The sequence below is a fragment of the Sturnus vulgaris genome, chromosome 22 (genome assembly GCF_052056855.1).
Source record: "Sturnus vulgaris isolate bStuVul1 chromosome 22, bStuVul1.hap1, whole genome shotgun sequence".
Lineage (NCBI taxonomy): Eukaryota > Metazoa > Chordata > Aves > Passeriformes > Sturnidae > Sturnus > Sturnus vulgaris.
Genome location: NC_142264.1, coordinates 2,700,766 through 2,761,713, shown reverse-complemented (window position 1 = coordinate 2,761,713; position 60,948 = coordinate 2,700,766). Strand labels below are relative to the sequence as shown.

At 54.4% G+C, this 60,948-nt stretch overlaps 2 protein-coding genes and 1 long non-coding RNA gene across 4 annotated transcripts; 1 reads left to right on the top strand and 2 right to left on the bottom strand.

Annotated features, from left to right (window-relative positions):
* The first annotated feature begins 8,401 nt into the window (after positions 1-8,401).
* Positions 8,402-16,757, top strand: AGPAT2 (1-acylglycerol-3-phosphate O-acyltransferase 2). The gene is made up of 6 exons (XM_014880075.2): positions 8,402-8,718; positions 12,169-12,302; positions 12,727-12,902; positions 13,045-13,140; positions 14,614-14,686; positions 15,134-16,757. The coding sequence occupies exons 1-6, from the start codon at positions 8,531-8,533 to the stop codon at positions 15,283-15,285; spliced, it is 819 nt and encodes a 272-aa protein (XP_014735561.1). The 5' UTR covers positions 8,402-8,530; the 3' UTR covers positions 15,286-16,757.
* A 438-nt stretch (positions 16,758-17,195) lies between these two features.
* EGFL7 (EGF like domain multiple 7) lies at positions 17,196-28,255 on the bottom strand. Of its 2 annotated transcripts, XR_015808028.1 has the most exons (9): positions 27,776-28,255; positions 24,492-24,651; positions 22,668-22,790; positions 22,401-22,513; positions 21,704-21,799; positions 20,341-20,505; positions 19,500-19,564; positions 19,077-19,233; positions 17,196-17,468 (listed from the first exon to the last, which is right to left on the bottom strand). XR_015808028.1 is itself a non-coding variant. In XM_014880073.2 (8 exons), exons 1-8 carry the CDS (start codon positions 24,569-24,571, stop codon positions 17,446-17,448), a joined length of 822 nt encoding a protein of 273 aa, XP_014735559.2. In that variant the 5' UTR covers positions 24,572-24,612; the 3' UTR covers positions 17,196-17,445. The 2 variants fall into 2 exon arrangements, 1 of the variants encoding a protein (XP_014735559.2); XM_014880073.2 differs by lacking the exon at positions 27,776-28,255 and having other exon boundaries at positions 24,492-24,612.
* An 825-nt stretch (positions 28,256-29,080) lies between these two features.
* LOC148221411 (uncharacterized) lies at positions 29,081-34,063 on the bottom strand. The gene is made up of 4 exons (XR_015808029.1): positions 33,893-34,063; positions 32,635-32,933; positions 29,613-29,681; positions 29,081-29,219 (listed from the first exon to the last, which is right to left on the bottom strand). It is a non-coding gene; the product is annotated as an uncharacterized LOC148221411 (long non-coding RNA).
* Between the last annotated feature and the right edge of the window lie 26,885 nt (positions 34,064-60,948).

The following is a 60,948-nucleotide window of genomic DNA, read 5'->3' as shown; positions in this document are numbered from 1 at the left end:
GGGCTCCAGCATCAGGCAGGCACCCAGAGCTGTGTAGCTCGAAGGTGAGGAAAATGCTCCCACAGGGGCTGTCAGCATCCAGAAGATGCCGGGATCAGTCAATGCTCATCTCCTCCCTGGGAATTCTTTTACTCGCTGCCTTGATTAAGTCGCTTCAGTTTCTCCTGGTCAAAGCCCTGTTAATCCCAGCTAAGCCCGCAGTGTGCCGCACGCTGGCCTCTTGATCACTTCCCTGCCAGGCGGTGGCTCTGCGGGCACGTCCCCAAGAGCACCGTGCCCTCGGGACATGGGAGATCGCAGGGCAGCCACAGCCCTGGAGCGGTCATTTGCTGGCCCGTAATATTTACCTGACTAAATAATAATGAGTAAATGATCTGCAGCCAGAGCTAGCAGCAGTGATTCGTGAGCAGAGACCTCCAGCCACCCATCCCCTCGTTCCATCCAGAGCACCCAGTGCTGCCCATCTTCATCTGGGTGGGATGTCAGAGTTGGGTGACGGATGGGGACAGCACAATGCCATCACCCGCAGTGCCCAGAGTGCTGCTCGGCAGCGGAGTGCAGGACCCCCAACCAAAATAGGGGCACATCTCACCCCCCTTTCCTCTGCCATCAGGATCAGCCTCATGGCCACAAATTCGAGGAATTTCTGCCCCGGGTGGGCTGCGATGGCACCCGGCATTCCCAGGCAGCGCCGCAGCTCCGGAGATGATGGATCCAGGCTTTAATGCTCTTTTCTGTGCATCTTTGAAGGATTTGAGGCTGATCGCCCGCGCTTCCTGCGTGGCATCCACAGCTGGCTCCGCACAGCCCGTCAGCTGCCTCTGCTGCCTGCCGGGCCCTGCCGGGCTGAGCGCATCGGTTATAATTAGAAATGCTAATCAGCTCTTGTGTTTCTGGCTTGACAGCCCTGCCACCCCCAGCACAATCTTCCCTCCAATCTGTCCTGTGCTCGCCCCCTCTGCTTCCTCTCCGAATCCCTGCTACTTGTAATTAAGCACTACGAAGTTCCGAGGGGGTTGAATGGGGGTGCTGGGGCTCGTTGGATGCTTTGGGTCAGGACTGCAGCTCCCACAGAGCTCCTGGCTTGCTGGGAACTGTTTGGGGGTCTCATTCACCACCAGTCCCCTGGGCTGGGACCCCCCAGGGATGTCTCTGAACTATGAGGTGGAAGAGAGGGAAGCTCAAAGGCTCTGCAGGCAGTGCTGGGGTTAAAGGCAAAGGGTGGTGGCTGTGGCTGGAAGCCCTGCGGTGCTGGCTCTGGAAGGGGAGCTTCTCTCATTGGGATTTCCATCATGTGCCAACCGTGGGCACTTCCCAGCCAAGGAGGAAAGGGAGTTTGCAAAGGAGATTGGAGAAGGGGGCTGAGCAAGCAGATGCCTGCACTGGCTTAGATTATGGAGTTATTCATCACCAGGGCTTGCTCTGGGAGATACAGCCCAGGGGATTCCTCCCTCACCAGTGCCCATGGACAGCCCCTGGCAGACCCCAGCCCCTCCACACGAGAGCCAGGACACAGCCTTCACCCATGGCATTTGGCTCCCAAAGTCAGGCTTGGCCAGGGAGACATTCCTTGGAGCAGGCACAGGGCTCAGCTGGCCTCAGAGGAGACAGAGATGCACAGGTGGGGCAAGCAGCTTTGGACACAGTTTTTAAGTCAACATTGATCTTCCAAGTGCTCCCTGTTTTTCAGCTTCAGCGAGGAGACAGGCTGCAGTTTGAAGGATTGATGTTCAGAAGGTTTTCATGAAGGCAGTGGCTGTCTGAACAAAGGAGAAACCCCCTCACCTCCTCTGCTCTGGGACCTCACACTTCACCTGGGGCACATCTGCTCACTGCAGCATGTGAACCTATAAAGGGCTCTCCATCCTCAGCACAATTTCTCCCTGGAGAAAGAGACATAACAGAAAAAAGGAGATATCACAAAAAGAGCAGGAGGGACGGGGCATGGTGGCTTCAATGATGATGCACTCATGAAAAGGCACCAGCAGCACAGGCAGCTGACTGGGAAAGCTCTGGGAAGAAGTCAGATTGGATTTGTCATGACTAATTGACTCCCTCCAGCACTGTGGTCCAGCCTTCACGCATGGCATGAGCAGGGTCCCAAGCATCCAAGAATTAATGAGGGTCTGACCCTGTCTGCTCAGCCACTTGAGTTTTGCCAGTGCAGACAGCTGGCTTAAGAGGACCTTTTATCCTTTACATATCAGATCAATTTGGGTAGTTATAATCTAGTCCTGGTGAAAGCTCAGAGCAGACTTTATTGCCCAACCAGCTCAAGGAGAAAAAAAGCAAGCAAGAGGGAGAGGTCATGCTGAACTATTGATTGTGCTGCTCCCAGATTGGCCTCGGCAGAGAGCTCGCCCAGGACAGTTTGACTCTATCTCCTGCTAATGCTGCTCCATTGATCTTCTGTGAAGGTGGCAACTACAAGATTTTTGAGGTCAGAGTCATTAAAAGGCATTAATCAATAACAGAGGAAACAGAGAGAGAGCAACTGTTTGTTTCATGCAGACATATTCCCCATGTGGATTTTAGCCCGCTGAGGTGCACGTGGTTTATTTCCAGGGAGGTCTGCCAGGAAAAGAATTCACCTTGTGCTGGACTCTGGCACTTGGAGGAGATCCTGAGCCAGTTGCAACACATTGGCAGCGCCAGCAGGGCTGTGCAAGGAGAGGGCAGCACCTGGGGAGTTTGTGGCATCCAATTCCAGGTACCCCAACATTCCACCCAGCAATTACCCAGACCCTCTGTTCCCACACAGGCACCCCAAGAAGAGATGGGTACTGATTTCACACACCCAAAGAACTGGGTGCTGGTTTCAAGTTGTGCTTCTACTAAACAAAGCTGCTGCCTGGCTGTGATGCAGCCAATCCCAGCAGCCTTTCTGGGATCCAGCCCTGTGTGAGCTCAGCCCCAGCCCAAATTCATTCCTGTGGCAAGACTGGAGTTGTTCACAAGAAAAACGGTCTTTGTGCTGAAAGCACCCCGGGCTGCTCCGCTCCCTCCCGCCCTGCCCAACGGTGTCAGTACATTTCCACTGCTCTGTGGTGGCAACACGCCTTCTTCTTCTCAAGAAACTCCTGTGCTCAGCCCCAGCAAGTGTCTGTGCAGGTGCTGGAGCCCATTTTCCAGTGGAGAGGCAGAGAAGGGGGAAGGAGACTTGCTCAGGAGCAGGAGGATGGGATAATCTTCAAAGGTGGTGGTTCTGGCAGCACCAAGTTCTGGCAGCACCAGCAGAGCAACCAGCAGCCTCGGGGTGATCTGGGGCTGGGGAGGTGCTGCAGCTGCCTTGGCTGAGCTCAGCTGCAGGAGCAGCCCTGTGATACAGAAATGATGTTTAATTGTACACCTGGACATAGACCAAAGGCCCTTTGGTCCTGCTGTGTGCCACAGAGCTGGCACACCCTGTGGCACAGGTGCTGGCAAGTCTGGCAACCTGGGAATGCCACACTCAGCCTGGGGAGAGAGCATGGCTCAGCCTGCACCCAGCAGGTGCTATGAGATGCTTCAGAGTAAGAGAAACGTCCTTCAGGAGACAGAGATGAAGATTCCAGTGATCAGTGTTCCTTTCTGGGCACACCTTGCCTCGACTCCCAGAGCCCCAGTGTCCCACTTTGCAGCGGCCAGGACTGCAGATCCCCAGGGAAACAGGATCTGCCCAGTTCCTGTAATTACAGCCACACATCCACAGCTCAGGGATCAAGGGCTGCAGGAGAGGAGAGGATGAGATTTCCGGCTCAGGTTGCACAGGTGGGGCACGCACAGCCCATAAACACATGGCAGTCCAACCCTGGAGACACACCCAGAGCTCAGCACCACCGGCTGAATCCAGACAAGGTGGGACACATTATGATCATGAGCTCTCTGAGCTGAGAAGCTCTGACAAGGGACATGCAACAAACCCCTCTCCAGTCCCAGGCTGTCCACCAAGAGAAGCCTTTGGTTCACAGCTCTGCTTTCCCTGCTCAGTGCATCAGTCTCCAGGTCAATCACCCAGACCCTTCCACCAGCACAAAATCCATCAGAAACAATTTGATTTCCTTTATTTATACATGACATTTGGGAGAAAGCTTAATCGTATTGCAACTTGGAAAAAAAAAAAAAAAGTGATTCCAATTTTATATCCCTGTGCCTGAAAGAGCTCGAGAGCTGCAGCCAGACAAGATGTCCTGTACTGGGCACACTCTCATTTCCGAGCATAGTGCAGAGGCCGTGAGGCATAGGGGGATTTCCAGCCTGTGGTTACAAATGTAAATGCAACAGTAAGATCTGGAAATCTCGTGCTTATGCTGCCTCCTGTTTTTGGCAAAGTCTAAAGGAGCAAAAAAATAAAAGCCAGTGCTGAGGGGCTTGGTGGTGTGTTAACCCAGCTGCAATCCTTGCCTGATGCTCACTGGCTCTGCAAACACCAATCTTCAGCCTCACTGACAGCCCTGGCACTCTGTGAGGTGCTGCTGTGGCATTCCTCTGTGGATCAGCATCTTTCCTTGTGTCCTGCATGGGTTTAAACCCACACCTGGCTGGCATGAATGTCCCAGAAGATGATGTCTTACTTTTTCAATAGAGTTACTTGTAGGTGAGTAAAGGTTACAGGAAGGAAGGCTCAGATTATTTAATAGCCTTTAAAAACACATTTCTATCTTAATTGAGTGTTCCCAGAGTCAAAGTCCCTTGGGCTCTTTGCCTTTCCAGTGGCCAGTGGAGGCTGTGCCTGCAGAAGCTCGGGCACTTTAGCAATCTCATGCTTCTGGTTCTTGTGCAAGGCTCTGTGTCGAGCGGGGAACTGCAGAGCTCACATTGAAACCACGCTGAGTCACCAGCCGGTTCCTCCCCGAGTGTTTACTCTGTTGTCACCAGAGCGCTGACGTGTGATTACCGAGGAGCCCAGCAACCACAGGGAGCGTGGCCATGGAGCAGCAGGAGCCAGCGTGGAGGCTGAGGGTCAGCCTGAATCTCTGCCCCTGCCACTGTGGGCTCACCATGAGTTTTCCCTGCTGCCCACAAAAGGAGCAGCAGGAAAATTTCACCTCCCATATGCCCTTTTAGGCGACAGGGAAATGAGATTCACCCACATCCTTTGCACAAACTTCTCTTAGCACCATCCTCACCAAGCAGACTGTGGTGTTCCTGACCAGGGTAAACCTCTTCACTGTCTTTTCCAGGGCAACACTTGCAGGAAAATTGATGCCAGCCAGTGATGTCAGCCCTTGGGGAAGCCTTGCTTATGGATGCAAACAAAGTCCAGGTGCCCAGCCTGCAGCCCTGCCCATGTGAGAGTGTTACATAGGGTAAACACGTCAGTGCTGTGATGCTGGGATGTCCTGTGTACCCTGAGCTATGCAGAGGTGACACGCAGTGACACCAGGCTCTGACACATCTCCCAAAATCAGCTGCTAATTCAGGCAGGTGAGGAGGTGGATGGATGGATGGATGGATGGATGGATGGATGGATGGACGGACTGACAGAGGTCTGGAAGGAGTTATACAGATGCCTGGATCACCTCACTGTCCCCAAGCCCCTGACAATGGAGGCTGCTGTGCAGCACCCAGCACGAAGGGTTGGTGTTGAGGATTCCGCACAGCCCACAGCTTCGTGCTGTCTGCCATTCCTGTGAGGGCTCCCAGCCTCACACATGCATGCCACGAAAAGGCCACAAACAAGGATGTTTGGCTGGTTGTTTCCTCCTCCCCCCCACTTTAATGCCACCAAACCCAGCTGCTGCTTTCAACACACAGCCCTTGGCAGGAGGCAAAGGGAAGCAGGCTGATGGGTAGAGCTGCCAGAGTTGCTGTGGGAAGCCAAGGGCAGAGGCAGGGTGAGAGATTCTCCATAAATCCAACCTTCCTTTGGTACAGCTGGCATCTCCAGAGGGTCCTGCTGAGCACCCACCCACCCACCCAGCCTCGAGCCTCCTGCTGCTCTACAACCTGCTCAGCCAGGAAGAGATGGACACATCGCTCCTTCCTTCCTACCCCTCCGAGGGCTTTCCCTCTCTTCCCTTCTCCATATGTGGGAGATGCTCTCCCTGGCTGTTTCTTTTCCAGTCAGAAGCTAGTCATCCACAGGGAGGTCACATGTTGTTGCCAAGGGAAGCAATAAATTTAGGCAAATGAAAGATAAAATAACACAGCCTGATTATTGTAAGATAAGGGTAATGCTTTGGGCTTCATGGCTCTTCATGGACCCAGGCACAGAAATCCCACTAGCAGTGATGCAGATTAGACCCTTCTGCTTGGCACTTGATGGGCTCTTTCTCCTGCAGGGATCCTTCTACTATGTTTAAATAATCCAATCAGTAGCCTAAATATGCAAAACACACAGCACAATCTAGCAAAGCAGGGTTTTTTGAGAATTTGGAACGGCTTCATCCTGGCTGCTGCAGCTTGGGAGGACAGGGATAGGGTCGCCCTTGCCTCTGCCCCAAAATGGCCACGTCTCAGGGTGATGAGGTGATCCTCGTGTTGCACAGCAGGCAGAGGCTCTCGGGCCTCTTCCACCAGGCAATTTGTTATGAAAATGTTAACGCACAGGCTGTCGTCATCTGGCAGCACCGCTGCCTGCCTTATGAAATAACTCAGTGTGACAGCTCTGCTTGCTCACAGGCAGGCCCATGTCTGGCTTCTAATCTGGCATCAGAAAGCGCTCCCCTTCCTTGAGCTGCAGACTAATATCAAATGTTTCATTTGCATTACTCCAGATAACGCGCTGGAGAACGTGGGGAGAGGGGGATGGCAGCCAAGCTCCTCTAGGAGCCCACACGTGGAGCGCTGCACCAACCCTGCCACACTGGATCTGTTCACTCCGCTTGCCGCCGGCACCGCGGCCCTGCCGGAATTTACATTTCAGATTCCCAACGTCAGCCAGAGTTTATGAGCTCTGCAGAACGGGCTGCACCATGGCCCGGTGACAGATCACCAGGGACTTTCTTCTCGTGTCAACAAAAGCAAAAAGTCACGAGGATAACACAGAATCGCTCCGGGCCCAGCGTCTGCTCAGATGCAAAGGTCTCAGTGACTTCCCAGGCATATGTTGGCTGGCACGGTGCTGGAGCAGGGCTCCCTGAACAGCCCACACAACATAGGCAGCAGGGATTAATCTAATGCTGTGTGGAGATGCTGATACAATAAGGGTTCTTTGTGGCATTAGCTGGAATCATGAGACCAGCTCTGAGATGTCATTGCCTGGCAGCCATAGGGAGCCAGCCAGGAGCTCTCTGTAGAGAAGGAGTTTGTGTCCTGCTCGCAGCCCTAAAGCTGCTGAGTTTGGGAACAGAACGCAACCTCTGTTAGTGAATCCAAGGACAGCTGAGGGAACAACAGTTATTTTAACAGGGCTAACACTTTTCCTTGATTTTTCCAGGAGCTGCAAAGCTGTGGATGCCAAGGGGATGCTCAGAACCATGGGGTCACATCTTACCCCAGTGGAGTCTCCACAGAGACTCGCAGGACTCGGGTTTCGCTATAAAAAGTGTTGCAAAACCAGCTGAGGTCAATTAATGGTTTGTGTCGGTTCCAGCAGACACTTTCATCTCCCATATCAGCTTTGTACTCGCAGAGCTTCAGGGCCTGATCCTATCCTAACCCAGCGCCAGCAGGGAAAGCTCCATCCCACTCAGCACGTTTGTGCTGCTGGAAAACCAGCATCAAGCACCAGTGGAGAAAGTGGGCAAGGGTCCATGATGGTCCCCAAAACCTCACACAGTGCCCTGAGGGACAAACTCTCTCACAGCATGGAGAACCCCAAAGCCTTTCCGTAGCATCACACAGGCAGTGAAACTCTCCTGCATGGCACCATGAGGGTCCCAAAGGCCCAGAGGGGTCCATGAGGGTCCCAAATCAACCACAGGGCTCTGTGAGGGTCCTAAATGTCCACGGGGCTCCGTGAGGGGACAAAACATCCACAGGGCTCCATGAGGGGACAAAACCCCTTTATGGGATTTCATGAAGGGACAAAATGCCCAGAGGGCTTCATGAGGATCCCAAAGCCCCAAATGGCACCATGAGGGCCCCAAATCTCCCACAGGGCTTCATGAGGGGTTAAAATATCCACAGGGCTTCACGAGGGGACCAAACACCCCTAACAGGGCTCCGTGAGAGGACAAAATGTCCACAGGTCTCCATGAGGGGACGAAACCCCCCACGGGGCTTCATGAGGGGACAAAACGCTCCCAGGGTTTCATGGGGGTCCCAAAACTCCTCATGCCTCCATGAGGGTCGATGAGTCCTCCATGAGGGGACCAAACCCCCGTAGGGGTCCGTGAAAGGACCAAACCCCCACAGAGCTCCATGAGGGAACCAAACCCCCACAGCCTTCCACGCCTCCCTCCCCTGGCCATGCCCCGAGTCCCGCCCAGCAAGCCGCCCGAGGAATGCCCGCTCCACGGGGAACATTCCCGGGGCGCCCGGCCCGCCCCGCGGAGGGAGCGGCTGAGGGAGCGGCGGGGCGGGCCGGGCCGCCCACATAAGGCGGGCTCAGCGCGGGCTGCCCGGGGAGGAGGCGGCAGTGGTGGCTGCTCCGGGTGGCGCTGTCATGGAGCTGGGGTGGCTGCTATGGGGCACGGCCGTGCTGCTGCTGCTCCACGTCCTCATGGAGCTCAGCCCCACCGTCAACTTCGCGCTGCGCATCGGTTTCTACTGCCTGCTGTGCCTGGTGACCTCGGCGCTGGCGGCCGTCGCCTGCCTGCTAGCCAACGGCGGCCGCACGGTCAAGAACATGAGGTGAGCGGGCACCGGGGGGAACGGGGCTGGGGACAGCGCTGTCACCTCCCCGCCACTGCCCGGAGCTCCTGGGGTGGTGGTGATCTCTGTCACATCGGTGGCAGCGCAGCCCCGGGGGGCTCGGGCTTAGCGGGGCTGTTCTGGCCCATGGCAGAGCCCTCGGCAAGACACGTTTGGGGATGAAGTGCCTGGAAGGTGGCCGTGGTGGGGTTTTTTTGGGAAAGCTGCAGGAGAGCGGTGTTTGGTGAGAGTGGCAGAGTGCTGGAGCGGGCTGCCTACCTGTCTGGAGATATTCCAAACACACCTGTGTCACTGGGTGACCCTGATGTAGCTGATCTCTAGAAGGTCCCTTTTGATGCTAACAATTGTTTGGTTGTGTTCGGGGTGTTTCCTGCCCCAGGAGCAGGCGGTGTGCCTTGTGCTGCCAGGGCACAGCTCTCCTGCAGCTGCTGTCCCACCCTGTGTCCCTTAGCACGACACCTGTGGCAAGGGTCAAGGGGCTGCTGTCATCCAGCACCTCCTCTCCATCCAAGATACATTCTAAGGGCAGAGCTGGCACTTCTGCTGACAGCACGGGACAGCTCATTTCCTGCCTTTGCTTTCCCCTGGGCGGCTTTATGACCATGTTATATGGATGCGAGGGAAAGGAGAGCCTTAACATCCTCTAGGATCAAAGGTTGGCAGCATCTCAGCAGGTGGAGCTGGACTTTGCTTTGCAGTGTGGCTTTCGCACATAGGACTCAGGGTGGAAGGAGCAGGCACAGGGCACTGATGTGCTGCCTTGGCTGTGCCCTGCCCGTCCCAGCTGGTGCCATGGCCCCAGGCAGTCTGCTCTGCCATCTCCTGCCTGGCTCTCTGTCCAGCTTTGGTTGCCTTGGCTCGCTCGGCGGGAGCAGCTTTCCAACGCTCAGCCAGCTCTGCAGCTGGGAGAATTTATGATGTCAGTGATGGAGACACTATCTTTTTATTTCCTCCCCAAAAAACCCTCTAAATTTTCTGTAAACTTCAAGGAATTATTTGGGAACAAGAGCTTGCATTGCTTATGTTGAAACCCAGGGCTGAATTTTGGCCAGAACCGCCCTTTTCCTGTAACACAAGGCAGTTGTTTCCATGTAGTGGCACTAGCTAAAGATCCTGGTGATGCATCCCAGCCCCTGGGAGGTCCGTGGCTGAGGTGATCCAGTGAATTCCTTATTTCTCCAACATCCCAGGCTGCTTATTCCAGCTTGGGAAAGGGGGCTGGAGCAGAGCATGTGCTGGTGGACAGATAGTGATAATAGTGTTGTTGCCTGGCGCAGAACACCCCGTTCTTGCTGTGCTGCTGGCTCCAGTGTCAAGCTGGTGTGACTTGGAAGAGGTTACCCAGGGTGTCTGATAGAGATAGAACTGTTTATCTGTGGCAAAACATCTTGCAAGAGCTTCCAATCTGGTAAGCAGATTTCAGTAGTCCTTGAAAATCAGAGTATCCTAAACAAGCCTCTGTGACTGGCTGTGGAGCAGAGCACGTGAATCTGGGGGCTGCTGGCTTTCATGCTCAGACTGTTAGGGATGCACTGAAAAGTCCCATTCTCTGTCATTTTTGTGCTCCTTGTGTCTGGCAATAAGTGCACTGGTTTTACAGCTCTGTGCAGCTGTAGCTGCACCACATCTGGGTCGTTGATTCCAGCAGAGAAGCCCCTTATGGGGTCGGAGAGGACTCAGATCCATCCTTTAACCCTGTGGGTGACGTGGCCAGCCCAGCAGGTCTGCTGGTCACCCCATTCTTCTTTCCCTGCTCTGATCTCTGCCCCTTTGCCTCTTTCAGTGGCTCACGCCACATCTTGTGCAAGGAAAGTCTGGCTCTGGGCTGGCAGGAGGAAGCTGGATGGTTGCTCTTGAGTAATGTGTAACCAGCCTCTCCCAGCAGCCATTGAGCACTGTGACTTCCAGAGCGGTGACCTCTCTTTTGGTTGGCAGTCAGAAGGGAGGAGAAGTGTGATTTAGGTCACCCTGGTGGCCTGGCATCCCCCATGACCTCACTGGTTGGTGTCACCTTGCCTCTTCTCACCTGTAACCCCATCTCTTCACCTGGACTGCACTGCTGTAACCTTGGAGCAGGATGTGGAACTCGGGAGCTCAGCATTCCACGCACCTCCCTGTGTCCTTTTCCTGGGTGTGGCCCTTTGCAGCAAGGTGAAATGAGGACTGATAGCAGTGTCACCTCGGGGCACTGGCCTGGCCTGAACTCCAGTGTCACAGCCAGCTCGGGTGGTCTGCATGAGGGTACACGCCACAGAGATAGCACATAGCCTTGCTATGGGGATGAGCAAGCTGGGCAAAATCCTATCTCTCAAGAGTTTGTGGAGACTTCTGGAGAGCAGATGCTAGGAGCTACTGCCAAGCCAGGATGAGATGCTGCCCAGGTGCTCACCTCCCACCTGAGTGACAGGGATGCTTCTCAGGGGGATGGTGCTGCAGAGTTCCCGAGCTGGACCCTGTGGTAGGGACAAAGGTGACACTCTCCCTTGATCTCCTGCTGCAGGAAGGAAAGCTCCATCCCCTGTCTGCCAGGGAGAAGGTGGCCCTGAGGCAGGACATCCAGGTGCTTGCTGGAGGGCAGGTCAGCTCTGGAATCAGCTCTAGGGGAAAGCAGAGCCAAGCTGGTGGCTGTTCCTGGGAGCGTTGTTCACGTGCAGGCTCCTCTGCCACCTGTCCTGGTAAATAGCCGTTCCCTTGCCAAAAATAGCCCCTGTGTTCTGCCAGCTTCTGCCTGTGTCCTTTGGCCTAGCTGGAGAGTCCCCAGGTCAGGGGGTGGCATCGATGGGCCCTGCTCCCATGGGCTGACAAGGGCATGGATATGTGCTCCAGTATTGGCATGGGTGAGTGGAGCTGCTGGAGTCTCCCAGCTGGGAAAAGCTGGGAGCTCTGTCAGACCTGTAGATCCACTGAGGACGGGCAAAAGCTTGAGCATGGCTTTGCTTGGGGGCACCCAGCCTCTGCCAAGCCATGTGGGGAGCAGCCTGTTTTCTGCCTGCATCCTTGCCTTGTGCAGGGAAGCGTTTTTCACCTCCATTCCTCTCCTTCCTTGGGCACCCCAGGTTTGTTTGTATCATTGAGCAGCATCTTCCAGCACTGCAAGGAGCAGACCTGGCAGAGCCCTCCTTGGGTGTTGGGTGTGCTGGGGAGTGGCAGCCCCTGGGAGAATTGTTTGAAGAACTTGTAGGGCCCTGCTGCTTGCAGGAGGAAGAGCCTGGTAGCACCAGGGCAGCCCAGAATCATGGCACTGAACAGGGCAAATGAACACATCCTGGAGCGTGTGGGACCATGCAGGGCAGACACCTGGGTGGACCACAGCACAAATAAGACTTGAAGTTTTCTGTCCTAGAGCTCTTCTTGTCTCCTTCCATCCCCACTGAGTATAGCAGCCCTTGCCCTCCCTACCCTGCTGCTGACTGCTTTTCTCTTCTGCAGAATCATCAGAGCTGCTGTCAGGACCTTCAAGTATTTCTTTGGCCTGAGGTTTGAGGTGAAGGGACTGGAGAACTTCAAGGTGGAGGGCCCTGCTATCATCGTGTCCAACCATCAGAGCGTCCTCGACATGATGGGTGAGGAGCTGGTGGGAGGGAAGAGAACATTTCTCCTGCTCACCATTGGGAGAAATCTATTGGACAAGCAGCCCCTGGTGCAGCTTCCCCATCAGTGCTGGTTGTGGGAAGGGTCTCCTGGGCCTGTGAGCAATGCCAGTGCCAATGTCACTCTGAGCAATGCCACACCTGTGCAGCACCCCAAGTACTGCTGTCCTTGAGGTGCTGGCCCAGCAGGTATGCCAGTGGCCCTGCTGGACTCCCTAGGGGGGATCCTGCTGTCACCTGCAGCCACCCTGCCCCACTAACTCTGCTGTATGCCAAGCCTCCTGTTCTCAGAAGCCAGGCACCAGCCTGTCCCTGTCCCTGGTGCCCCTGTCCTTGTCCTACCTGAGTGCAGGCAGGGGGGGTGACTGCTGGGTCTTGCCCTCTGCCATCCCATTAGGGCTGATGGAGGTCCTGCCCGACAACTGTGTCCAGGTGGGCAAGAAAGAGCTGATGTACATGGGCAGCGTGGGGCTCATCATGTACCTCGGAGGCGTCATCTTCATCAACAGGAAGAGCACCAGCAGTGCCAAGATGGTGATGTCAGAGGTGGCCAAAACTATGGTGGCTGAGAATGTGAGTGTCACTGGGGAGCTGGGTGGGCTGGCATGGAGGGGTTGTGGCACTCCTGCTGCTGGCTCAGCTTGGCAGAGCTGGCTGGTGGCTCCCACAACTGCAAGTGCATTTCTGGAGCAGAGCCTTGTCTCTCCATGTGCAGGTGAAGGTGTGGGTATACCCAGAGGGCACGAGGAACTGCACTGGGGATTTGCTGCCATTCAAGAAAGGAGCATTTCACATTGCTGTCCAGGCACAGGTAACGGTGCTTTATCCCTGCATGGGAGTCCTGAGTGCTTTTGCAGTGGCACTGCACACTGGTCATGCAGTGTGTGGTTTGTTTGCTCTCAGATGAGCTGTGTTCCCAGGTAACACCTACTCAGGTAAACCACTGGTGTCAGAAGTGCTGCCCAGCAGCAGCCAAGAGCCTTTTCCATCCCCTCTGGGAATGAGCTGACCCTGGGCACGAGTGGCTGCAGACAGTGGAGAATTGCCCTGTCCTCTCTCCTGCCTGCCTCAGTCCTGGTCCCCTCTGAGGGACGAGTGTGAGGGACAGGCACACTTGATCCCTATTTCCAGGCTTTCCTGGCAGCACGGCAGGGTAGTGCCTGTGCCCAGGGGTTCCTGTGAGCATGGCTGCAGCCCAGAACTCCCTCCTGGCAGTTAGCCCAGTGGGTTCTTTCCTGGGGAAGCCCAAAGCTGTTGATTTCTTTCTCAATCCCCTAGGTTGCAATAGTGTAGTGGTGATTCAGGATTGTTAATTCTTGTGCTTTAGAGCAACATCTGGGCTTGCTCTGTGTGAAAATAGCTGCTGCCTCCCTGGCAGCCATATGGCAGTTCTTGGTATGTCTTTTCTCTCCAAAATAACAGCATCCATTAGTGCTTAGTGGGGGAGCAGGCAAACAGCTTCAGCCAGCCAGAGCTGTCTCAGGAGCAGGGTGCTTGCCTGGGCACAGTGCTGGGGCAGTGTGCCAGAGACTGGGATGACTCGAGACCTCAGAGGAAACTGGTTTCCCCAGGAGAGGTGTTACAGCAGGGATTTTGGGAAAAGGAAGAGATGCCAGCTCCCTCGCTGTGTTCATTTGGCCAAGCCCAGGGTGTAGCCTGTGTTGTACCATCCCCATTCCTGGCTGGGTGATGCAGCCAAGGCAGAGCCTGGCAGCTGCTGGGAGGAAAGGATGACATGGAGCTGGTCCCCGCCTCTGCTACACCCCCCTGAGTCACCAACTATGGATCCTGGCTGTGTTACCAGCACTGCAACAACAGCTCTGCCTGCCCTCCTGGCCCTGTGTCTGTCTGAAGCTTCCCCAGGAGCAACTGATAACAACTGGTGGCTCCTTTTCTTAGAAACTGAAAGCAGAGCAGCCACCCTGCCCCAGACACGTGCCTGTCACAACAGGCAAGGCCTGTCACAACAGGCAGCCTGCAGTGTTTGATTGCAGGACAGAAATACCTGAGGTTTGAAGCCTCACTTGGGTCAAGGAGCTCTAAAAGTCAGTGCTGAGCTGAGGCTGGAATGGAACTTGGCCCTGGTTCCTTGTGTATCCCTTGAGTTTTTGGGGAGTGGTTTTGATTCCATTTGGCTGTTGATTGTTCCAGCCTTTGGAAGTGGGTGTTGTTTGTGGGGCTGTGTGTACCCTCTGTGTGTGTGTCTGACAGCCAGGCCAGGTCAGCTCTGCTGTCTCTGGCCTGCCCTGAGCTGCTGAATCCTCTTTTTCTTCCCTTCCCCAAGGTTCCAGTGATCCCTGTGGTGTATTCCTCCTTCACCAGCTTCTATAACCCAAAGACAAAGCTATTTACATCAGGTAACAAAGAGTCACTTGGAGACAAGGTTGCTGTTGTCCCGTGTGGAGATCTGGCTCACAGGGGTGTGGGAGGGAAGCAGAGCTGGAGTGAACAGGAGGAGCCCTGCTGGGAGATGTTTGGAGGCAGTTCAAAGCACTTGGCACCACAGCCTGGGCTGGGTTAACTCAGGAAGGGCTGTAATTAAACACATTGAGGGATGTTTTCATTAAAAATTGGTTAGCACCTCCTGCTCTGGGCAGGCTCTGGGGGGGATGGCAGTTTGGGGCACAGGGGGATTATTCTGGGTGGCACAGCTGTTGGAGCTGGGATCTAACTCTGCTCCAGGGATGGATACCTGAAGCCCTGGGAGGGGTTGAGAGCTGTGCTGGGGGTGTCCAGGGTGGGGAACAGGGCAGAGAACACCCTGTGTTGTGTGGGTTTCTTACAGGCTCCTCTCTTGTCCTCAGGCAAAATCAAGGTTGAGGTTCTGCCTCCAATAGAGACCAAAGGGCTGACGTCAGACGATGTCACCGACCTCACTGACAGATGCTTCAGCACCATGAGGGAAACCCTCTTCAGGCTGTCAGGCCGTCCAAGCGAGGCAAAGAACTCATCCTAGAGGTTTCTCCAGTGGTGTCACCGTGTGGTGGTGGCTGAAGGGACCTGTCCTTGCCAAATACTGAAGGAACTTCTCCTCTGCAGTGATTTCTAACTCTTGGGAGCAGCCACAGACTGGCACACAGGGTGTCAAGCCAGCACTAAGGTTCCCCTTTGAGTGGATTTCTCTTATGCGTTCATTTTCTCACTTTGAAATGTCTCCTTTTTCTGAATTTCTCAGGCATCAAACTTGTGCTACCAAAGGGCTTGATGACCACATTGGTGAGTTCCCCCAGCTCTTTCATCTGGCACGGGGTGACAGCAAAATCCTGCCTGGAGCCTGAGCTCTGCCTCGTGTGACTGTCCCTGCACCTGTGTTCCTGCAGGCTCAGCTCGTGCTGGCCCGGCAGCAGTTTGTATCAGCACAACCTTGATGCTCAAACAGGGCTGAGAACTGAGTGAAAATCCACATTTTGGCTTTTCGGCAGCACTAGGAGTGTGGTGTCCTCCCTGGACAGCCCAGAGCACTGCCACCCACCAGCGGGATTCGCGGGCCTGTCCCCTTGAGATGCCCTTGTGTCACAACAGCATCACCTTGGGAAACTGCTGCCAGCTGCCTGCCGTGGTGGTGGCTCAGCCTGGCCACATCCCGGTGCCTGCATTGCCCCTCACGGAGGCAAAGGGCTCTGTCGTGCTCGTTTTGTCACTTGTCATGGTCAGCACTGGCCGAAAGATGGTGCCTGTCCCGCGTCTCTGCTGATCTGCGGGGCGGAGCTGCCGCTCTCCAAGGCCTGTAAAACCCCTGCAGAGCCACAGGGTGGGTGAGCTGCAGCTGGAACGGGGCTGGGAAGGCTTGGAAGGTTTCAGCTCCCCCTTTGGGGGATATCAACCTCTTTGTCAGTCAGATAAAAGGGGTTCCCCTGTGCTTTGGGGGTGATGGACCAACAGAGCTCCTGGATCTCTGACTGGGAGCTGTGGAACGTTGATGCCCTTGGTGGCTGGGTCAGGTCCATGGTTCCTGTAGCTTTAACTCTCCTGTTCATGGCACAGGGGACCTTGGGATGAGCCACCTGGAGCTACTCAGGTAACCAGCACACCCAGCTCCTGCAGCCTGCATTGGTGGAGTTGTGTTTTTCTGGCATTTTGGGGCTAAAGCCTCAGCTGGGAAAGGCAGGGAGCTCCATGGAAGGGCTGAGCTGGTGCTGCCAGGGGCTTCACTGGAGGGGCCTTACAGTACAGACTCAGGGGAGGGGAAGGGTCGGGGTGGGAGGATGGGAACCAAACCAGCACTTTGTGAGAGTGGCAGACAAAGGGTTGCCATGGAGGGTCAGCCCGGGAGGGCTCCTGGGGAGGGGAATCATGTCTGACTCCTCCTGGGAGGAGGGAGCAGTGCCTCTATGTGCAGTTGTCTGCTGTTCACTTTTAATTGGGCTGAGAAGGTAATGTGAGAATGTGATGCTTTACAGGAAAAAAAAAAACAAAAAAAACCAAAAACCAGAAATTACACCTTTGGTTATTTAAATCAAGGAGCTTCCTGGTCTTGTGTGGGGGCTGAGGGAGGAGGATGTGGGGAGCTGAGCCCTGAGCTCTTGCAGGGGCTGGGTTCGGTGATGGAGGGACGGGGTGGTCTTTTTCCCCTGCCTGTGCCTCTGCCCTCCTGTGTCCTGGAGAGCAAAACAGGAGCTGCAGGGATGGGCACCCACTCCTGTACCCAGAGGCACCTGTCCCCTGCTGTGACACCTGCCTTGGGGCTGCAGGGACTTGTCCCCACCTTCTCCATGTGCCAGCAAGCACTGGGAGTGTGGGGAGGCAGCTGCCCTGCTTGGCCAGGTCTGTGCCCACTGCTCCATGGGGGATGTTATCCCAGGATAACACTGAGGAAAAGCTGAACACCCCCCAGGTCACACACAGCCAGTCTGGTACAGCCAGGCACTCATGGCACGAGATAAGGCATTTATTTGCTGCCTCTCCAGCAGGGAGAGGGCTCAGAGTCCACTTTGGCAGGAACTGGGTGCCCTTTGGTGAGGTGAGCTGGAAGACAGGATGGAGATATTGCTGGGAGCCCAGCCTCCTCCTGCTACCCTGTGCCTTCTTGTAGATGGTGTGGCTTCACCCCCAGCCTGGAGATAAGAGATAAGAGCTGTGGATGCACTCAGCTTGCTCCAGATCCCCAGGCACTCTGTTAGAGTTCGTTCTTGCAGGAACCTGGGAAGATTAGAGAAAAAAAAATAATAAATTCAGCAAAATAAATTCAGTCATTAGCCTGGCTTTGGTTTGTGTCTTTCCCAGGCAGAACGAACTGATCTGAACCTCTAGGAATGTCACCCACACTTGCTGCTCCATCCCCCCACACTCAGGAGTGTCACTTTCACCTCCCTGGCATGTCACAGTTCTTGCCTGGGCCCTGTGCACAATGTCCCCAAATCCAGTGACAGTCACAGTCTGTGCTGGATCAGGGGTAATTTAGACCTAGAGGGGCCAAAATGGCTTAAAGAGCTCTGACCTGGTGCCTCTGCTGATGGTTTAAAGAAGAGAAAATGGGTTTTTTTGGTCATTGCACACATCCCCACTGAGCAGTTAATTGGGGAGTGCAGTTGTAGGGTAGCATTCAGTTGGGAAATGCTCCACCAGGCACGGAACAGGGATGGCTGAGGAACTCCATGGGACGCCCTGTGAGCCCCAGAGCTCGCTGGGGTATGCCAGGACAACTTTGTGGCCTACAGGGACTTGCAAGACCATGAAAAGAGACAAAAACAGGTTTTGCTTGATGAGACAGACTTGGCAGAAATTAATTTCGGGGCTTTGGAGTCATCCCTTGGAATGAATCCATGTTACCTTGTGATACTGCTCACATTCCTCTGTGCTGTCACTAATAATATATGGAGAGCACTACTAGAAAACTCAGCCTGCTGGAACACTCAGTGGTTCTGGTAATTACCCCTTTCTGAGATGGTTTTAAAGTGTCTATTTGCAGCTACTTTGTCTTCAAACAAGTTCTTTGAATTCTTTTTCTTGCTCAGCCATTACTGCAAGCACTGAACTGAGACTGGATATGCCCTGAACCAGTTTCTCCTGAGTCTTTCCAAGACTCAGCAAGCTGCTGTTACACACCCCAGCAATGCCCAGTTTCTGGAATTATTTAATAGGAAAAATGAGCTGCAAAGAGCTGCCTATCAAAATAAAAAAGTTCAGACTTAAGTTCAGAGTTAAGGTTGGAGCACCTGAGGGGATGCTGTCCCTCTGCGTGGTGGGGACACCAGTGACCTCCAGCCATTTCACACATGACAGCTCTCACTGTGGTCTCTTCCTCAGTTTGCTACTTCAGAGACCCTCTCTGGTGCCCTTACTGGTCTGTAAACTTCCAGAAGAAATGCCTAAAACTTCCCAGGCTCATAAATCTGCCAAATTCTGCACGCTCCCTAAACTTCCCTGATTGACTTTTTGGACTGTTAATTTCCTAAAAGCTGGGGGTTCTTTCCTAAGGACCGAGTGATCAGGAAGGGACAGGAGCTGTGAGGTGCACTGCTCCCAGTGCCTCCCTCAGCTCTGCCCCACAGGCACCTTTCCATGTGCCAATCCTACAATATTTGGCTGCTACAAGGGCAGTCAGATGGTGCAGCCATAGAAACAGCTTTGAAATGAAGCTAATGGGCTGTTTGTGTTCATCCTTTATTAATTACAGGCTGCTGAGCTGGAGGCAGATCCAGATTAACAGTGGCATATGTGTTACTGATCTCGCTGGCCCACGTCTGCTCCCCGTGGCCAGCATGGCTGGAGGCAGATCCTTCCCCACTGCTTTTTCCAGACACTTACAGGTCTCCAGCCGCTCCTCCAGGAACGAGATCTGCTCGCTCAGGGAGTCGATCCTGTCCAGCTGCTGGAGGGAGTGGGACAGGCGGCTGATGGGGTCTGCACCGACATCCTCCGGCAGCATCAGGTTGTGGAAAGGGGCCAGCACCAGCTGCAGCTTCTGCAAGGAGAGGGGAGCTGTGAGTGCATCCCCCTCCCAGCCAGGAGGACCACCCGGGGGGATGCAGAACCCACCACGGAGGGCTCAAAGGGCTGTGGTTGTGTTCAAAGGGCTGGAAAAGCCTCGGCGTGGGCGCTGCCGGCACAGCTGGGATTGCTGCTGGGATGTTAAAAATAGAGCCGGGGAGGAGGGAAACCCTGGCTGCAAACAGCCCCGGCTGGGAGCTGGCTGAGCAGAACAGGGCAGAGGGGTGAGCTGCAACTCACCTGCTCCAACGCTTCCACTCTGCTCCTCAGGTCCTTCATTTCTTCCTTCATTTCACTGGAGGGACCTGAAAAAGTGACCGAGGCAATGTCAGTGAGTCACTATCAAGGTGAGGTGGAAGCTGCTGAGGATAAAGACGTGGCTGCAGGGCTCTGGCCAAGCTCTGGTGCTTTCTACCCCCAGGCTCTGCCCCGCTGGGATCATCCCCCAGAGCATCTGCAGGACCTGCTGCTAAAGGCACAGGCTGCTCCTGCTGCTGCAGCACCTGCAACAAAGCGGGGACGGTTTCAGGCAGTGGGGTGATGCTTAAAGGACAAGAGATCTGGAGGATCCTGGCCTTTTGTTGCCAAAAACCACCCAGCTCTGCCCTGTGCTGTGGTGGGCACAAGGGATTGTCCCTGGGCAGGGATAGAGGCAGGTGGGACACATGCCCTGCTGTCCCAGATGTTTGCTGTGTGATGCCCGTGCTGGCCACAGCGCATTATTACTCACGGTACGAGTTTGAAGTGTCACAGCGCGTACCAAAAGTAATAATGGGCCGTCACCAGCGGCGCCCGCCGCTCCTCGAGGCTCCAGACCTGCCCTGCAGGAACGAGGATGATGATGGAGAGAACAGACACATCCCAGACACCTCCAGCCACAGCCAGGCCACCCTCACAGATGGGTTTGTGCTCAAGGGAAGTTGTTTGGGTGGGAGAAGCACTCCTGGGTCAGTGAGAAAAAACCTGAGGGGCTCTGGCTGTTGTCCCCTCTCCCATCTCCTGCCACTCCCACGATGCTGAGTGTCACCCCAGCTCTCACTGCAGGCCCCCAGCAGCTGGGGCTCAGCTGGGGACAGGTTACCTGCTTGGCTGGAGGTGTCTGTCCCAGGCAGTGGCACCAGGGGCTGGCAGCCCTTGTCATCGGCAGCGAGGCTGAAGCCGTCCTGGCAGGCACAGTGGAAGCTCCCGGCTGTGTTGATGCAGAGCTGGCTGCACCCATGGCTCTGGCTGGCACACTCGTCCACATCTGGAGCACAGGAACAGCTCAGTGAGGATGGGGACAGGGTGAGGGGCACAGGGGGGCTGTGATGGAACCCCAGTGAGTGCTGCCCAGGTGAGCTGGTGTTTGTGCCAGGCACAGCTCTGGGTGTCTCAGCACCACCAGTGCCTGGGCTAAGCTGGAGGGAGCCTGGACTCCTCCCCTCCTCCTGCTCCCCCCAGAACACAGCCAGAAGTGAAAGCTGTGGTCAGAAATGTCCCAGTTCTGGCCAGGCGGGCGCAGGCAGCGCTCAGCTCTCATCCCGGATTTACGGCCGGGGTTTTGGTTCCAGCCAGCTGTGGCGAGGAGCTATCAGCCTTTCAAGTGTGTACAAAACCCAGTAACCTCTCCTCACACGGGGGAGTTATTAAAGCTGTTCCCACAAAGCAGAAAGAGCTGAAGTGCTTCCCACGCCCGGGCAAATCTGTTTTAGGCAGTGGGAAAATCCTTTCTCCCGGAGCCAGAGCTGTCAGCGATGGGCTCAGCCCTGCCTGGCCCAGCATGGGTCAATGCCACACGCTCCTCCTCTGCTTTACAGGAGGCTGGAAAGATGGGAAAAGCTGGGAAATGCCATGGCAGGGTTTTGCAGCACTGGTGTGCACCAAACTGCCTGATTTCTGTGAGGAGCATCAGGCTGTTCCTGTGCTGGAGAGGAGCCTGGACATCACCAGGCTTCCCCTCCACCCCCGGATATTTTTGGTTTATGGGTTTTTAGACTTTGCAGTAAAAGGGCATTTCAGTTTACATCAAGAGTTTACAAAGCCTGGGAGGGATGATCACGAACACAGGATCTCAGGCCGGCCCCACAAGGGCTCTGTGCTGCAGAGAGGCTTTTGCTGACGTGATCACAGCTCTGCTCACACTGACCCAGCACAGAGCAGCCAGCAGAGAAAATGGGGGTGCCAGAGCTGCACAGGAGGGCTGGGAGCACCAAGGCAGCCAAAGGGAGATCAGACCTCCCCTGGGAGCCACACTTCCATCCTTCCGTGGAGTAGGTGTGCAGAGGGACAGAATCAGACATGGCCCAAGCTCTGATAGGAGCTCTGCTCCCTGTCCCCCTTGAGGGGTTGGTGTAGGGCAAAAAGACACCCAGAGCCCCATGGATGCTCCCAGGAGAAGCTCTCCCAGCAGCAAGAGGGCAGGTATGACACAGGGAGCAGGGACAGGGGGGACATGGCCACAGTACCTGTCTGGCAGGCTCTCCCCGTCCAGCCCGGGGGGCAGGAGCATCTCCCGGGGAAGGTGCAGCTCCCTCCGTTCTGGCACGGCTCCCAGCAGAGAGCTGTGACAGGGAACACCAGCACAGCATCACCCAGCAGCTCCGGGGGTCCCCAGCTCCCTCCCTGCCCCCCTGCATGTGTGCACACCCCAAAAGCCAACAGCACCACACAGCCGGGTTGAGTTGCCCAGGGGGAGCAGGGATCAGGATGGGTGGAAGGAAGAGGAGCTGGAAAGAAGCTGAGGAGCCTACAAGGCAGCAAAGATGGGAAGGAGGAGGGCAGCAGGCAGCAGCAGCCCCTGGTGCCATGCTCTGAGCTCATCTGGGGACAGACTGGCTGCTGCTGTTGTGGTTTGCATTTGTGGCCTCCTGAAAGCATTTCTCATCCATTCCTGCTGATTTAGATGGGAAGGAGTTGTTTTATTTAGCCTCTGGTAATAATAAAGGTAATAAGTGATCCCAAAGGAAAAAGGCCCAAAAGTCAGCAGAGAAAAGCTGGGAATTAATTGGATATTGAACTGCATTTGGGCTGTGATGCTGAAAATTTAATTCAGGGAGAATTCACCTGACAGATAAATGAGAGCTGTAGTCCTGGGATCTCCACCAGGGACACAGGGGGTTTGGGGATGGGCAGTGACACTGGGATGACCCAGCAGCTCCTCACCTCTGTTACAGCCGAGTGTGTGGCCATTTGCTCTGCTCCAGCCAGGACAGCACGAGGCCGTGGGCTCAGGCACCTGCCTGTACCTCTGCCTGTAGGCAACCCTGTAGATGGTCCTGCAAGGCAAGGATGGGCTGAGCTGAGTGCCCCAAACCCAATTCCTGCTCCCACAGCAGCTCAGGGCGCTCCCAGGGGAGCAATCCCCATCCCTGTGGATGGAGCAGGATCCCTGCTGCCACAAGCCCTGGTGGCACAGGTAGCTGGGCTCACCTGTAGGTGCTGCAGAGGCGGTGGCCCTGGCAGGTGGTGAGGTAGGGCTGGTACACGGGCTGCACGTGGGACTCGGTGTGGACACTCCGGCGGCTCGGCTGCCCCACGGCACAAACCCTGCGGCTGAGCACAGAGAGGTGAGCCCCACAGCCAGGACATGGGGCCAGCCCCACAGCCAGGGCATGGGGACAGCCCCACAGCCAGGGCATGGGGACAGCCCCACAGCCAGCACAGAGAGGTGAGCCTCACAGCCAGGACACGGGGCCAGCCCCACAGCCAGGACACGGGGCCAGCCCCACAGCCAGGACATGGGATCAGCCCCACAGCCAGGACATGGGATCAGCCCCACAGCCAGGATATGGGGACAGCCCCACAGCCAGGACATGGGGACAGCCCCACAGCCAGCACACCGAGCTCCCCTCTCTGCACAGGGCTAGTGGACAGCAGTGGCTGGTTGCCCCAGTGACCTGGGAAGCCACTTCAAGCTGTTTCGGGTCAGTGACACAACTCTGGAGCACTGAGCGGTGCCAGCGCTTCCTCCCCCGTCCCGGGGGAGCAGTTGGGACCCAGATTTAGGGATGATTTACTCACTACGTTCATTGTCTCCCTTCCCCTAAAATCACTCACTTTCTGGGCGGATTTTTTCCTTTCTGAGACTTTTGCATTCCTGAAACGGATGCCCCAGTGGTCACCAAGAAATTAATGATTTCACAGGAAGGGTCAGGCTCACCGCAAAGAAAATAGAGGTTGGATAAAAGGCACTCCCTAGCCTTCCTAAGATAAGTGTTATCCAGTCAAAAACTTTCCCAAGGTTAACAGCCAAAGTGGTCTTGGTTAAACATCCTTTTTTTTCAACAATTTCCAGCCCAAGCAGGTCAGTCCCACTGAGGAACCCATCTACTTGTCTCAGCCTCCCAGCTCAATTAGAAACTAAAATAAAAAGCCTGGGAATTAGCATGGACATCAGATGGTTTCCATTAACTCCAGAAAACTCCTCTCAGCCTCATGATTAATGTTATAGAAGATGCAATTTTTAAATGGCAATTGTTTGCTTTGTAAAATTCAGAACAAAGTTTTAGCTGCAGCCTGTGCGTGTGAGTGAGGAATTCAGCTGTGGTTTCAGTCCTGGACAGAATGTGAAAGGTTTGATGCTGGAGGAGCATTTCAGTGTAAAAACAAACTTTGTAGAAAATGTGAGCTGTGTCTGGGGGCGGGTTTTGAGCTCCAGCTCCTCTCAGCTGGGGAAGAAACTGGGGCAGTGAGCTCTGGGCTCCCTCAGACCCAGCAGGAGCTGAGCTGTGCTGGGATCCAGGGAGTTCTCCCAGACCCATTTCCCAGAAAGGGAAGGGGAATTGCTCCCCAGCAGCATCCAGGGGAGCACAAAGCACAGCCCAGGGCTTTCCACACCTCTGTCCCTGGATCCATCAGAGCTGGGAGCTGAATCCTCCTCTGATGGGAGCTGCACCCTCCAATGACAGCTTGTTCACAAGGCTTGATGTGTTTGCTAGCAGGATTTCACACATATTTTCCTGAATGATGTGCTTGAAAGAGACAGCAATAATTCCTGAACAGCTGAGGGCCTGAGGAGATTTTGACTCTCCTGGACAAAAATCCCAGTAAAGTCTTTGTGTCCCTGTTTTTGGAATTAAACAGAGCTGGGACATTTTCTCTGAGAGATGTTTTAGCTTGAGTGAGAAAGCAAACAGAGCTGGGAGAACTTTTTCCACCTCCTCACCAGCCCAGAGAGCCACACAGAGCTGTTCCCCCCCAAGAGAGGATGGGTGGAGAACACACCTGAGAGGTGCAGACAAAACACGGCCTTACCCTGCCCGGGCAAAGCCCTCGGTGCTGGTGGTGCTGAGGATGAGGAGGAGTCCCCAGGGGAGGCAGCCCAGGCTCCGCATGGCCCGTCCCTCCTGCAGGTCCTGCTCTTCCGTGGGCTGTGCTGGCTCCTACTGCATGGCTCAGCCTTCAGTGGGGATCCCTGCAAACAGGAGAACGTCAGGAAATTCCGGGAAATAAAACTCTTCACTGAGAGAGTGATTGGGCACTGGAATCGTGTGCCCAGGGAGGCAGTGGAGTCACCATCCCTGGATGTGTTTAATAAAAACACTGGACGTGGTGTGGTTGATGAGGATTAGGTCACCTTTGATGATCCCAAAGGTCTTTTCCAACCTAGCTCATCCTGTGATTCTATGAGGTGTCCCTGCCCAGCTGGTGACATCCAACAGAGCCCTGGGGACAAAGCCCTGGCGAGGCAGGAGCTGCTCCAGGCACAAACCCACCTTTCTCCACTCATCTCATCACTGTGGCACAACATTAACTCAGGAATTCTTCTTGCTTTACCCCCTGGAGATGCTCTCAGGGCACCAGGAGCTGTGCTGAGGGGTAGGGAAGGGATGTGTTTTGCCTTGAAACTCGCTGCCAGTTCCAGGCAGCGAGGGCAAAACAATGGCCCGTCATTTCTTAATGCACACAGCATTGTAAAGCTGTGTTTTCCCACCACATAACACACTGAAATCTGATCTTCTTCTCTTTAAAACACAAATTCGTGACAGAGAAAAGTGCTGTAAGGGCCATGTGTACCATCTGCAGAGTTGGTTCTGAGGCACAAACCGAGAGGTTTTGATTTTCGAGCAGAGGACAAATACGAAGCAAGGCTGAAGAGGGTCAGTAACAATATCCAATTTAAACAATATCTCATTTAAACAAACCACTTGGCCTCCGGATGGCAGCAGCTGAAGGAGAAAGAAATAAAGAAATCCACCTTAAATATGCACCAATTAAAGAGAGAATCAGCCCTTCTGATTAAACTTTCTGAAAGGAGAGGTTACACAACAAAAAACCTCCTTCTGAGACTGCAGATACCAAGCTGCAAATCGACTTTCTAAAACTCCCAAGTGCTGTGGGGCAGGATTGGACTGGAAAATTGGAGTTTGATCCCCAAACTCCATTGGGAAATCCCAGCTCTAAGACAGGTTGTTACAAATAACCATGGCAAATCTGCAGGCCCTGCAGGTCTCCAAGCCCTTCTCCAAGGCACTCAGGATCGTCCTTGTCTTGGTGCAGGAGAAGAATCTGAGGCAGGGAGAGATGGAGATTCACATCTGGAGAAAAACCAGCCTAGTGCCTTCCTGGCCCTTAATATCAAATGTCAAATATCAAATATCCCAGCAGATTTCCATGCAAGCCCAGACCCTGAGGATGGAAGGAGGATTTTGGTGCTTTAAAGCCTGTAGTCCTCCATTCTCCTTCAAACATAGCAATTAATTTCATTTCCTAATTATGAATTTATGGTACTTCCACCATCAGGAAAGCAAATCTTGCTTGTCCTGCAGGAAAGTTATTTTAAAAATAGTGAAGGAGCTTTCCCTGTCCCCAGTTTTCCTGGAGACATTCCAAGGACACTGGTGCACAGACACACACCAACTCCCCTTTGCTCCACCAGCCAGCTTTTCCCAGGGCTATACTGGGACACAAAACCTCCCTCCAATCCCAGATTCTGGGCTCTCAGTGCTGCTCCTCCAGTCTGGAAATCAAATTCTGCCAACCATCTCCATCCTCCCACAGGATTCCCGTGGCTGCCATGGGAGCTTTCCTTGTGGGGAGGGCAAGAAACACAGGGCACGAGCCTAAAATACAGAGTTTGTTTTTTCACTTTGAACTGGAGCAGCACTGCCCTACCTCAAGCATTCAGAGGATCCCTCTGGGTGATAAAATTATGGTTGTTTCATACCAGAAAAAGCTGCAGAAGTAGAAAATGTGATAGTCTAAGCTTGTCTCTTTTATGGACTTACAAAAATCAACCTCTTTAAAGCTGTTGAAGATCCTTCAACCTGTTGCCACCGTCTATTCCAGTCTTTTTTTAAAGCACAAAACTTAAGGAAGAAAAAATTATGCTCAAGAAAAAATAAATACTTTTTTTGTCTCTGCCTTTTAAGCCTCTCAAACGAAGAGTCTGACAAGTGAAATTATGTCTTTGGGGTCAGCAAATCCCCCTTGGCTGACCACGTGCTCCTGCGAGTCTGCAGGTCCCTGCCCCACCAGCCAGAACCATCCCCAAAATTCTCCTAAATTCCCAAAATTCTGCTCCTGCCTCACCTGCCACAGCAACCAAGGGGACAAACGACCCCACGGTGCAGGTGAGCAGCACTTTCTGCAGCTCTGCCCACGGAACCAAGGTAAAACTCCAGCTGATGGCAGCAGGAGGGATCTGCTCTGGCTGTGAAGGGATGAGAGAACCCAGCCCCTGGCGAGTATGGGATGGCTCTCCCGGGACAGAACACTTTTCCAGACAGCCTGGCCTGGTTGTGCAGGTGAAACCGCGGCTCCAAACCTGCTCTGTGCTCCCAGAGCCAAACCCTCCCGCAGAGGCTCAGCACCAGCCGCAGGGGGATGGATTCTCCGTGCCAGACACCTCCAGCTGTTCCCTGCGCAGCTGGGATGCGGGACGGCGGCATGGAGAGGGACACGGCAATGGTGACACCGCGGAGGGGGCTGTGCCATTGTCCGGAGGGGCACGGCGACACCGCGGGGACACTGATACCATGCAGGGAGCGCGAAACGCCGGGGGCTGCGGGTGTCCCGGGGAACTGTAGGGACATGGGTTTTGGGGGGCTACAGGGACACCGGTGTCCGCGGGGGGCTATAGGGACATGGCTTTTGGGGGGCTATAGGGACACCGGTGTCCCCGGGGGGCTATAGGGACATGGCTTTTGGGGGGCTATAGGGACACCGGTGTCCCAGGAGGGAGGCAGGGACACGGGTGTCCCCGGGTGGCTGTAGGGACACGGGTGTCCCGGAGAGAGACAGGGACGTGGATATCCCGGGAGGAGGCAGAGACACGGGTGTCCCCAGTGGGAGCCATGGACACAGATGTTCCCGAGGATGCTCCCGCGGCCGCAGCAGCCCGGTCCCCGCTCCCCCGGCGCTGTCCCCTCCCGCCGGCCCAGCACCCCTTCCCTCCCCACATTGCGGTACCGAGCCCCGCTCCTCTGGCACCCCCATCCCCCGTTCCTCCCCTCCGGGGATGCGGCCGAGCCCCCCCCCGGGCCGTGCCGAGCCCTCCGGGCCGTGCCGAGCCCCGGGCGGAGCCCTCCGGGACTCACCGGTGCCGGTGGTGGAGCCGCGGAGTCGCCGCCTCGCCTCGGCCCCCCTCGCATTTCCTCCCCCGGCCCGAGCCGGTCCCTCCGCCCCGGCCCAATGAGCTCCCGGCGGGGAGGAAAGCGGAGCCTCCCGGCCGGGGGAAAGCGCCGGGGCCCGGGGATCTCCGCCTGCCCCCGCCCCGCCGGCCCCCGCCGGCCGCCACCTGCCCCCGGCTCCCCGGGACACGGGCGGGGAGCGGGCAGCACCGCCGGAGCCAGCGGGAACCGCGGCGGAGACCTGCGGGGACAGGGCAGGACCCCCCGAGACCGCCCGGGGTGAGGGGACACTGCTGTAGTGTCCCAAATGTTGTCGCCGATGGGGACAGGATTGTTGGGGATCCCTGTCCTGCGTGGATCTGGAGCCTTACCTGGTGAGCCCAAAGCGGGATGAGCCCCCAGGCTCATAGCCCTACAGCCCCATATCCCTGCAGCCCCCAGCCCTACAGCCCCATAGCCCCACAGCCCCCAGCCCCATAGTCCTACAGCCCCACGTTGCGAGGACCCGCAGTCGGTGCTGGCCCCCCAGTCGCCCGGCCCAGCCCTGGGGATTAACAGCGAGAGATCCCGACCCTCTGCCAGGGGTGTGCAGACTCCTCAGGGAATGGTCCATCACCACTCCAGTGACTAAATTTAATTCTCTTTACTACAAATTACTGTGCTGGTCCGCACACCCCACTGTGAGCACGGAGGATTTTAGGAGCAGACATCACCTCTGCCTAGGTTAGAGACCTGCTCCAGACCCTCCCCCGTGCCCGTTAATCCCCCTGAGCTCATCCTAAAGTCCTGCAGGAGCGGGTGATGAACCACCAGGTTTCCAACAAACCATAAAAGATGCTTAGAGAATTCCTCGGAAGCCCCCAACTGCAGGGAGACTCTCCAGGGTGACACCCAGGGCTCAGCTCTGGCTGCCCAACACCTGCCCCGGGACAGCCCGAGCCCAGCTGCCTACAGGCTTCTCCTCTTAAATGCCCAGTTATTTATCAAAGCGGCTCGGTTTGTGCCAAATTGCCACTTGTTTTGTCTACATTTTTGTCTGGAAAATTAGAGCACAGAGGGTTATTGTTTCTCAGATGACTTAGGCGCCTGCCCATGCACAGAACCATTCTTAAAGATAGCAGGGATCTGATGTGCAAATGAATGGCAGGATACAGCCCCCTGGGAATATTTGTTCCCATTAAGCCCTGTAAATTTTTTCAAAACATGTAAGCATTTAAAGGAAATATTTACCAGTTCAACAATAATGGCTCCAAGAGAACAACTGAGATCACTGGCCCATCCCTTCTATTTCCTCGTGGATAGCTGGGGCTGCTGATGGAACTGGAGCTGCCTCGGGCCGTGCTGCGCCCTCTGGGGAAGCTGATGGGGGCTTGGGGCTCTCAGTATGAAAGGAGTTTTGGTGGGATCCTCCCTGAGAAGGGAAAAGAGGGGAATCCTCTCTGGAAGTGCTGCTGGAGATGGAGATCCCTCCCAGCAGCAGGGAAAGGTTTGCTGGAGCTGGTGGAAGTGCAACTCTACAGCATCTCACACGGGTTTGTTCACCCTCTGGGCTCATTCTACCTCTGGGGAATTATTTCAGCTCTCTTAATTTCATCAGCACAGGCAACTTCTCCCAAGAGCCTTGGAAACACAGTAATTATCTTGTTATGCAGAGAGCGTTATTGGGTTTTTTTCTGGTGTATGGGGGAGATGAACAGAGCCTGAATTATTGTCTAATAATTGCAAAATGCCTGTGGAAGCCAGAGTTTCTCTGTATGGCCGTACTGAAAGCACAGGATCTCATTTTGCAGCTGAGACAACTCACCTCATCCACGGTGCTCCATCAGATGTCCTGGGCAGGGAACCTTTGCTTATGGAACATCTTGGTTTCTTTCTGTGAGGACAGAAAAAGCTCAGTGTTACACTCCCTTTGTCAGACAGACTGACAGCAGTGACCCAGCCCTTGCCCACCACGGACCTGGCATTCCCTGGACACTCCCAAAGATCCCTGCAGAGCAGGGTGGTGGCCACAGAGTCCCTGTGGCACTGAGCTCACACCGCTGGTGTGACAGAGAGGCACAGACCTGAGGAAATCCATCCCTATCCCACAGGGGGTGTTTTAGGAGCATCCTATGGCCCTGATCCTCCCTCACCTTGCTGTGATCCCAGTGGGAATCCAGGCAAAGCCACGCTGCCTTTTCCTGAGCAAGCTGGGGGACGAGCAGGGGCTGAGCAGAGCAGAAGGGATTTCCTGAGCAGGATCTGTCCCCTCCAGCAGCTTTGCCAATGCTCGAGGCTGGGATTTTTCCAAGAACCCAGGAGAACTTGAGTGCACCTGGCACATTCTCTCAGGTGTATCCAAGCTCACCTGGCTGATTTGTGATCCCATCTGCTGTTCCCCAACACTCTATTTTACCATTGCACTCTATTTTACCATTACACTCTATTCATTTTACCATTACACCCTGTTTTGCCGTTTACCCTCATTTAAGGACAAAACCCCTCATTGCCCAGGAAACATTTGCATGAATCCCTGGGATTCCAAGTGCAAATTTGATGGTGAGGAAGAGGATGAACTCATCCTTCAGCTCCTCACAGGACACCAGCACACAGCACAGGACCCTGTGCTGTCCCAGACACTCCACTGGAGCTGCCATAGGCAGCGACTCCCTAAGCACACTGAGCATTTAAAAATTCTGCCAGTATTTTAATTGCAGAAAGTTTCCTTTCCAGCTCCATTCATTGGGTCAAATCTTTGCTCGAGCAAGTGCCCGTGTCAGCTGCTAAAGAACTGCACACAGCCCATTAAAAGAGCATTTAATCCCCCGCTCTCAGGGAGGGTTCTGTGTCTTCTGTGCTAATATTCATTCTGCCGGGAGGGAAATCCCCCAGGACAAGGCCTGGCAAAGTTCCCTTGGAAGCAGAGGAGTTGTGCCAGTTCAGAGTGGGGGAAGATCAGATCTGCTGGCATTGCTCATGGCAGGGTGATGAGCTCCTGACAAAGGCAGCAGGGGATTTTGGCTCCTGCCTGAATTCAAAGTCCTCCCTTGCCCGATGTTTTACATTTTTCCCCCACGGTTTTTCTCCCTTGCACACCAGAAGTGTACTCCCACGACATCTAATATTAATGCTTGTCTCCAGGCCAGGAAAGAAATGTTTCTGCCCAACCTCCCTTTTAGATTCAACAATGTCAAAACCTCCTTGTCTCCCACTGGTTTTAGCACCAGTGTGAGCTGGGAGGGACAGCAAGTGCTGGCCCTGAGCAGATCCCAGGCTGAGCACCAGGGCTGGCTGTGCAGGTGAGATTTTCACCCATTTCCCAATTTCCTAGAGCCTGCCAAGCCCCCTGCACCTGCCTGGGCATCCAACATCCCCCTGAGAGCATCCTTGGTGGATTGAGGGCTGGAGCTGAGGGCTGGAAGTGCCTCCCTGTTTGCTGGGAGAGCCTGGAGAATTAATAGATCAGCATTAAAGTCCCACATCAGGAACCTGCTCTTTAGAGAGGAGCACTTCCAGCCCCTCACAGAAAATGGGACGTGCCCAGGCACACGAGCTCTGCCCAGACTGGAGTGACAGATGGATGGGGACATGGGGACACAGGCAGGAGAGTGACACACATACAGATGCAAAACTTTTCAGCCCCCACAAGCCGTGGCTGACCCCATACCTGCGGTGCACAAAGGGCTCTCACTGCTCTCCACGGGGGTCTGGCACAGAACTGGAAGCACTTGCTAAAGCAAAAGGGAATTTTTGGTGCTTCTCAATCAAAAAAAAAAAAAAAAAAAAAAAAAAAAAAAAAAAAAAAAAGGAGGAATGGCTTTTGCTGTTCTAGGACAAATTCTTCTGCTCAGCCTTTTCATGAGGCTGTTTGTAAACTTTACACTTCAGTCTAAGCTTTGGAGCAGCCCCTGTTCTGCAGAGCTCTGTGAGGAAAATGACCTCCCACTATTCTGCTGTGGCCCATATTGTTCTCAGCTGTGTCAGCTGCACCCCAGATACCTCAGAGGAAATCTAGAGGAGTCCACTGATGGCAGTGGGATAAAACCAGGTCAAACCAAGAAAAGGACTTGACCCATAACTCTCACTCTGTTGTCACCAGTGGCTCTGCATATTAAAACTGAGGCCCCACAAGTGAATTTTTTTTGCCTGTGTAAGGACTTCACAAGCATTAATTGTCTCAGGACAAGTGTGTTATAACTTAAGGTGCCCATAGGGAAAATCAGCAGCTGAGCTGGAGCTGTGCAAAAACAAATGTAGGAACAGGGCACCATCCCATAGCCAGCTTTATTTCCCCTCACATGCACACTTGAATTTTTATTTACTTTTAGAGGAGGTAGCAATGGCTGAAGTATAGAAACTGAGAAATTATTCATTCCATCCAAGAATAAACTGAATTTTGAGTCTTTCTGTAAAATTTCCCGGGTAAAACCTGGCAGTGGTTCCCCACCCCACATTCCCAGTGAATCAGCCCCTTCTCCATCCCAGGGAACAGCCCAGCACAGAGTCTTTCACATAAGAATAATCTCTGATTATCTTTCTCTTCCAGGGGAAAGTCTCCAGCTGCAGGAACCAGCCCTAGGATGGGGATCCCGGCGCTCACTTTGGGAGAAAGAACAGTTCTGATCCCATTTTCTTTTTGCACGAACACTTTTGTTTCCCTGTCAGGTCTGGGACCTCTTCCCTGGTGTTCCTCCCAGCCCTCCTGCTGCTGCTGGGACTGTGGGGATGGGCTCGTTTACCCCAATTTGTTGCAGTTTGTAAATCTGCCTCCCCCGGGCCAGCCCCATCTGCAGCAGCAGAGCCTGGGAAAAGGCTCAAACGAGCCAGATTCAATTTCTCGTCCTTACCTCCAGGGAAACTTGGGAGAGCTGGTAGTGGAACAGCAGAGAGGAGGGAGTAGCTCCATCGGCAGATTCCAGGGAAGAGCAGTGAGAATCTGCCGGGGCAGATCCGTGTTTTCCACTGCTGCCCAGAGGTGAGGTGCATTTTTGAGGATGCTCCAGCCACAACAGCCTTCCACAGCCTCCCAAACACTGCCAGACCTTCCCAATCCAGCTTGGAATTAATTTAATCACTGACAAAGCCTCGTTGTTCCTTTCTGTGTTTGATTCTCTGCTCGGGGAGTTGGTTCCATGGATGTTGGACCCTGGGAAAAAATATGCTGGGTTATTTCTACCAAGAGCCCTTCACTGGCGTGGTTCAGCTCCATATCCCTGTGCAGCCAGACAGTGCCTGGATATCCCAGCTGTTCCTTTATCCCAAAATACCCTGGGTGCCTCACTGAAAGCCTCCTGCCTGCACTGTGCAATGTCACAGATGAGGACAGCAGGACCCACAGGTAGCTGCAGACAGCAGGAAAAACACCCAGCTCCGTGGTTATAAATCTGGGAGCAGAGCTGAGCTCCTGGAGTGCACACCCAGCATGATCCAGGCTCGGCTGTCAGTCAGGACAAGCCTTGGTGGGAATGCCAGGACAGTCCCTGCCCCACATCCCAGCCGGGTCTGGGGTGAATTCAGCAACACACAGAGGGGAGCAGAGGGCAGGGAGCAGAGCAGGGAGCATGGACAGCGTGGTGATGGATCAGAGGCATCCAGAGAGCGGGCAGAGGGAAAAGGGAGGGAGTTACAGAAAGAAAAGAGATTAGCCAAGAATTTCCAGCTATCTCACAGGAATTTGTGCAAGTGTTTGCAGCCTCTACATGCACAGGAGGTAAAATTCACCCACTGGCTTCTCCTCCCCGTGAAAACAGCCCGAGTGCCAGTGGGGTGACTTAAAAATAGCAGTGCTGGAGGCCGGGCTCGGCTCAGAGCAAAGCCGTGCTCAGCACGTGGCTGACAGCAGATCCAGGCTTGGCTGCCTCACACCCCTGTGTGCTCCAAGGGATGCTCCACACACCCCTGTGTGCTCCAAGGGATGCTCCACACACCTGCTCACTCTCTGCTGGGTGTTCAAACAACCCAAAGGCTCCCAGCACCACGAGCAGGGGCAAAACCCACTCAGAGCTCACAAGGACATGCAGTCCTGCTGCCTGCAGTGCCAGCTCCCCATCCCATCCCATCCCATCCCATCCCATCCCGTCCATCCCCGCTGTGGCTCTGTGGTACCTTGGCCGCCCTGCTGTCCCCTGCTGTGCTCCCTGGTGGCTCCTGATGGCCATCCCTGCCCGGCCACCCCGTGTCCAGTGGCCCCAGGCACCGTGCTGGTGGCCCTGCTGTCCCCAGCATGGCCGGCCGGCGGCCGCGCACAGGCAGGAGGTGGCTGCCGAGGTGGAAGGGCGGCTTTTTATGCTTTTCTTCCTGTATAAATCAGGCCGGGGATGGACAATCCCAGACAGGACTTCCTGTGTGTGTTGTGAGCTGATAACGGGCGCGGCGAGGAGAACAAACACGGCCGCCCCGAGGGGGAGAGGGGCCACGGGGCGGGACCCCCAGGCTGAGCCCACCGGGGCTGACACCGAGAAGAGGCAGCCACGAGTCCCTGGGGACACGGGGAGGGACAGGGCTGCTGGCCCAGGCTCCCTGCTGAGCCTCACACCAGGCCTCAGATGGGTGGGATGCCCATCCCGCCTGGATGGGGCACATTTTGGCAGCTCCCACTGCAGCCACCTCCCATTCCCCCTCAAATGGGGACACTGGGGACACCCCCCACAGCATCAGGGACTTGTGCCAAGCATGGCAGGGCTGGTGGCCACCTCCTCAAGAAGGGCCATGTTGATGTTGACCAGCAGTGGAGCAGCTTCTGGGGTATTTGTGGCCCTTCAAAATTTGGGTTACGAGGCTGTGCTCGGCTTATTGCCACCCTGTCACACTGTGTTGGGACATGGTTTGGGCCACTAAACCTGCAGGACATCACCTGACAAAGGTGCTCTCTTCAGGGCCAGGCAACAGAGGAACATAGAAACAACTGCCCTGATGCCCTAATTTTCAAGCCCATTCAGGTGTAAAACTGATTGTATTTCAAATTTAATCACTGGGTGTGTGTGACCTCAGTTCTGGCCAACCAAAGCAGGAACAACACAGTTTTTAATGGGATTTTGGTACTTCAATCCAGACTGAAAGCAGAGGAATTTTGGAGCACAAGGGCTGTGGCAGTGGCAATTACCCACAGCAGCCCGTGGGTTCTGCTCCTGTGCCTGGCATGGATTTAGGGCCATGTGGCCCCTGGGGCTCCCCTGTGTGCCCAGCAGCTCCTGCACAGGCTCACAGGGAGCAGGGAATTACTCCCACCCTGATTCAGCAGAACAGAGCTCTGGGCAAACCCCCCCCGGGAGCTGCAAAATATTCCTGTGTTTATTTATATAAATGCATGGCTAAAGAAAGCCCCCTCTTGTTTTCCTTGGCAGAAAGGGTTCTGGAGGCTGCCCATCACCCTCCCCAGCACCAGGTGATTGTGCACCCCATGTGTGAGCATTCCCAGTGTGCTGGCATTCCCAGTGTGCTGGCATTCCCAGTGTGCTGGCATTCCCAGCTGAGGGAATCTTTGGGAGCACAGATGCCCAGGGGAATCTCCTCGAGGCAAAAATGTGTGCCTGGGTGCTCAGATTAACTGCAGGGAGGCTCCATCTCCCTCTTTTCCTCTCAGGGATGGGTTTTAAGCAGCAGTTCCCTATGGAAAGGCACAGGGGTCAGGTGGATGGCTTGTGTCACCTGTGGGATGAGGGATCTCAAATCCAGGGCTCTCAGCACACACACACAGGCTCAGCCCTGTGATGCCAAACATCTCCAGAACTCTCCCTAAAACTCTACACCCGAATTTTACCATCTGCTGGCCCTGTGCCATCTGTGCTGGGATGGATGCAGGTCACAGGGCACAACGGGGACATTGTCACCATTGTCACCCACACCTCTGAGCACACCCAGAGCCACGCATGGAGCAGGAGCTGGATCGAAATGGGATGTGTGGAAAACCTTTCCTGTTTACCCAGGGTTTGGAGCCCTGAGCAGGGACTGCTGGTCAGCAGGGGCCACATGAATGGAGGGGTTGAAATCTGAAATTGTGACGCTTCTTCTTGTCCTCCCAGGGAAGTCGGTGCTGGGGGAAAAGCTGGGAGGCAGCCAAGGCTGAGTTATGGTGTAAGGGAGGGAGGGAGGGAAGGAGGGAGCCAGAGGATGTTGGTGCCTCACACTCAGCCATGCCAGCTGTGCTCACACCTCTGCCTGTGCCTCCCATTGTCCCCAAATCCTCCTGCTGGCATCTCCACGGAGGCTGGCACTGCCCAGCCCACCCCAAGGTGACCTCCTGTGTCACCACCGTGGCAGAGGGACCCCGCAGAGCAGAGCAGCCACTCTCTTCGTTCCTCCTGGAAGTCTCACTTCTGCAATAAAGTTATTTTCCAAAGTCTCTGACACCCACAAGGCCTCCTCGCCAAGTAGCTGCTCATTAAAAGCAGAACCTAATTGCTAGCAAATTGATAATTAGATATTTGACATCACATTGCACAGGGAGCTGGTCCTAATCCCATTTTCCAGGTGTGGGTGGCTCAGCAGCGTCTTGGGACAGCTCTGGCAGGTCTCAGAGTGGGCAGAGTGACAACACAACCTTTGGAATGCTTCATCTGCACCCTGCATCAGCCTCCCCTCTCACTCCTGACACACAGCTCAAGGAAAGCCTGATAAGAGAAGGGGAGAAAGTGAGGGAGCAGAGATTCAATATTGTGCAAGTCTTGAACACGGCAGCAAAGACTGGGGAGCAAACTCTGCTGCTCTGCAGGACGGGGACCCCAGGGTGGGCAAGGTGGGGACATGGCCATGCCCTGCTGCTGCTGCTGTGCCTGCAGGGAGCACAGAGCTGGGAAAAGAACAGAGATGGGGAAAAGCACAGAACTGGGCAAAGCATAGAGCTGGGGAAAGCACAGAGCTGGGGGAAAGCATAGAACTGGGGATAAGCACAGAACTGGGAAAAGCACAGAGCTGGGGGAAAGCACAGAGCTGGGGGAAAGCAGAGAGCTGGGGGAAAGCAGAGAGCTGGGGAAAGCAGAGAGCTGGGAAAAGCACAGAGCTGGGAAAAGCACAGAACTGGGAAAAGCACAGAGCTGGGCAAAACCACAAAACTTTGAAAAGCACAGAACTGGGGAAAGCAGAGCTGGGGAAAAGCCCAGAGCCTCCCTTTGGCCAAGGCAGCGTGCTGAAGGGCTCTGTTATCTGCCCTTTGGTGGCAGATAAGGTTTCAGTGCTGTCCTGGGGGAGCAGCTTGTATCACTCACAGATACTGGCTGCAGAGAGCACTCAGAAAATATTGCAGCAAGGCTCTATCTTTGAGAAAAGCCATGGAAATGGAAAGACACACAGGATGGATCAGCTCTGCACTGCAGGGGTGCAGTGTCTGCTGTCCAGAGCACGTTTCCTCAGCCTGTAAAGCTGCAGGGCATCTCCTGTTGCAAATCCCTGTGGAGAAAAATTATCACAGACCAAAAAAGGTGCCCGGGTTTATTGCTGGGCTGGGAATCCTGCCCATTCCCCCCAAATTCTCTGAGGAATTATGTGATGCACACTCCTGGTGTCTGCCTTGGAGCCAGCTCCCACCACCACAGGAAGATGAGAAAATGTTTTCTACTGCAAAAATTACACTCTGTTAATCCAGCTGCCCCTTTCTTGCACCAGAAACACCTCTGTGGATACATTAACAACCACTAATTTATTTTTGCTGTTATTTGACAACACAGTCCAAATCCTAAATGCAGAGTTTTGCTTTCAGCAAAGATCCAAGACACTAATTTTGAATTCTCTACCAAAAGTAACACATTGGTAGAATCCCAGATTGATTTGGGTTGGAAAGGAACTTAAAGCCCATCCCACCCCATCTCCTGCCATGGGCAGGGACATCTTCCACTGTCCCAGATTGCTCCAAGCCCTGTCCAGCCTGGCCTTGGACACTTCCAGGGATACAGAAACAGCCACAGATTCCCTGGGCACCCTGTACCAGGGCCTGCTCATCCTCATAGGGAAGGATTTATCCCTAAAATCAATTAAAAATTCCTTCAGTTTAAAGCTATTTCTCTTTATCATATCACACCATGTCCTTGGAAAGGTTTCTGGGTTATTCCCTCCTCTTCCTCTTCCCTGCCTGCAGCCAACAATCCCTTTCCCAGCAACTCTTACTGGTCACTGTAGACGACAAAAATCAACATTTTAAATCTTCCCAGTCACAGCACAAAACACCTGCAACTGATTAAAAAGTTTTCTACCTCAAAAAAATTCTATGCAGGGGGAAAAAAACCACACTCCAAGGGCTGGTTCAGATGTGGTTGTGTGGGACAAAGTCCAGAGGAGATCTCCATGGAGAAGACCTGAAGAATGGACAGGACGTTACACTAATGGTGTTGTACAAAAATGATCCAGCCAAATAACACCCAGCTGAATAGAGCTCCACAGCCTTTTTATAAAATTAATAAGGCGTGCAAGAGATAAGTGTCTCCCATTAGTGGATTTAATACCTTGGCTTAAAAGTCCTACCCAGGAAACTTCCATGGCTTTTTTTTTTTTTTTTGCTGACCTCGCTGGATTTCAGCAGCATAAGAGAGAAGTGGAATTCACCCTAAAAGTCAGACAGCGAATGCAGAAGTCAGGACTTAGGAAAAAGATTTAAAAAAAAAAAAAAAAAATAGAACTGTTGATATTTCTCCTCTCTGACACGTCGCAGTCTGTCAAAATGGCCACTGCCTTTATTTTGTTTAATCACTTATCTCCATGGAGGGAAGAGGAAATTCCCAAGAACGCACGGTCGTTAAAAATATTAGCCAGGGCCTGGTGATTATTTTTGGTAGCTAAAAACTTCCTGAGGCTGAGGGGTCTGGGTTTGCATTGGATTCGAGTAAATGTTTTAGGATAACTTTCATAAATACCCATTATACTCAAACCAGTGGGCAGTTTACAATTCAGCTGGGAAGGGCGGGGACATGTTTCTCTTTCTTTTGTTCTGCCTGGCCGCATGCTAAAGTGCATAGATCCACACTGAATTAGCATTTAGCTATTTTCTTGTATCCTTAAATAAAGGACCAGTTCACACAGTCAGAAATCTCTGTTTCCTTTCGGGCAGGAAAAAGGAAGTGAATGCGAGGGGCAGATTTGGAGTTTGCTTGCAAGAACAATTGAACTCCCATCCAGAGGGGAAGGGGATCTGCGTCAAGAGGAATTCACTTTTTTTTCTCTCTCTCTTTTTTTTTTTTTTTTTTTTTTTTCTCCCTCTCTGGAAGGGAAGAGAAAAATGACCTTTAGTTTAAAAGCCTGAAAGAATAAAGGTCTGAGCCTTCAGAGCTGCCTGCACAAATATAGCCATAAAGGCTTTTTCCTGACAAAAGGCTCCCGGGGCTGCTCTCTCCGTCCTTCAGCGACTGCAGACACAGCTCTGGCTGCTCCCCTCTTACTTATCCCAGGTGAAGGGCGGCACCCAGACCTGTCAGCAGTTCCTGCCCACCAGGGACAGGCCCTGGATGGTTCTGAACAATATCTGCCATTTTTCTCACTGTCCCTGCCCAGTGCTGCCCGTGCTGGTGGGGCGGGTGAGGTTTGGTGGATGGGATTTAGAGGATCCCCTTGCCTTGCTCCCTGAAAATCTTATTTATAGATGTGTGTGCAAGCAGGCAGGGCATTGACTCAACTTGTTCTGTGGCTTTTGGTCCCTTTACTGTACACCACAAACCATCTCCCAGCTTCTCTGAGCTCTCAGGGGCTCGACTGAGTGTCAAAATATTTTCTGTGTGGTCTCACCTCCGTGGTCTCACCCAAACCATTTCAGCTCTCAGCACTACTCTCCATTTAGTGGGCTTTAAATATCCACAGAATATTTTTCTGTGTTTTTATCTCCCCGCCATGCAAGCCAGATTTCCAAGACAAGCTCCCAAGGAAGCCCCAGAGCTGGAGAACAGAGAGGCTGAACCTTGTTGGGATGTTTGAGCATCTCCAAAGGCATTCAGGACTTCAGGATGAGGGTGAGTGCTACAGGCTGGGGTGTCCCCATGGTTCCCAGCTCTTGCCAGAGAAATCCTGGGAAAAGAGGGACTCATCGCCCCTCTCTCCTCTGCACACATCAGCCAGATCTGTTCCAAACCCCCGAGGGGTTTGTGTCCAAAACCAGAGCCAGGCCAGCAGCTCCCACCCTGCATCCTGCAGAGCATCACCTCCCCAGCCCTGCTTCCCTGCAGGTAATGTCCAGGGGCCAGAGGGAGCCCAGGGGATCCAGCTCCACTTTGGGTTCCCACACACTCACAAAAGCTCCTTGGAGCAGTTTTCCTCCCATCCAAGGAAAATATTTGCTCTGAGCGTGGAGCTGTGGCTGGGCAGCGTCAGCAGCAAATGTCAGCGAGTGTCGGCAGGACAGAAACTAATCAGGCAAAATGGGCCAAATTCCTCCCGGGAGGAGCTGCCCTGTGATCGCTGCAGGAAGGATGGATGTGGCCTGATGGTTAAATGGATCATTTTGTGCTCTCTGGTTGCCTCTCTCCTGGTTTTATCTCAGCCTCTTTGCTGCCTGCCCAAGGGCTCAGCGGAGCTGCTGACCCTCCCTGACAGCACATCAGGGCCACCTCCCAGCTGAGCTGGGCTGAAATCACCCCTCAGTGCTAAAGCTCTGGCTCTCGAACTATATTTTGGCAGGTTTCCACTTTTCTTCTCTGGAGTTGCCCATCCTCAGCGAGTGCAGCTGGAGGGATGTCCCCATCAGCACTCAGAGGGACAAACCAGGGCCAGCAGAGACCCAGAGGGACAAACACAGCCGGTCCCAAAGCGGTCAGGCATCACCTCTGCTGAGGTCAGATGTCTGCAGAGCCTGGCACGAGGCAAAGGTGCATCTGGGCAGGCTGGGATGACTCAGTCCATGAGGAAATGCTGTCACCTCCAGCCCCGTGCAGCAGCTCCTCTCCCTTACTCCGTTTCCAGCTCCACACACACTTTTACCCTTTACTATCAAAACTTCCTGACCTCAGCTGAGGCTTGAGGGAGGTTTCAGGTCCTGCTTGTGGGTCTGTTACATCGAGGGAGCCCAGCTGGGAGCTCATCCCCGTGTCCAGCCCAGGATGGCAGCAGAACAGCAGCAGGAGAGGTGTATGGAGAAAGGGAGGATCACACCAAACACAGGGGAATTTTCCAGCCCCATGGATTTCTAACCTTATCCCTGTTCCTGTCGAGCTCCCAGCATGGAGCATGCATGGTCTGCACCTCCTACCTTGGTGCATAAAGGTAATTCATTAACCTGCAGGAATGAGGAGCCTAAACTTTCCCCCAGTCCCTGTGACAGCAGCAGCTCCCCGTGGTGCTGCTGGGGTGAGGACGGTCCCCTGGGGTGGGGACAGGCTCCTGGACCGTGCCAGCCAGGCAGGACATGTGTACACAGCTCCTGAGGAATGCACCCTCCCAGCAGCAGCTGCAGAACAACAATGGAGAGGCACAAAGTCCAGAAAAACCCATGGATATGTGGGGCTGGGTGCCAGGAGGGATTTTGTTCCCTTTTGTTGTACCTTCTTCCCGAGCTAGGGCAGATTGTCACAGGGTTCTGAGTGCTTGTGCAAGGCCAGGGACAGTGGCAGAGCTGGAACCTGTGACCCCACAGCTCTGCAGGGCTGCCAAGTCCCCCGTGGGGCTGGAATAAGCTCATTCCCTCCCCAGCCCTTGATTTGCCCACCAGAAACTGCAGAACCAGTCCCAAAAAAGGCTGAGCAGACACTGGGATTACTGCCCCAAATGCCACCTGAGCACCCCAACAAAGAGGATAAACTTTTCTAGAAGAAACACTGGGAATGACCCAACTGGAATTTACAGCAAAAAGAACATTTTCCTTCTGCTCCTGGAGGATCCAGGGCTCAGGGATGCTGCTGGAGGCTGTGCCAGCCCAGTGGGGAGCCTTCAGCTGTTTTATTCATAGAAATCTTCCCTGGCAGCAGCCCAGAGAGGGTCTGTGCTGCGAGGACACGGGCAGGGCAGCACAGGCAATGTCCCAGCAGGACAGATAACATCGGGATCAGCCAGAAATGGAACCATTGGAGCAGCACCTCGTCACGTGCCCAGTTCCTCCTGCTGCACACATGAACAGTTCAGGTTGGATCATCTTATTTTCCATAAACACACCAGGTCTTTAATCCTGGATTTGCAGGACAACGCTGCTGGGACGGTGCTTTGAGCTCAAGTTTCAACCTTAAACCTGAGCTTTGCTGAGTTTAGTCCCAGGTACAAAGCCTGCAGCACTCAGCAGGTTCTATATGAGCACAAAAAATTGGTTGGCTCAGGATTCCTGTGGCACAGTGAGGGAAATCACTGCCCTGTTATTTCTGAATTCCTTTTTCTTTTTTTTTTTTTTTTTTTTTTTTTTTTGCTCTGTTTTGATTTTGATTTGTTTTTCTCTCGTAGGAAGCAGCTCAGAGATTGGTTGTGACATACTCTGGGCTAATTCCATGGAAAGCCTGTTTTCCAAAGGAAACATTTGCCATCTTACTCCCAGCTTTGATTTGCCTGTCCCTGCTCACTTGCCAGAGCTTGTCCTGCCACGTTAATAGAGAAGTTTCTTTGCACAGAGCCAATTGTGCCCGAGTGATTTTGGTCAAAGGATAAAAACCACATTCACTCCGTGTTTGAGGTGACATTTCTTCGGTGGGTGAGCTGGAGAGCTCGGTGGGCAGAGAGAAAAAAACATCCCTGTGAGGAGCTCTTTCAAAAAGAAAAGAAACAAGAGCCCAGGAGAGATAAGAAAATGAGCACTTGCAGAATCTGGGAAAGCCTCGTGCAGAGGGACGGAGACAAAGCACGAGAATGCACTTTATTTGTGACAAGCTTTCCATCCTGGGCAGCCAAACAGGACATCCTGCTTCAGTTCTCCTTCCTCTCTTTAATTAGAGTTGCGTTCAGGACACTGCCATTAATGTCATCTCAGCATTTCCATGACAAAGCCCTGTTTTTGCTGGACTTTAGGAACTTGGCCCTAGAAAAGCCAGTTATTAGTGTAGAACTGTTCAGCACAGAGGCTGGAGCAGGTTTGCAGCCAGTTGCTGTGACATTTCCATCACAGGGAGCTGCCACCAGCTTGGGGAGAGGTGTTTCCATCCAAGATGTGGGAGCAGTGAAGGAACTCTGAGCCCATCTCTGGCCACAGCAGGTTTAGGGGTGTTTGTGCTCCATTTCAGGCCTGAATTATGGCACTTCTTTGACATCCAAGTCACTGAAAACACACCACCCACGTTTTCAAATCTGTGAGTCACTGTGGAAGCTTTTGTGGCTGCAAATAATTAAAAATCTGAAAGGAAAAGCGGATTCTCCAGCAATGGTGTTTTCACTACCCGAGAACAGGGCCTGGCTCCCCAAAAAGGAGCCCCCAGAAGTCCCTGTCAAAGGAACACAAACACCATCCTGGCTGACCAGGGAGCTGTAAAACACAAGCAGAGTTTGAAAGAAGCTGAAATGCACCTTAACCACCAGGACAGCCTGGCAGAGCTCAACCAGCTCTGCTGATAAACCAGATTCCTGTCGTGCTTGCTGTGCTGTATAAACTCCTCCCTTTGGGTCTCCAGGGCAGGACCTGGGGCTTGTGCACAGCTCTGAGCACAGGGACAGGAGAAATCCTCATATCCCATCCCACTGAGAACTCTATTACACCACAACGTGCATCCCTGAGCAGGAGAAGCCAGAGCTCAGTCCAGCCAATGCCTCTGGGGCTGGTTTTGGCTCGAGAACTGCTAAACATTATTAGCAAAAAGAAAACCACTTCTATTTTTTTTCCACCGTGGAAAAACTGGTCCTTCCAAATGAAAATATTAGTGAGATCCTTCCACTCTTAAAGGGAAGGCAAACAGATTCCTTTGTTCCTGCTGCAGTCCCAGGTGCATTGCTGGCATCCAGAGCGGGGCAGGCTCTGGAAGAAGCTGTAAAGCAACATTTCATCACAGGATACTCCAAAGCACACAGGGTTAAGCCAAACATCCTTTTACTGCTCCTCTTTCACTTCCCATTCGAGGGGAGAGCACACAATGGCCCTGCACCCTGAGCTGGGGCTGTGCTGGGGGATCCCCTGCTCGGGATGGAGGAGTGGGGCTGCATTTTCTCCTGCCTTCCTGCATGGCCAGGCTGCTGTGTCCCCTCTCCCAGGCTCCCACGAGGAATTCCCTGCCTTTCCCCACCACTGCTGCCACCCCACAGCTTCCCTCACTTGCTGGGGAGCCAAAACAGAGAAATTAAATTATTCAAACGAGCTAACAGAGTGAGGAAACGGTGGGAAGAGGCTGGTTTGGAGTTATCCAAGTTATTTAGAGCTGTTTCCCCAGTTTCCCACTTGCTGGAAAAAAAACTGCTTTGGGTGAAAGGCACCGATGCTCCAATGCCACCACACTGCAGAAGCCCAGCGGTTTCTTGCCTTTGGCTGAGGAGATTTAGGATGTGCTGGCACAGCTCTGCCTCAGCAGTGCCCACCGATGCTGGGCACCTCCGGGAAGGGCTCAGGGCTCCATCCCCGTGCAGCAGAGCAGGGCAGGGCAGGAAGGGAGCAGCGGAGATGAGGAGATGAGTGTTTCCTGCCCTCCGCAGCCGCACACAACAGCGCTGTCACTCAGCGGCCCCCGCAAGTGCGGCAGCAAGATAACTCCAGAGGCAGCCACCATCACTTCCCCCCTTTGTCCCTGGCTTTTTTCAGGCCTTCCTGAGCACAAACGTCCCATCTCCAAAGGAATGTCACCGCTGCTGGCCGCCCCCCGGCGATGCCAAGCGGCCGCGCTGCCCGCGGGATCCGCAGGGATTTGGGTGCTCCAGCACCCAAAGGTGGGGAGCAGCTGGCAGCCCTGAGCCGGGAAATGCCATGGGAGGACATGGAAAGCATCCTGACATGGCACTGAACGGCCACATCCCCCAATTTCCTTTTCCCGAGTGCGGGAGATGAAAGGAGCTCAGGGAAAACAACGCGCTGAGGAACTCAGAGCCAGCAGACCCAGAGTGCTGCACATTCCTCGGGCTCCTGGGACGGCACAATTCCCCTCCAGCCTCACTGGATGCTCCAGCCCGTGCCCTGGGAGGTGCTCACAGGACGTTTCATGGCTGTGACAGTCCCTGCTCCTTGCCTGTCCCTGTGTGGTGCCAGCCTGGGATAACCCCGGGCATTGCTGTTCCTGGCACAAATCCCACAATGACCCTGCTGATCTGAAAACACTTCCAGCCTTTAAACTCGGCTGTGTTTCCCCTCCCAGATTCCTTCTCCAAAGAGGGCTCCGGGTTTGGTTTTTTGGATGCTGTCTCCCTGCAGAGTTCACCCTCTGACCCTGCTCAGACCTGTTGAGTGCACACATCTGCAGAGAATCGGCCCCACAGGAGATGTTCCACTCGCACGGCACTGCGGGGACAACGGGGGGCTTGGCAGCAACAAAGAGGAGATGTGGCACCCCCAAAAAGAGCCCGTGGACAGCACAGCCCCAGCGTCCCCAAAGCCAAGGCTGGAATGCAGCGGGGCTGTTTGGTTATCTCCTCCCCTGCCTCTCAAGGACACGATAATCTAACGGCTGTAGAAACACATTTTTCACCGAGGGATTCTTCATTAGGGCTCGTTTCCTCTCCCAGCCCGTTTCCTGGAGCAGTTTGGGGGTTTGAGGGAGCTCACACATCCCTGCCCTGCTCCTGGCCCAGGGTCACACCTGGACACGCTGCAGTGCCCCAGCTCTGCATGCCTGGGAACACAGCAGGCAGGGACAGGGTGTTAAACTAAAACAGGAGAGAATAAATTCAATATTAGGGAGAAATTTTTTCCCTGGGAGGGTGGGCAGGCCCTGGCACAGAGCAGCCGTGGGTGCCTCTGCATCCCTGGAATTGCCCAAGGCCAGGCTGGATGGGGTTTGGAGCAATGTGGGACAGTGGAAGGTGTCCCTGCCCATGGCAGAGCGTGGAATGGATGATGTTTAAGATCCTTCCAACCCAAACCACTCCATGGTTCTATAACTGTAAGCACCTTGCAGACAGGTCCTGGTGTCCCCAACCCAGACCCTCCTGGTGTCAGCAGGACATGGATGGCCCCTGGCTCCTGCTACAAAACCTCCTGTTTATGGATCAGCCATAAATATTTGCTCCTGGCTGCAGTTTTCCCAGGAAAGGTTTCAATCCATGAGCAACTCCTCCCTGAGCCAGCTCTTCCCTGGCTGTTTACTTTTGGAGTTCCTCTGAGTTAAACACAGCTTTAGTTCTAGAACAACTGGAATGTGATATCTATCATTTCCATCGATTTTAATGAACCATGCAGCAACCAAACAACAACAAAATGATGCTGTAACAAAAAAAAACCCCATCAAAACATATATATATATAATAAAAAATAAAGAAAAGAAAAGAAAATATTAAAATAAATTAAATTAAATTAATAAAATTAAAAAATAAAACAGAATAGAATAGAATAGAATAGAATAAAATAAAATAAAATAAAATAAAATAAAATAAAATAAAATAAAATAAAATAAAATAAAATAAAATAAAATAAAATAAAATAAAATAAAATAAAATAAATCAGCCACCAAACTGCTGCCCCAGGGAGGGAGGGAGGGAGCTGGCAGGGGGAGGAAAAGGATATGGTGCTTCTGGGAGCTGCAGCCGTTTGAAGGCTGCGAAGGGAAGCAGGCCAGAGGGGTTATCCAATCTCTCGGAGCAGACATTTCCGCCTGGCACGCCCCAGCAGCGCAGTCCCTTCCCTCATTAATAAATCACCGATCCCGCCCGCTGCGGCTGCCCCGGGGAGGAAACGGGAGCGGGGCCGGCAGCGGCTGCGGGTGCCCTGGGGAGGGGGCAGCTCACAGCCAGGAACCCCCCAAAAAAATCCTGCACAGCTCACCTGGCCAAAGAAACTGCAGTGCCCATTATCCAGAACAAGAACTCTTCCTTCTGCCAACTGGCCATCCCCCCCTTCCCAGCTGATTTTATAGAAATCCCCAGTTTTCCAAGGGCTCTCCGGGATGCTCTTTCAACCCCAGACAATTCAAGCAGCATTGGATGTATTTAAAAAAAAAGATTTTATGATCTTGGAGGTGTCTTCCAACTGAGTTATTCTGTGATTCTGTTTCCCCAGGAGCACAAGCACGGTTTGTTAAACAGGGACCACTCGGCGTTTTTGGCCGATGATTTTGAGCAGATTTTGGCAGATTTTTGAGCACAGGTACCACGGGCTGTCCTGCTGGCGCTGCTCCCCATCACGGCAGCATCCTAACCCGTTCCCTGGTGGTACCCACGGTGCCATCCCCGTGGAGATGGATGCGGGGATGGCAGGGTGGGGTGGCACACCTCGTGTCACCCTGGAGGACAGGGACACCCAGCGTGTGGCTGCTCGAGCCTCCAGCAGGGCCATGCAAACATCCCCGGGCCCACACCTCTCTGGGACGTGGAAATGCTAAATGACACGAATTCCTGCCACCAGCTCTTCCTGTTTTCCTGCTCCAGCAGCTCACGCTTCCCCGCCGTCCTTGACCCCTGGGATTGTGCTGGAAAGGATGCGAAATCCCTGTCCTGGGCTTGGGGCTGCCCCGGGAGCCCCTCTGTCTGTCTGTCCGTCTGTCCGTGTGTCCAGCTGTGCAGACACAATGGGCACAGCTGCCAGCGGCCTCGGGGGACGGGATCTGAAAGCTCAGGGGGGAAAGCAGAGCCACAGAGCAAAGCAAAGCCCAGCAAAGCTGAGCCTTTGATTCCAACCATTTTCTTCCCCTCTCTGAGCAAGGAAATGCAGTTGTTTTCTCACTTCCCCCAAATTTCAGGTTGGTGTCTCGCAGATGGAGCCAGGCTTAATCAAAGCTCAAGGGTTTTGCTTTCCCTGCACTGCTGCAAAGACATTCTTAAAATCCCTTCCTGGCACGTATTCCCTCGTGGCACAGGCTGGGCTTCCCAAAAATGTGAAGCAGAGGAAGGTGGGGTTTCTGTGAGAGCAGGAACTGCTGCCCAGGCTGTGCAGACCATCAGGGACACACGTTTAAGGAAATGGCCCAGCCAGGGCAGCTTGTTGCCTTTCAGAAAGTCACCACCTCTCATCCCTGCTGGGAAATGATGCTGCTCCAACGTTTCAAGATCTCGAAGTGTAAAATAAATGTTGATCAAGGCAGAATGATGGGTGTTTCACTCTCCTTTTCTTGGGGTGACGTGATGCTTCAGCTCTGCTTTTGTTTCATTTTCCTGCTACGGGAGCGTCAAAAGTCAGAAATCCCTCCACAAACAAAGCCAGGTCTCCCCCAGCAGCTTCAGCACAGGAAACTCCACACACAGACCTCACTGCAGGGGGAACAAGAAACATGAGCAGGGCTTTGGGAACAGGGGAAACACAAGGGCAGTGGGTTCCAGTTCAGCCAGTATCGGGCAGATCCAACCTTTGCCATCTTCCTTGCAAAAAGGAGCTGTGATAACGAGCTCCTTTTATTTTTAACCTTTTATTTTTAAGTTTTGCTAGTGGAAATCTTTTCATCTAACAGTGCTAGGACAGACCACCCAGCAGCACCAGGCTGTGCCTTGGGGACATCACCAAAAGCTCTGCAGAAGGACACAGATGTGAGGACACGGTGCCACATCTGCCCTGAGAGCCTGTGAGCCGTGCCCTGAGCCCCTGGCACAGGTCAGAGAGCTCATCCCAGCCCTGCTCCCACTCTGCAATCACAGCCAGATAAAAGTCTCCCCCTCCCAGCTCAGGGCTCCAGTTACAACACACTTAATCCTGGAGCCAGTGTGACACTGCAGCTCGGGGCTGATTGCCTGACCCACTTGTGAGACAGCGAGGCCCCGCTGAGCTCAGAAATGTTAAATACATTGTAATTGGACCCCCGGTGCCTCCACTTTTCTCCCGATGAAGAGGCCCTGGTAAGTGAATTTTCCAGCCCCGGAGAGTGGTTGATTCCCAATCCAGCACGGACACACTGGGAAGCTCTTCCCCATCTGTGGGGTGGTCACATCAATCACAAAGCCAAGGAAACCCAATCCACCCGTTCCTGGCTTATCCCAGAAGGAAATGGGAGTGGGGCTAGATAAGGAGTGAGCTCCCTGGGGAAGGGAGGGGAGAGCTGTGCACTCCCTGTTCCAACTTCTGCTCTTTGCTTTGCTGCACCTTTAACATCAAATCTCGCCCGTGATGCTGCCAGCAGGTGAAGGGATGTGGCATCAGCCTCCAGTGACAGCCAGCCCTGCCCTGGTGCCATCAGCAGTGAGCTGCCAGCACAGATCAGCTGGCTGCTGTTGCCTGTCCCCACTCCTTGTCCATCCTGGGGCACTGGGGACAGCATCAAACTGGGAACAAGCCAGCCCTGATGTGCTTGAGGGGCAGCACAGACACTTGTCCCTGCTGTCACCTCTCTCTCTGCTATTGCCAGGTGAGCCTGGAGGCTCCTTGGGGCAGGGCTGTCCCCATGGCCACGGGGCAATGCTCCCAGGGGCTGTTTTGATATAAAAAGCAGCACTTCCCCCAGCTCTGAAACACTTTTCCTCCCTGCCAATGCAGGTGAGTGCTCCTCTCACAGCTGCTGTCCTCTCCAGAGGGAGTTTGAAGGCCATGGTCACAAAATTAGCAAACTGGGGCAAAAGACTCTGCCAGACACACAGGCAAAGGAAACAGATGCGAGGGGAGCTCTGAAACAGCCTCACTTTGCTACCAAACACTCCAAAACCTCGTGAGGACAAACCCAGCAGGAGCGTGGAACTTCTTCTCCACCTCTTGGGGACTTTTAAAAAAGCCACTTCATTCTCCTGAAGTTTCCAGACTCACAGGTCACAGCCAGGGGAGAAAGTGCCAGACAGAAGCTGCTCCCTGGGGTGCTGGGGCAGAGCTGGGGGCACAGAAAGTCCAGTGGGCAATGGGGAGCACCCACATGGGAGGCAGGCAAGCTCCAGTCCCGTTCCCATGGCTGTTGTGGGCTCAGATTTAGTAGTAGGAAGAGTTTTGATGCTCCTGAAAATCCTTGACATGGCCCACAGAGACATTTCAGGCAGGGAGATGCTCTCGTGGTTTGCCTCCCTTTGAAGTAAAAGCCCTGGGAAAGGCAGGAACGCCTCCAAACACACTTAATTAATCCAACTTGTCACATTAACGACATCAAAACACAGCAGCTGCAGCAGAGTCTGGGCCTCATCTCACACCCAGCGAGCTCACAGGGCTCTGCAGAGCCTCCCCAGAGCTCAGGCAGGGCTCAGGGCACAGGCTGTGCCTCCTTTGGGGGACAGCAGGACCAGAGCACAGACCCCGGAGTGTTCTCTGCTGTCCTGTACCCTCCAGCTGGGATTTGGTCCCCTTTCCGTGTTTCTGTATCCATGGATGTGTGTGAGCCCTTTCCCAGCTCGGGGAGCAGCCTGAGGCCATGGTAGCTGTCCCCATGTGTCCCCATGTGTCCCCATGGTCCCCCTGGGCTCAGGGGTGGCTGTCCCTGAGTGTCCTGAGCCCCCCTGCCCTGGCACCCCCAACTCTCACTGCCTTCCTTCCCCCCAGTGCCTGACCCCAGCTGATAACCTTGGGAAGCTCCCTCTGACCTGGAGGAGCTGGGAAAGGGAAAGATGTTGACTTTTAACCTCCTGCTGTGCTCCATCCTCCCCCTAAATGGGCTGAGCTCCCCGCTGCTGCCTCCTCTCCACCCTGAGCCCATCCATCTCCCTGCTGCCAGAGCTGGAGGCCTCCAGGTCTTCCCACGATCCTGTCTCAGAACGGGGAGGAAAGAGCTTCACTTCCAGCCTCAAACCCACCTGGACCCACAGGAGTCCCTTCACCCCTCACCTCAGGGCAGCAGGACCCAGGCCAGGCTCAGGGACACCTGAGGGGCTGAGAAATTTTGCCAGGGCTGCTCAGTGCTCAGATTTTGGCCAAATCACGGAGTGAGACAGCCCTGACCCCTTCCCCTGACAGCCTGGCTGACAGGAGCCCCACACCCAGCCAGGACCTGGCCATAAACTCGGGGCTTTGATGTGGAGGGGAAAGGAGACGTCCCCTGCCAGCCCTTATCTCCTTCCTCCTGTCCCTGCTGTGGAGGAGAGGTGTGGGAAAACGCTTCCCCAAAGGCATCCCTGGAAGGGAGAGAGGGGCTGGGCAGAGCCTGGGGACCCCAAAAGCCACGGGGCCAGGGGGCTGTGGCTGCAGCACGGTGTGACAGAGCAGAGCCACCCCCTGTGACACGGGCCAGGCACGTCCCCAGACACAGAGCCGGGACACGCAGCAGGCTCCGAGGGATGCTCTGCCTCCTTCTGCCCTCCTCTGGCGTCCGTGGGAGCTTTTCCTTGGATCTTCCTCCTCGGCTGAGCCCCCAGAGTGGCAGGAGTGATTATGGTTTGCTCCAGGAACTTCCCTCATTATTAATTATTATTAATATTGCACGGAGCATTCCCTGCCCCAAAGACAGCCCAGGCCTGGGACTCCTCGGGAGTTGTGCAAAAGGGTTTGGGACTCAATACAGACCATGAGGAGGAGGAGGAAGCATGAAAAAGAGGAAGAGACACACGAGTGGTTCCCGGGGAGGAGCAGGAGCTGCCCGTCCTTGCTTAGGAAGGGGAAGCACACCCCACTGTGGCTGCTCCTGCACTTGGAAAAGCATCCACGATTTCCCTGATGGAGATCTCCCATCTCCAGCTCCCCGTGCCTTCTCCCAAGGGTTCACCGGGATTTTCCAGCTGGGAAACCCCAAGGAGAGGGAATTTAGGGGCTGGAGGCTGCACCTGGCACGGCACTGCTGCCCAAAGGGAGAGGCAGCAGGGAGGAAAGGGAGAGTTGCTGTTGGGAGGTTTTTCCCTCCTTCACCCCTGTCTGCTTCAGAGAGGTGAAAATTCTGGAAAAGGGGAGTGCTCTCATGCAAAAAAATCCTTGTATTCCACTGCTGGATAGCGCAGGGTCTCCAGGGAATGTCCCTCTGCCACCACTGCATCCCCACACCACAACATCTGGGATGGAGCAGAGACAGCACTGGAGGAAAAGAGGCCTTTTTTTGTTGTTTTTTTGTTTGTTTGGGGTTTTTTTTTACATTTTTTTCAGCCTCAAAAAACACATTTCAAGAAACTTTAGATGAAAAAATATATAAAGCAAGGAGCAGCAGCATCTCCAGGCGACAGGAAGGTGGAGTGGGAGAGCCACGCTAGCAGGAGCTGGGCTGTGCTAGAGCAGAGGTTTCTTTGGTTTCACAAATGAGAGGTTCAAAGTTGGAAAACGTGTGAAGCTGTCTGCTGGTGTGGGTCAAATTGAGGCAGGAGGGAAAGAGGAGGAAGGATGGATGCAATAAAAACATTGAAATACTTTGCACCGAGGCTTGCCAACAACTAGTTTAATTCTTGAGCTGCTAAATGCTTTTTGTCTCATCATTGTCAGAAACGAAACGTGCTTTTGGTGAGCAGCATTTTCCCTGAGAAATTGCTCCCAGCCTCAAAAGAAAGAGAAAAAGCCTTTAAAGGATATTGAATGGCCCCCAAGAAAGAAAGGAAGGTTTTAATTTCTTGTGGAACACAGCATTTGCACAATGAACCAGAAAAGGAAACATGGCAGAGATTCTCCCTTTGGGTCTGTCTGAATTTGCCCTTGTGGTTTTCGGTTCAGCTGCAGAGCAGAAACCTCTGTTCCCCCCCCATTTCTCTCTCTGAGCCCTCAAGAACAACCTTACCATGGACACAGCGTGGGAACTGCACCTGGCTGTGCCCGTGGAGCTGCAGTGGGACGTGACTCACCCCCTTTGGGTGCTGCTGGTTCAAATCCCTCCCCAAAATCTGCTGAGAATCCCTCCCCAAAGCTCTCAGCCGAAGCTGCTGCTCTTCCAGGCTCAGCCATGTGTTTCTGTTTACTTGCTGTGTGTGCCAGCAGAGCCTCGGCGTCCACACACATCATGTTTGCATATAAGCTGCAAATTTGAGTTTGATTTGGTGGGCTGGAGCCCCGGGGGCCTCTTGGATGCCTTTGAAAGAGTTGCTGGGTCTGAAAGGTCTCCAGTGCGTGGGGATGTGTGGTCCAGGAGAGGTGCTGAGAGGGGGAGTGTGGGAAGAAGAGCGGGAGGAAAGAGAAAGGAAAAGGAGATGAAAAGGATGGGGATAATGGAGGAATTCCAGAGAGGAGAGGGATGGCACCCAGCACCCAGCCAGTCACAGCGCACACACAGCCCCATCCTCCCACACCCTTTCCCAAGGGATGTGCCGGGATCTCAGCATCCCCATCCCGACAGAGCCACCTCTGGCCACCCAAGCCCCGCAGTGACCTCCTGCTCTGCTGTCCCTCTGTAATTTGGGGTGGTTTTGCAGAGCCCATCCCTGTCCCCCCACGCTCCCCCCACACCCGGGGGGCCGCCGTGCCCTCGCATCCTCCAGCACTCCCGTCTGAAACACCCAGCAGGAGGCTGGGAACGTTTGGCTGCTCTCCCAAGGAGATTTTCCTTCATAAAACACAAGGCAGGCGGGGGCTTTTCACAAGCACTGGGCACGGCTGAATCCCTTTTCTCGGCAGCCAGCGGGAGGAAAATGGAAGGGGGACAAGAGACGGGACGGCCACTGCCTTTGTTCAGTTTTTGAGGCAGAAAGAGGACGGTGTGGGGGGGTTAAAGATATGATGATGATGGGGCTGAATGTGCTGAAGGAGCAGCTTGGGGTGGGGAGGCTTCAGGGACAGGCAGGGTTTGGTTGTCACTGCCAGTGGCTCCCGGGACAGGGGTGAGCTGCTCGTGCTGAGCATCCAAAGGGTTGGGATCTTCCTCTGGGCTCGTCCTGCTGCACTCAGGGTGGTGTCCAGGGGGGAACAAGGGGCTTGGGAAATGTCCAGAAGGTGTGTGGGATGTTGGGGACCTGGTGAACAACTTGGTGCTGATCCCGTGATCCTTGAGGGCTTTCCAACCTTAATGATTCTATTATTGAATGAATTAATAACCCAACACTGTTTTGCACTTCGGGGTTTATGCATTGCCTCACCCTGAAAGAGCGAGGAGGAAGGGCCCCAATCTTGCTCTGGCTTTGTCCCCCCATCCCTGAGGAGCTGGGGATGGTGGGGACAGGGACAAGCACAGGGCCAGGGCCACCACTGCCCTGGGGCCCCTTTGGGGAAGCCCATCCACGTGTCACTAGATGGTGGCTCCACCTCAGGCATGGCTGCAGGGGCACAGTGGGGGCCAGCCTGGGGTGTCCTGTCCCCCTGCCACCCGTGTCCCCACAGGCACCACTGGAAGCCACCATCTCCATGCAGGAGAGTTTTCTGTCTCTGCTTACTGCAGCCTCCCCTCACAGCACCACTCCTCAAGTTGCACCAGAGGAGGTTTAGGTTGGATATCAGGAATCATTTCTTCACTGGATATGGAATTCCCTCTATCCAGCTCCTTCCCACAGCTCAGCCTGACCATGGCTGAGGTCAAAGAACTGTGTCCCTCTCATTTCTCCTCAAGGAAACCCAGCTGGAGACATGGAAAAGATCTCATGCCTAGACCACCCCGGGCTGAGGGTGTGAACCTCCCGTGGTGGTCTAAAACACCCTGCAGCACAAGAGAGAAAGCCCCAGAAGCCCCAGGGCTGGGCTGATGCAGGCAGGGAGGGTGGATGTGCATCCCACTGACGCACAGTCTGGGGTCATCATCCACGCAAAATCATCAGGAATTCCCTGGGAGGTACAAAAGCCTCAGAAATGGAGAGCAAACATCTCTCCCAGCAGCACATCCTCCCAATTTCTGTGCTGCCCTCGGCCAGCCCCGTGCCGTGGTGCTTTATATTCCCAGTACGGCCAGCTCCTCCCCAGCACTGGGACCTGTCTCTGCACAGACCTGCAGCTTTAAGGCACAGCCAGGCTGCAGCAGGTTCCTCTTCCCAGCCTCCAACGCCCTGCCAGAGTCAACTTAGCTGTCAGTAATTAGTGTGGTTATCAAGGGAAGAGGTGGATTAATGTGGGAAAGTCATTGATGAAGGCAGAGAAGGGCAGATGCTTTCCTGGAGTCCCCAATCAATACAGACCTTGGAGGATGAATGAGGGCTTCAAAGAAAAGCACCAGTGAACAATTGAATGCTTTTAGCTCCCGGACGGCTTCTCTGCCTGGAGCAAGGAGTGAAACACGGCCCAGGGCACAGCACACCCTCCCAATTATCCCTTCTTGTGCCTCTGCCCACCGGGTGCCCGTGCTGGGCAGGAGGATGATGATGGTGGGGCAGGGTGAAGATAAGCACCAAGGATGTGGAGGTGGCAGCGAATCTGTGTCAATCCAAATTCCTGTCCCCTCTCGTCCCTCTGGGTCTGCCTCACACCTTCCCTTCCCGGCAGGGTGAGGGGACACTGGCAGCACTGTTGGTGACCGCCAGGGCTCTCTGGGACAGCCACAGCCTTGAGCGTGACCCTGCAGGGCAGGGGGCGAGAGAAAACCCTCCTTACAAGGCCAGGTCGTATGTCAGAGCCTGAGCAGCCTCCAGAACCTCTGTGCCCTGCCCTGTGCCACACAGCGGTGCCACAGGGCTGTCACCAGGTGCCCCTGGCCTCGCCAGCATCCACTCCCCCTGCTCCGTTTGACTTTTTCTTCATCGTGCAATGCAAGGACAGAAAGAGGGTCAGGAAGAGCCGGGAGGAGGTGCTGGGAGGGGAGGGAATGACGGAGCTGCAAGGCCACGGGCTGTGCTGCAGCCCCTCTGCTGACCAGTGACACCAGCCTGGTGGCCACCACGGCTCCTGAGTGCCACCGCTCCTGGATGGGAGGCACACACGGACATGTCCCTGTCCCCAGAGCTGGTCCCCTCCAAGGCAAAGAGAGATGTTGTTGTTTCAGGGGAAACTGAGTCACGGAATGGGAAGCAGCTTGCCCAGAGTCAGCAGCCCCGGCAGTGCCAGCCTGCAGATGGGTGGCTCCTGGCACAGGGGCCACTTATTGCCCTCGGTGCTTTCCAGGAGGCAGAAGGGTCTGGCCACACGGGTCCCGGTGTCGCAGGGAGCATGGCTGAGGTGTGGGAGGTGACAGCAGAGCTGTCCTTGTCCCCGCTGCCAGCAGGGCAGCGCTGCCCATCCAGGGCTCCCGTGCCACCCTCCTGAGCACCCAGGGCTTTACTCGAAAGCCAAGCGGGGCGGGACAGCTCTGCAGAGAGGGAGAAAAACCAAAACAAATCGGAGCATGATTTTTTTTTGTTGTTTTTTTTTTTTTTTTTTTGCACTCCCGGCGCAGCTCCCAGCCCCTCCTCTGTCATCCCCACTGGAATGCGCCTCCAAATTCCTCTCTGGCTCGCTGCGTGCTGCTGCCGGCTTTGCCTCTGATTGTTTGCAGCGATTGCGCTTTTCCCACACTCCAGATCATGGCTCGGCATCACCGTGGCTCCGTGCCGGCTCCGCATCACCCCCAGCACGATGTGGGAGCGCAGGCTGGGGCGAAGCGCAGCTCCGGGAGCGCTCTGGGCGCTGCGTGACTCTGCCCTGAGTCACACCTGAGTCACCTGGGCCCCTCTGAGCGCACCTCGACACCTGCAGCCAGCGCAGGGTCTGCGGGCAGCTCCTCCTGTCCCTCTTCCCGTCCTGTCCCTCCTGCCCTTCCTGCCCCTCCTGCCCCTCTGTACTGGCTTGGGCAGGGCTGCGGGGCTCGCTCGGGCTGGACCAGGCAGATGAGAAGTGGCTGCTGCCCTTCCATGCTTCCATTCCATTCCATTCCATTCCATTCCATTCCATTCCATTCCATTCCATTCCATTCCATTCCATTCCATTCCTGGTGGAATGATTCCTTCAGCCTCCATCACCATTTCAGCACGGTCACAGTTCTAGGTGTGCCCCTTCCCCGGTGTGCGGGCTGCAAACTTTGGGATTTCTTCATTTGGGATTTCTTCACTTTGAGAACGCTTTCCCATCTGGGTTTTGCTCTGTGCAGCTCTTGGAGGGGCAGGTGAGTGGGTGCAGGGACATGTTTGTGTCCTGCAATTTGTTTTTTCCTGGCTGGGGCCGCATGCCCCTGCCTGCTGTCACCTCCCTGCTCCCTGTGCTCAGGAAAGTATTTCCATCAGTCTGGAGGCTCTCAGGACATCCCCAAGCTCCAGTGCTGGGACATCACAGCTGCAGGAAGGCCCCAAAACTGGCTGGGACCAGTTGTGCTCGCACAGATCCCGTGGCCATCCCAAGGCTGAATCCACCCACTCAGCACGGCATGAGCAGAGCACCTGGCAGCCACTTCTCCTTCCAACACCCCAAAACTCCCTTATCTGCATCATAAACCGGGGAAGAAGCCCTAAGGAGAGCTGTTATCTCCTGCAGACACAGAGGAGGAGGTCAGGAAACACCTGGCAGTCCGTGGCCTGGCCTGGCCTGGCCTGGCAGGCTGAATCCAGGATTCCACAGCCCAGGAAAGCTCAGCTCACTCCCATTAATAGACTGTGTTTTACAGGGACTCCATAAATCCTTATCTGCAATTTATAAAAGGATAAACTGCACGTGATTAAGACCATATTGTGTAAGGCAGGCAGCTCCTACAGAGCAGCATCACAGCCCTGCAGCTCCTCTGAGGAAGCAGCACAGGATCCCAGGTCCCTCCAGCCCCTCCTGGGACTTCCCAGGGGTCACCCACAGCCCTGAGCACCCTCCAGCTCCTGTCTCGCAGCTCTAATCTCAGGGCTCAGGACTCTGAGCATGAATAAACTCAGCTGTTATTTGCAAACAATTCACCCACAAGTACCCGTCAAACAAAACCTGTAATTAAGCAAATAACGAGAACCTTCTCCCCCATTATACAGCACTGCAGAACGGCTTCTGTTTGAATGGTTTTATTGCAAAGGGTTTTAAATCACTCTTTTTATTTGAGATGAGGTAAAAGCTAAACATAAATTAAAAAAAAAATCAGGGGAAGGAGCTGGATGGGCGCCTGCCAGGGCTCTATCACTGCTTTTCCCATAGGAAACCCCCCTAAAACTGCTGAGAACTGGACACCCACAGCATCACCTCCTGCTCTGCTGCTATCACAAACCAAACACAGGGGAAGGTGAATGTAAACAATTTCCTCAGCCCCATCAAATGAGCACAGCTAAAGCTCAGCCCCGATTGCTCCTGGAGCAGGGGGTGGCACAGCACATCATCCCCCAGCCCTGGGGGCACAGGGACTCCTGTCCCCTTCAAAGCAGCACTGCATCCTGTGGATGAGGGGTGAGGCAGGGTCCCGGGTGACAGAAGCCCCCCGGGAGCGATTTCTCACCCTGTACCCCCAGTTTGGTGACAGGGAAGAGCCCCTGATAATTTTCCTTGGAGCAGCCTCTTCCCCTCGGCTCTCCCAGTCCTGACTGTTCTCTTTTCCTTGGCCACCGTGATTCCTTCTGGGTCCAGCCGGAGCCGCTGCTGCCATCCCAAACCAGCAGAACCCCAAATTCCCCTGCTGCTGAGCAGGGATAAACTCCCTGCATGTGCTGGCACGTGTGGCTCCAGCCCAGCGTCGCTGTCACCCCCGGGCAATCCTTATCGCGTTTTCCCAGTCGCTCTCTCCTTCCCCACACAATGAAGGTCAGGGTGCAGAGGGACATTTGGGTTCTTGCCATCAAAACAGCCCGCTTTGGGTTGGTTTGGTTTATTTTTTTTTTTCCTTCTTCCTGCCCATCAAATCCCAGCTCCCCGTACCCAAGGCTGAGGTGGTGTGAGGATGTTGGGATGGGGCAGCCCCGAGCCAGCTCTGCCCTGCACGGATGGAATCTCACTCACTTCCACCAGGGAGAGCTGGGAAGTGACCAAACTCTGCTTTTTCCTTTTTTTTCTTTTTTTTTTTTTTTTTTACTACTTAGAGGATTTTGTTTTTAAAGGCTCCGGGTTTTTTTTCCAAGGGTGGGAAAACCTGCCCCAGAGCGAACCTGCTGGGATAGCCAAGCCCGGGGGAGCAAGAGACTTCTGGTAATTTTGAAATAAAACTATCCTTTTCTGTCAGAAAAACAAGTCCTAGGCTGGCCAAAGACAAATATTCTGAGTGTTTGCCTTTAACACTTTCAGTGCCAACCAGCTGGGGCTTCTCATTTTACAGCAGCTCCTCACCTTGCACCACTTCCTGAAGGGGGGGTGCCAGGTTTTTGATTAATAAAATAACACATTTTAATGTTTGACTTTGTGAGGAGAAGCTTCCTCTAGCCCTGCGGGTTCTGCAGAAGCCAAAGCAGCTTCCTCCTGCCCTCAGGGCCCCCTCTGCCACTCCAGCAGCCCTAAAACTGCCCAGGACTGCTCCGTGTAGGAGGGTCAGGGGCCCAATCCAGCCTCCTGTGACCCAGCAGTGACAATCTCAGAGCTGTTTGCTGCCAGCTTCGTGCACGTAGGCGGTGGAATGAGAGGTCAGAAAGGCACTCTGGGTGTCACTGCTGGTGTCACCTCAGAGACACCACGTGGGGAGCTCAGCCTTGCTCGACAGCAGAGCACCCACGCACGAGAAACCATCCGAGTGATGAGTGTGGAGGAAACCAGGCGGGTTTCCTGCCCTGGCTCGGCTGCTCCTGCTGCCCTGAGCCCCCTCGGAGCCCCAGCTCCAGCCATGCCAGCCCCTGGGCACTGTGACACTGCAGGGCTCAGGGCAGCTCTGCCATCCCACCAGTGGCTCTGCAGCTCTGTCAGGAATTGCTGCAGTGTGGTATAAAGCTTTGCTGAGCTCTTTTTTTCTCTCTGTTGATAAAAGAATGTTTCTGGCCAGTGCCCAGGGCCAGGTTTTCCATAAAAAGGGGGATCCATCTGGCAGGCACCTGGCTTGACCTGAAGGTACCAGGATGGAGTCACAAACTTCCTTGGAAACTGAGGCATGGGACATCTCCTTGGCTTGTGCATAACCAGAGGTGGGAAGGGTCAGATTCTTAGGTCTTGTGGCCCTGGTGACAGTGACCACCATGTTGTCATCCCCAAAATGCTGGCCCAGGCAGGGGACAGCTGCTTGCCCAGCACTTGCCCAGGCTCTCAGGAGTTTGTGTTGGAAGCCATGAGCAGCTGGGCTAGGTCTGGGGGGGGTGTGGAGAAGGGTGGCTGGGTTTTCAAATCCATTGGTTCACGGAGAAGCCGGCAAGGGAGGGGCAAGGAGCAGCCTGCCTCGTAATTGTAATTGTGTTAATTACCCCGGCTGGCTCCCAGCAGGATCCCACACAGAGGCAGGTGCCTCATCATCCCCTACCTGGCATCTGTGCCACCATTCCCTCCTGTCCCCACCATCCCAGCCAGGCCTGGGCCGTGCTCTGGCTCCCAACCAGCATCCCCATCCCTGTCAGAAATCCAGGGTCACCCTGAGCGTGCAGCTCTTGACACGATGACTTTTGGGCGAGTCACGCAAGGGACACACTCTGGTTCCTCACAGGGAGGGCAGGACAGGGATCCCAGTGATGCTCAGGGGTGTCACCGGGGTCCCTGGCTGCTGTCAGTCATTCAGGACGCTGCTGTGCCCAGGCAGGGTGGTGTGTGTGGGATCTGGCCCCGGGGCTCTCGCTCAGCCCGTGTCCAAGTGACGCAATGGAAAGCAGCAAGCAGGAGCGTGCCTTGCCCCTACTTGCAGCTCTTCCAGCTCTAGGGCTCGATGCTGGAGATAAACGGCCTTGATGGGACGGCAGGACAAGTTCCAACACTGCTTCCCAGTGTCTGCTGCCAGCTTCAGAGCGTGAGAAAATACCAGGCAGGGAGGGAAGGATCAGCATCGCACGGATGTTTGGAGATGATTGATATTTTTATGGTGAAGTTGGGATTTTTGGGTTCCTCCATCCCCTCCACGTGGCAGGTTCCTGGGCTTGGGCTTGCAAGCACGTGTTGGGCACTGTGCTGGCCACGGGCACTCAGGGACGTGCCAAGGGCTGGGCTGTACCCCAGCTCCTCAGCTGGGCACCACAGCTGGCTGCAGGCACCCACTGAGGCCCTGTCCCTGTCCCCACTTCTCACCAGTGTCCCCAGTCTGGTTAGGATGGACCCTCAAAACCAGTGAGTTTGAAAGTAAATCAAGCAAAACAATAAAAGCACAAGTCCCTCATGGGTGTCCATCCCTCTCCAAGGACAGGGATTCCCTGGGGGCCTGTCCTGGGTGTCCATCCCTCTCCAAGGACAGGGATTCCCTGGGGGCCTGTCCTGGGTGTCCATCCCTCTCCAAGGACAGGGATTCCCTGGGGGCCTGTCCTGCGTGTCCATCCCTCTCCAAGGAGAGGAATTCTCAGGAGTTGCCACCTCCCTGCCCATGGTGCAGCCTGCTCCAGGGACTGGCCATAGGAGAGGGTTAAGAAGCAGCAGAGAACTTGTTGCTTCTCAAGCAGGCAGTGAGAAACCCTCTCCTCTCAGCTCCCAAAGCTGTGGGGATCAGAGGGTCTCACTCCCTCCACTTGTT

Coding starts and splice junctions, on each gene's coding strand:
- AGPAT2 (XM_014880075.2), top strand. CDS start 8,531: ATGGAGCTGGGGTGGCTGCTATGGGGCACGGCCGTGCTGCTGCTGCTC. Junction 12,303..12,726: donor GAGCGTCCTCGACATGATGG/GTGAGGAGCTGG, acceptor CCATCCCATTAG/GGCTGATGGAGGTCCTGCCC. Junction 13,141..14,613: donor ACATTGCTGTCCAGGCACAG/GTAACGGTGCTT, acceptor CCCTTCCCCAAG/GTTCCAGTGATCCCTGTGGT.
- EGFL7 (XM_014880073.2), bottom strand. CDS start 24,571: ATGCGGAGCCTGGGCTGCCTCCCCTGGGGACTCCTCCTCATCCTCAGC. Junction 22,791..24,491: donor GAGGGCTTTGCCCGGGCAGG/GTAAGGCCGTGT, acceptor CTCTGTGCTCAG/CCGCAGGGTTTGTGCCGTGG. Junction 20,506..21,703: donor GGGGAGAGCCTGCCAGACAG/GTACTGTGGCCA, acceptor CCTGTGCTCCAG/ATGTGGACGAGTGTGCCAGC.